General features: G+C 39.5%; 2 protein-coding genes across 9 annotated transcripts in view; one reads left to right on the forward strand and one right to left on the reverse strand.

Moving 5' to 3' along the window:
• Positions 1-47,437: 47,437 nt before the first annotated feature.
• Positions 47,438-56,880, forward strand: Hccs (holocytochrome c synthase). 3 transcript variants are annotated; one of them, XM_006256834.4, is made up of 7 exons: positions 47,438-47,636; positions 48,097-48,247; positions 50,597-50,748; positions 51,051-51,199; positions 51,973-52,092; positions 54,690-54,776; positions 55,358-56,880. In XM_006256834.4, the coding sequence occupies exons 2-7, from the start codon at positions 48,130-48,132 to the stop codon at positions 55,554-55,556; spliced, it is 825 nt and encodes a 274-aa protein (XP_006256896.1). In that variant the 5' UTR covers positions 47,438-47,636; positions 48,097-48,129; the 3' UTR covers positions 55,557-56,880. The 3 variants fall into 3 exon arrangements, with proteins under 3 accessions (XP_006256896.1, XP_038955753.1, NP_001178661.1); NM_001191732.1 differs by having other exon boundaries at positions 47,485-47,700; XM_039099825.1 differs by lacking the exon at positions 48,097-48,247 and having other exon boundaries at positions 47,447-47,700.
• Positions 56,881-67,979: 11,099 nt separating this feature from the next.
• The window catches only part of Arhgap6 (Rho GTPase activating protein 6), a 536,433-nt gene continuing 532,323 nt past the window's right edge, over positions 67,980-72,089 (reverse strand). For 4 of the 6 annotated variants that reach the window (XM_017602284.3, NM_001427045.1, XM_039100295.2 and 1 more), the window contains exons 11-13: positions 71,956-72,089; positions 70,449-70,529; positions 67,980-69,994 (exon numbers count right to left, since the gene is read on the reverse strand). The exon at positions 71,956-72,089 is cut by the window's right edge and continues 141 nt beyond it. In XM_017602284.3, the coding sequence (XP_017457773.1) occupies positions 69,297-69,994; positions 70,449-70,529; positions 71,956-72,089 (913 nt within the window). In that variant the 3' untranslated portion in view covers positions 67,980-69,296. The remainder of the gene's footprint in view (positions 69,995-70,448; positions 70,530-71,955) is intronic. The other 2 variants (XM_063279695.1, XM_039100294.2) reach the window with 2 other exon arrangements.

The following is a 72,089-nucleotide window of genomic DNA, read 5'->3' on the forward strand; positions in this document are numbered from 1 at the left end:
GATCCTCATATATGTTTTTCTAGTTAATTCTGTGGGCAGAACAATAGATGAAGAAGAGGCTACCAGCCTAAGGTAAATGGTATAAGAGGACACATGTCTGGGCCACACTAAAGCTATTCACTTGGATGGTAAAACTAAGGTGTTTGTACTTCCAAGTTTCTTCTTCATAGCTGATTAAAGGTTTCTAATATTGTTCTATTTTTTCATTGTTTGCCTCTTGTTCTCATAAAATCAGTACTAAAGTGCACCCTTAAAAGATAGATGGTAGACAGATCAGATGCATACATATACAGACCAAAAACTTAATGATTGAAGATGGGCTGAAATCAGTGAATAAGATGTTCACAGAGATAGATATTATTAACCAATGTGTTCATTAGTCTGTGTGTATTCTGTACTCATGGACAGCTTATCATCAATGTGACCAAATACCTTAAAGAAGCAAAGGTCTATTTCAACTCATGGTTCCAGTGGGCTCAGTACATTATTAATTTACCTATGTACATGGGCACAATGTCCTGGTGTACAGGATGTGCAGAGAAAAAAGATTGAGAATAAAATATAACTTTGAAGGCATATATTCCCAATGACTAAATTTTTCTCACTAGGACTCAACACCCAAATTTTCTACCACTTTCCAAGCAAATGACACAGGTTGATAACCAAGCATGCAATATACAAGCCTGTGTAGCATATTTATATTCACAACACAACATTCTGTCTTGCATCTTAAAAGGACCATGGCTATCTCTATGCAAAATGTATTTATTGATCGTAAGAGTCCCCAATGTTGACAGTTCCAACATGGCTCAGAAGCTAAGTCCAGACCTTTCTGAGTTTAAAAGCAAACTTCTAGCTGTAAGGCTCTGTTAAAATAAAAAATAAAATAAAATAGTAAGTTAACTACTCTAATGGCACAGGGAAAATATTCCCATTACAAAAGAAAGGAAGAAGAAAAGAAAAGAAAAAGCTTGATCTAATATAACAATTTCAGCTTGCATACATATTGAAATTGATGGCATAAGTTTAAGAAACAGGGTTACCAAATATGAATTATCTTCCTGTGTGAAGACTAAGGAATGTCAGTGCCTCAGTTTATTCCCATGGCACAGCCTCCACACTGGGGCCATGGTTTCTGTGTTGAGTAATACGCCAAAGAATTTTATTTGGTCTATTCCTTCCAGATAAAAATGTATAAACCATTTGAACTTATAAAAAAGTGAAACACGGTTACCAATAATTGAAGAGACAGATGCTGACTATCTGTGTGGCACAACAATGGGGGTTCATGATCAAAGTCAGTACAGAAACCTACTGCAATTGCCAAACATCTCTGATAAACCTTTCAGCAAGTGTTTTAGCAGGCACAAGCAGAGGAGGTTTCTCAAGACCTCACTAAAAGGCCTCTTAACCCACATGTAGCTAAATCTGAGTGAGCATGAGATTTCATTTCTCACTTGAAAAGAATAGTTTGTATTGTCCTCATTGGAAAACTCGAGGCCGTAAAAGGAAGGGGATTGAAGGCATGCTGTATCCCAATTCTCCTCTGTAATATATAAGGGCTCTCAGAAGTAAATATTAGTGATACCTCATTGACAATAGATAAAATAAGAGCAATTCACCCTTTGTCCAGACTACATCGATGTATAGTTCATTATTTTAAACTTGCTTATAAAGTATCACACTTCGGTCCTACTTGGTGCAACTATTTCTCACACATCCAGAATTCATTCTTCCCCCCACTACAAGCAGAATCTCAAAATCCTATTCGTTTTCCTATAACTTGTTAGTTTTTCCTTGTCTTCCAGTTTATCACAATTAACTCATTGCTATCCTTTAATTTAACTGTGAAATATTGGGTTAACGTATCCCTTATAATGCATAATAGACAAAAGTAAGGAGAACAAATCTTATGAATATAAATGTGGATGTGTATGCCCTTACCCAAACAAGGAAGAAAACATAAATGAATACCTCCACCCACATTTCGACAATGGATTGGGTGGCAACGCTTAGTGTTTATAACTGTCTTGTCCAGTATGCATAGAGATTACAAACATACACAGTACCCAAGTAGTGTCATCATCCATTTAGAATATTAAACTCATGTCTACCACCACCATAACTAAGTCACCCCTTCTGTACAGTGTTTCAGTTCAGGATTCTCCAATACCGTGAATACATAACAGAGACCGAAATCACTCGCTACTTGATACTTTCTTCGTCTCAAGAGAGGCAAGCAGATCAGATATAAAAGTGGAAAAGAGGTAAGCGAAACCCATTCATGTTATGTTACCTGTATCTTCTTTCCATTTCCAACCTCCTCTATATATTAACCTTTAAAACTAAATCTGAGACTTTCTGGTGGGCATAAAATTTAACTTTACCTTCACCTGATATCTCTGTCTGTTTCCCTGTGCTCTTCCCTCTCTCCCTCCCTTACTCCCACTCCAATACAGTTTACAGGAAGTATTTTCATTTTAATTATAGTTAAAAGGAATGTATTAGCTTTCTTTGATCTAAGTTGAGTAGCTCAGTCGATTAGAGACTAGGGTTGGTGGATTAAGAGTCTTCATGGACACATTTTGTTTTGGACTGAGGAAAAGCCTATTTTCAGGAACTTCAAAGTCTAACTCCTCCCAGCCAGTTGGTTCGCAATGTGTGGTGCTTGTCAATGGCAAGCGTAATATGTATGATGGTTCAGTGCAATCTTTCCCCTATTCTTAAAAAAAGAAAAAAGAAAAGAAAAAGAAAACATTTCCCCTTTAATGACAGTCTTTAAGTGACATGAAATTCTTTTTTATTAAAAGGAGAAAATATGATCAAGATGTTAATATAATTTATATAAGCTTAATTAAAACAATATTAAAACATTCTAGAAAGTGGTAACTCTCTTGTAGAAACTTTTCTTGCATACAGGTGCATATCTCTCACACACACACACACACACACACACACACACACACACACACAACCTCAATGCAATGACAATCTCTGAGATCTTTGGAATGTCAAATAAAGCATTTAGGGGTCAGTGTTCCTCAGACGCTTTTAATGATAACAAACATCAGTGACATATTATATATAAAATTTTACAGGCTTTTTTGGGAAATGTTGACTGAGTGGGAAAGAAGGAATTAGGAGCTTCTATAGAAGAGCTTTATGGAAACAGACAGATGTCTGGGCCCCCAACCCAGACACATCAACATTCTTTGTGTAGGTTCAGGAGACTGTGAGTCTAAAATGTTCTTTTGGGTATTAAAACATTTAAACTAACCAATTTAGAGTCTGTACCTAGAGAAGCAGCCAAGTTTTCAAGATCAGTTGCTAGGTTCTAAGATTCATAAGGAAAAACTCACTCAAATTCAAGGGGAGTTGAATTTGTATTTCTGAAGAGATGAAACCTGAAAAGAAGTAATGATAGAGAAACATTTAAGTCAGACATAGGATGATTAACTCTACCTTTTGTAACATTCTCTCCTCTCTTCTGCAGGCTGGCTATAGTCCTATTGGATTATCTAAGCTGTCATCTAGAGCTTCAAACACTTCCCTTCAACCAATTAGCCTGTATTTACTTCCCCTGGAGGTGCCATTTTTTACTGTTTTAAAGATAAACATGGCATTTTTTCTTGATATTTTATTTTGACTTCTCAAATTCAGAAATTGTACAAGAATGGCAAAAATAAAATTCCATATGCCCACAACCACTCCTTGCTAATATTTTGTTTCTTCCTGACAACTCTCTCTTTTGCTCTCTCACATATTTTGGAGTAAGCTAAGGCTGATGCCACAGTCCTAAAGAGTACAGCAGGTATCTCTTATGAATGTCACCTCATCACCATTTTCACACCAAAGAATTTGATACTGACAAAGCAACAGTATTTAATATCATGTTAAATACTGTTATTTAAGTGTTAAATATTTAGATGTTAGTGTTAAATACAAGCCTATATCTGTCCAAATTTTGTCATTTATACCTGCTTTTTAAAACATCACCCAGGATTTAATAACGTGTTACTTATCATGTTTTGACACTAAGTGATGGAATCTTAGCAGTCATCTTTTGTATTGTTTACCGCAAAATAATATTAATAATAATAATTTCTCCCTGGTAATACTCTGCCATGAAATCTATTTTATCTAAGATGAATGTAGTCATTCCAGCTTTCTTCGGACTAGTTTTATTTTTTTAATCCATTCACTGTGACACTCCTTATAACTTTTAAATTTAAAGTAAGTCAACTCCAGGCAGCATATAGATAATATCTACTCTATTAATTTCTGATGTTTTCTTGACTATTCATCAATGGATAAGTGGGTAAACATAATATTAAATCCCTGCTTTGAGGAACATAGATTGCTCTTGCAGAGGACTCAAGTGTCTCTTCCACTAACCCTGCCAGTGGCTCACAACTCTTTGAGGAGCAGAGGAATTCCTAAATGTATAAAGTCTTGAATGAATATGTTTATTGTTAGCATGAGCCAGCAGTGTCCAGTACCCTAGCCTCAGATCCATGGAAAAATGTCAAAGCCTCCCATCAATGGTAAAGCTTGGAGTGATGACCAAGCCTTCCTCTGATCTGAGTTAGAATGTTGACTGTGTGTACAAAAATAAAAATAAAAATAAAAAATGTCCACCATAGCTTCTCCCCCTGAATATTAATGACCTGAAAACTGCTATCCTACAGAGATTAGCTAAACTTGCTTCTTGTTCATCCACATATGTTAAACCTGCTCCCTTGCTAAGCTGTATATAATCTCTTTCCCTTGTTTATCTGTCTGCAATAACCCCACCTTTTTGCTCAACAGTATATTATGTACACACAGAGTTTATAGGAGCTGCACTTTCTTCATGATAGAGCCCAGCCTACCCAACCCCAGATTTTCTCTGTGTCTTTGTATTGGTCATTTCTTCATGCCCTCACTGCCCCAAGGCAGATCCATCCCTGGAGCTGTACTGTGTGTAGCATAATTCCCTGTATCTCTGACTACAGGGAACCAGATGGATACTACTTTCTTCTCACCTTTGCAGGCAACTTTATTCACATGAGTATATCGACACACAGGCACACATACAGATGATAAATAAAAATAAAGTGAAATCTGTAAAATAAAGATTTTGCTTTTTGTTGGACTGTTTAGACTGTTTATGTTGAAAATCATTATTAGTGTGATTTGACTGAAGCATATCATCTTGCCATTTGTTTTCTATTTGTTCCTTCTAATCTTTATATTCTTGTACCAGTATTTTGGTTATTTGTAGTGGTTTTATTTTATTGTCTTAATTGGTATATTAACTAAGACATGTTGCTTTAAGATTTGTCATTTACATTTGTGACCAGTCTAATCTAAAAGATATTATAGCATTACTTGTATAGCATCTAAAGATTCCAGTAGTACATTTCTATTTTCCCCTTGAATTCCTAGATGACGAAATAATGTGATACATTTATTTTTTTCTGTAATACACACTTGACATTGTTGCTATTTTTGTTCAAATATTCCATGATTTCTAAAAATACTTAAATAGAAAGAAAACATATATTTATTCATATATCAATCATTTCCAATTGTATTTTCCTTTGTGGATTTGTAATTCCAATTGGCATAAGCTTCCTTATGCCTGAAAGACGCTCTTTCACTTTTTTTTTATATTTTTTTTTATTAACTTGAGTATTTCTTATATACATTTCAAGTGTTATTCCCTTTCCCGGTATCCGGGCAAACATCCCCCTCCCCCCTCCCCTTCCTTATGGGTGTTCCCCTCCCAACCCTCCCCCCATTGCCGCCCTCCCCCCACCAGTCTAGTTCACTGGGGGTTCAGTCTTAGCAGGACCCAGGGCTTCCCCTTCCACTGGTGCTCTTACTAGGATATTCATTGCTACCTATGAGGTCAGAGTCCAGGGTCAGTCCATGTATAGTCTTTGGGTAGTGGCTTAGTCCCTGGAAGCTCTGGTTGCTTGGCATTGTTGTTCATATGGGGTCTCGAGCCCCTTCAAGCTCTTCCAGTTCTTTCTCTGATTCCTTCAACGGGGGTCCTATTCTCAGTTCAGTGGTTTGCTGCTGGCATTCGCCTCTGTATTTGCTGTATTCTGGCTGTGTCTCTCAGGAGCGATCTACATCCGGCTCCTGTCGGTCTGCACTTCTTTGCTTCATCCATCTTGTCTAATTGGGTGGCTATATATGTATGGGCCACATGTGGGGCAGACTCTGAATGGGTGTTCCTTCAGTCTCTGTTTTAATCTTTGCCTCTCTCTTCCCTGCCAAGGGTATTCTTGTTCCCCTTTTAAAGAAGGAGTGAAGCATTCACATTTTGATCATCCGTCTTGAGTTTCATTTGCTCTAGGCATCTAGGGTAATTCAAGCATTTGGGCTAATAGCCACTTATCAATGAGTGCATACCATGTATGTCTTTCTGTGATTGGGTTAGCTCACTCAGGATGATGTTTTCCAGTTCCAACCATTTGCCTACGAATTTCATAAAGTCGTTGTTTTTGATAGCTGAGTAATAATCCATTGTGTAGATGTACCACATTTTCTGTATCCATTCCTCTGTTGAAGGGCATCTGGGTTCTTTCCAGCTTCTGGCTATTATAAATAAGGCGGCAATGAACATAGTGGAGCAGGTGTCTTTTTTATATGTTGGGGCATCTTTTGGGTATATGTCCAAGAGAGGTATAGCTGGATCCTCAGGCAGTTCAATGTCCAATTTTCTGAGGAACCTCCAGACTGATTTCCAGAATGGTTTTACCAGTCTGCAATCCCACCAACAATGGAGGAGTGTTCCTCTTTCTCCACATCCTCGCCAGCATCTGCTGTCACCTGAGTTTTTGATCTTAGCCATTCTCACTGGTGTGAGGTGAAATCTCAGGGTTGTTTTGATTTGCATTTCCCTTATGACTAAAGATGTTGAACATTTCTTTAGGTGTTTCTCAGCCATTCGGCATTCCTCAGCTGTGAATTCTTTGTTTAGCTCTGAACCCCATTTTTTAATAGGGTTATTTGTTTCCCTGCGGTCTAACTTCTTGAGTTCTTTGTATATTTTGGATATAAGGCCTCTATCTGTTGTAGGATTGGTAAAGATCTTTTCCCAATCTGTTGGTTGCCGTTTTGTCCTAACCACCGTGTCCTTTGCCTTACAGAAGCTTTGTAGTTTTATGAGATCCCATTTGTCGATTCTTGATCTTAGAGCGTAAGCCATTGGTATTTTGTTTAGGAAATTTTTTCCAGTGCCCATGTGTTCCAGATGCTTCCCTAGTTTTTCTTCTATTAGTTTGAGTGTGTCTGGTTTGATGTGGAGGTCCTTGATCCACTTGGACTTAAGCTTTGTACAGGGTGATAAGCATGGATCGATCTGCATTCTTCTGCATGTTGACCTCCAGTTGAACCAGCACCATTTGCTGAAAATGCTATCTTTTTTCCATTGGATGGTTTTGGCTCCTTTGTCAAAAATCAAGTGACCATAGGTGTGTGGGTTCATTTCTGGGTCTTCAATTCTATTCCATTGGTCTATCTGTCTGTCTCTGTACCAATACCATGCAGTTTTTATCACTATTGCTCTGTAATACTGCTTGAGTTCAGGGATAGTGATTCCCCCTGAAGTCCTTTTATTGTAGAGGATAGCTTTAGCTATCCTGGGTTTTTTGTTATTCCAGATGAATTTGCAAATTGTTCTGTCTAACTCTTTGAAGAATTGGATTGGTATTTTGATGGGGATTGCATTGAATCTGTAGATTGCTTTTGGTAAAATGGCCATTTTTACTATATTAATCCTGCCAATCCATGAGCATGGGAGATCTTTCCATCTTCTGAGGTCTTCTTCAATTTCTTTCCTCAGTGTCTTGAAGTTCTTATTTTACAGATCTTTTAATTGCTTGGTTAAAGTCACACCGAGGTACTTTATATTATTTGGGTCTATTATGAAGGGTGTCGTTTCCCTAATTTCTTTCTTGGCTTGTTTCTCTTTTGTGTAGAGGAAGGCTACTGATTTATTTGAGTTAATTTTATACCCAGCCACTTTGCTGAAGTTGTTTATCAGCTTTAGTAGTTCTCTGGTGGAACTTTTGGGATCACTTAAATACACTATCATATCATCTGCAAACAGTGATATTTTGACTTCTTCTTTTCCGATCTGTATCCCCTTGACCTCCTTTTGTTGTCTGATTGCTCTGGCTAGAACTTCAAGAACTATATTGAATAAGTAGGGAGAGAGTGGGCAGCCTTGTCTAGTCCCTGATTTTAGTGGGATTGCTTCAAGTTTCTCTCCATTTAGTTTAATGTTAGCAACTGGTTTGCTGTATATGGCTTTTGCTATGTTCAGGTATGGGCCTTGAATTCCTATTCTCTCCAGGACTTTTATCATGAAGGGGTGTTCAATTTTGTCATATGCTTTCTCAGCGTCTAATGAAATGATCATGTGGTTTTGTTCTTTCAGTTTGTTTATATAATGGATCACGTTGATGGTTTTCTGTATATTAAACCATCCCTGCATGCCTGGGATGAAGCCTACTTGGTCATGGTGGATGATTGTTTTGATGTGCTCTTGGATTCGGTTTGCCAGAATTTTGTTGAGTATTTTTGCATCGATATTCATAAGGGAAATTGGTCTGAAGTTCTCTTTCTTTGTTGTGTCTTTGTGTGGTTTAGGTATAAGAGTAATTGTGGCTTCGTAGAAGGTATTCGGTAGTGATCCATCTGTTTCAATTTTGTGGAATAGTTTGGATAATATTGGTATGAGGTCTTCTATGAAGGTTTGGTAGAATTCTGCACTAAACCCGTCTGGACCTGGGCTCTTTTTGGTTGGGAGACCTTTAATGACTGCTTCTATTTCCTTAGGAGTTATGGGGTTGTTTAACTGGTTTATCTGTTCCTGATTTAACTTCGATACCTGGTATCTCTCTAGGAAATTATCCATTTCCTGAAGATTTTCAAGTTTTGTTGAATATAGGCTTTTATAGTAAGATCTGATGATTTTTTGAATTTCCTCTGAATCTGTTGTTATGTCTCCCTTTTCATTTCTGATTTTGTTAATTTGGACACACTCTCTGTGTCCTCTCGTTAGTCTGGCTAAGGGTTTATCTATCTTGTTGACTTTCTCAAAGAACCAACTTTTGGTTCTGTTGATTCTTTCTATGGTCCTTTTTGTTTCTACTTGGTTGATTTCAGCTCTGAGTTTGATTATTTCCTGCCTTCTACTCCTCCTGGGTGTATTTGCTTCTTTTTGTTCTAGAGCTTTTAGGTGTGCTGTCAAGCTGCTGACATATGCTCTTTCCTGTTTCTTTCTGCGCTCTTTCACTTTTATTATGGTGTGAGGACACAAGAGATAAGTTGTTTCAGATTTTGTAACTTTGAAAAATTATTTTTAAAATCTTCATTGGGTATAGAATTCAAAGTAGACAAGTTCTTTGTTTCCCTAGTACTTTACAAATTAAAACTTATTATTTTATTGTTCACAGTGTTCGGAGAGAAAAAGCCATCATCTGTAGTTTTGTTCATATGTATGTCTTATTTTCTCTGGAAGCATGCATAAATTTCTCTATGACAGACAGGTATACAGAGAGTACATTTAGTGTCATATTCTTCATGTTTCTTAAACTTTGACTTTACTATTTAGATATATAGGATTATTGTTTAGATATATAGGATTATTATATATAGGATTATTGTTTCCTCAAAATTAGAAATATTTTGGTCATTTTTATTGAAACGTTTTCCCTGTAATCTCCTCATTTTGGGAACTCCAGTTACACAAACAAGTTAGGCTACTTGTATTAACCCAGTTCGCTGACATTTTGTTCACTGAAAATAGTTTTTCTTCCATATTTCATTTTATATAAATTCTTTCATTATATCTTCCCACTCATTAATCTTTTTTCTATAATATCTACTCCACCACCATTTCTCAGCAGTCTATTTTGAGCACAAATATTATAGCTTTATTGTCACAGTGCTTTGATGAAGCCTTTCTGTATGTTCCATGTTTCTGCCTAACTTTTTGATCTTCTTGTCTTGTGCTTAAGATCTATTAGGCAGGACCAGAGCTGTATTTAATTTAGGAATAACTATGCCCCACGACTGAGGCAAGACCCTCTTGAATAATGTATCCAGTACTCTTTAAGGAATGAAGTTTCCCAGGTTTTCATGATTTAAACAGACCCCATTTCCATCCTTCTGTAGGTGACACATACTACTTTCTGTCCATTTTCAGATGAGTCTTCCTATGGGCCAGGGCAGCTTCCTCTGCTGCATATACTGGATAATACTGTACTGAATATTCTACAGATCTCCAGTGTTCTTTCCCTGGGAAATGCTCTTCTTTCTCAGGAATGTCAGCACCACTTCCTCAATTCAAACAGTTCATTGCACGAAATTGCCCTGTACCTTGATTCTCCTTCCTGAATGGTGGCCTGGAACCGCTCTAAAAGCAGTAAGCTAGAAAAAATCATAGGGCTTCCACAAGTCACTTCCCATCTCTCAATAATCACTGCCTTAAATTGTCTGATATCAGTTTCTCATAAACCACTGCCTGATATATTTTATGCAAGACATTTTTATTATTTCTGACAAGAGCCTAAATCTGGTCCAGGCTATTCTACATTAGTCTGAAGTACGAGTCTACCATTTCTTATCTTGTTTTATTTCAAACAATAAACACAGTAAATCTTTTGAGGACCTTTACTGCACAATCATATTTAATCTATTTAATACTGACCAGTGCTCTTTAAGAAAAACCTATAAATACTTTTTAAAATGTCTATTAGTCAGAAGTTTTACTGTTCAGTTGTTCTTCTATTAATTAGTCAAAATGGTGAAGTTTTGCTATAATACATTACATAAACCCATGTTGAACAAGAAATATCTTGATAAAGCAAGTCAATTACAAATAAATCATACATGTGTACTACAACAATTATACATGTGTACAATTATAAAAAACAAGAATACTGTGAATTCATTTAATACACAAGATTTCCAAAACAAATAGTCTATCTGCCACATAACTTTTGGTATCTATTTCAAAGGAGACTGAATTCACTACAAATAGCATTGAATTTAAGAGGCGGGAACTAAATAAATTCAAATATTTCTGGGTCTTTCTCAGCTTTCCTCCCTCAAGCCTCTTTAAGTCACTACTGCCAAAGTCAATCTTCCTATTTCATTTTTAGCCTAAGACATATCTTGCTTACAGTCTATCTTTGGCATAACTCTCTGCACTCTGAGTCTTCTTTATGGTCTGGTTTGATTGCAAGGAATGAACAAGCCCTCTAGCATAAGCATGTTTATGAAAATAAATAAAACACAATGAAATTCATGATCAGACTATTACTGATACCATCTTACAATAATAATTATATAGTGAAGACTTTTGTCCATCTCAAATACTGATCTGATTTCATTTAAGCAGTGTGGAGTACAAACACAAATAAAATGTTATGGGATAGCGATATAGGAATTGTGAACTAGTAGAAGAGAGTGATTGAAAGTAAGCATCAGAAGTATCTGGGTTCCACTTTTCCTCTGTAATTCTGTGAGAGGTTTACCATGTTATTTGCCATTTGAAAACATCAATTTCCCCATTAGTAAAATTTAGATAATTAAAACTTTTTAAAGAAGACTTATCCAAATTTGGGATAAAGTAGAATTGTGCAATATTTAAAATTCTTACCAAAGCAATATTTGGCTTACCAAAATTCTTACCAAAGCAATATTTGGCTTACCTAAAAAAATCACTTCATTATCTAGAATATATACTCATGATTTGATTTTCTGTTTTATGTCTAATTAGAATTCAGATGTTCTGGATCAATGTAAATTCAGATTTCTCCCCAGTAGAAAAGCAAATTCTGAAAGGCTTTTATTTTGTTGCTCAGAAAGATATTGATGAATTTTGACTACTTCTTCAAAAGGTTTTTGCCAAAATTTTTATTCATCAAAATGCCTATAATAACAAATTCCTCAAAATGCCCCTGGAATCAGTTGAATACCTCATAGCTCTCAATATTAATGAGCTGGATAAATATCTGACATGTGTTTGTGTTCAATGTGTATTTGTAGAATATTTATATTTTTAACTACTTCCCCAATATCTATGAGGCTCCATATCTATAAATTTGACCAACTATGAGTTTTAAAAAATGCATGTATACTGAAAACACATAGATGTTTTGTCAGTAGGCTCTAAACAATACAGTTGATAAGACAATTATAGCATTTTAAGGTATTATTAGGTATATAGATGGTTGAAAATATAAAGATGTATGTTTGCTACATGCAAATGTGACAGCATTTGATATAGAGATGAAAATTCAGATTTTGACATCCATGGGTGTGATGGTTTGCATATGCTTGACCCAGGGAGTGGCACTATTAGAAGGTGTGGCCTTGTTGGAGGAAGTGTGTCACTATGGGGTGGGCTTGGAGACCCTCCTCCTAGCTTCCTGTGGATGCTCAGTCTGTTCCTGGCTTCCTTCAGGTGAAGAGGTAGAACTCAGTTCCTCCTGCACCATGTCTGCCTGGATGCTGCCATGTTCCTGCTTTGATGATAATGGACTGAACCTCTGAACCAGTAAGCCAGCCCCAATTAAATGTTGTCCTTTATAAACTCACATTGGTCATGGCGTCTGTTCACAGCAATAAGACCCTAACTATGAAAATGGGGTTTTTGGAACCAATCTCCTGTGACTATAGAGAAATGTATTTATATTCATAGGAGGTGATCTAGTATCATAAGTATGTCTGAGAACATCAAAATGTTTTCTCAACCACACATATTATTTCTTGAGTTTTAAAAGCTAATCCTACTCTCCTTTGGTTCCCTGGGACTGAACAACAGCTCAGCATATTTAACCTGAATTTAACTCCCTACATTCTTTAGTTTGCCTTTTCAAATAAGTACAATAGGTCCATGTATTGTATACTTCAATGTTTGAGACATTTCAAAACTATTTGATGATAAAGGCTTTCTGTGGTTTTGTGTACTGTGCAGACTGAATCCAAGTTCCACATAGTTCTCTTGTACATGGAAAGTTTGAGTCCCAGTTCTTGTATTTTTTTTTCCTGTTGATATTTTTAAAAGGAACTATCTTCAGACATTGGTGTGCAAAGAAATTGTTTCTGAAATGCTGTTTCAACATTTATTCAATTATTCAGCTGATTCCTTTGCATCAAAGCTTGTTTTACTCCTTTGCTACTTTCTATAAAACAAACTTAAAATAAGAAATCTAAAATCCATTGAGTTATTTTTGAGAATTTATAAACTGAAAAAGCTATTTGAACATAATGAGCACCAAAATGCTAATGAGATTAGGGACACTGATCATACTTCTTCCTTTTAATCCTTTAGTTTCTTTCAGAAGGTATGTTGTTTTAAAAATAATATGGATTTAATTTTGTGAGTGGACTGGAGTGAGGCAGTAGATGTCTTGGAACTGGAGTTAGAGACAGTTGTCAACTGGCATGTCAGTACTGGGACCTAATTCTGGGTTCTCTAGCAAGAGCAATAAACACTCTTCTGCCAAGAGCAGGTTGTGTGTGTGTGTGTGTGTGTGTGTGTGTGTGTGTGTGTGTGTGTGTGTGTGTTTTCATTTCATTTGGTTTTGTTTGGTTTTGTTTTGAAGAAAGTCGTCAGTGCTTTCAGTCATTGTTAAAAATCACATGAAGAAAGATAAGATATATTTTTACATTCAAAGCTTAAATTTAAGAACTAATTTTCAACTCAGCTATCAGGGCATTTTAAAATATATTTGGGGGCTGGAGAGATGGCTCAGAGGTTAAGAGCACCGACTGCTCTTCCAGAGGTCCTGAGTTCAATTCCCAGCAACCACATGGTGGCTCACAACCATCTGTAATGGGATCTGATGCCCTCTTCTGGTGTATCTGAAGACAGCTACAGTGTACTTGTATATGATAAATAAATAAATCTATAAAAAAAAGAAAAAATATATTTGGAACAGTTTGGAAAAGTGACTATAAGTATAGATCATTTCTGGTGAAAATTTAGCATCCTAATTTTCAAAGTACTGTAATTGTATAATATATACAAGATTTTAAAGGCAGCATAAAATATTTATGTAAATTATACCATTGATAATTTATGGTGACTCTAGGTTGTGATAAAAATGCTATCCATATTGAGTTATGTCTTAAAACACATGTACTTCCCCTTTATTTTTTAAAAATGTAATAGACTTGAAGAAAATTAGGGCTTCTGTTCTGTGTTTGCTGAGCAAAGTTACTTTTTGATGCATGGTTATCAAACTATAAAATGTATACTTAGGTCTCATTCCCACTGATCATTTGAGGAGCCAAATTAGAGTTGAAGCACTATGGATTTTAAATTCTCTTTGGTGATCTCTCAAATGTTGACAGCCATTTTACTTTACTACATAAATTCCAACAAATAAATACTGGCCTCCTTAGGATTTAATAATTTGAAGAGAGTCCGTCAACACATAATATTTTAGTGGAATACCACATGTTAGTAGAACTGGAGAAATAGTGTTCTCTTTTGGTTTTTGCTTCTTTATTTGTTGTTTGTTTTGTTTTGAGATAAGATTTTACTAGGTAGTCCTTGGTTGGCCTGAAACTCTGGTTATAGTCCAGGCTAGACTCCAATTTATATGAATTTTTCCTCCTCAGCCTCCAAAGTTCTGGGAATGTGGATGTGTGCCATAACACCGAGATCAGTGGTACCTTTCTTCATGCAAAAATAGCAAGCATCATGGCAATAAAATGACTCCTAATATTGCAGTGTCCTTAGATCGGTGCATTACTAAGCTATTATCAGAGAAGCTTTCTAACAGTAGATGGGAAGTAACACAAAGAGCATAACTGGACAACAATGAACTGAGAATGAGGGACCCAAGTGTGTCTATCAAACTCCTTTCCTCAAGGCTCAGGTATCTATCTGGAAAAGGAGCCAGAAAAATTTTAAGAATCAGAGGTGATGGATGACTCCAAGGAAATAGTGTCTTTTATATACAACAATACTAGTACATATGTAAATTCCCAGCTTATGTTAGCATTCACAGACCTGAACAAGTCCAAAACAGACAAAATCCCAGCATTGAGAGATGGAAGAGGACAGAGATCAATCATAATCCCAGGCAAGACTCATGCCCAGGCGTAGTTGACACAGAGAAAATAAACCCAGGATTTTATGGGATTTATGTTTTATTTTATTGTTGTTGTTGTTGTTTGTCTTACTGGGTTTTTTTTTTAGTACGTTTTGATTTTCATATTTTGATTTTTGTTAGTATTATGTAAAGAGAGAAAGAAAGAACATGAAATAGGGTGGATAGGGAGGTTGGAAGGATCTGGGGGGAGTAAAGGAAGGGAAAAACATGATCAAGAGATATTGATAAAAAATTGAATTAAAAAAAGGCATATAGCTAGTGTTATTTGGCTGGAGTCTGGTGCGTTAGTACTCTTCCTCAGCTTCAGGCAGAATCAAACATTCAACCACTCAACCAGATGAAAACTGACCTTGAGAAACTGGTCCTAGTTCCTTCAGTAATACATCTCCTTATTTGACCCAGTGGATCTCAGTTACTTGGATATTTAGAATACTCTTTGTAGTTTGTTTAAAAAAAGATTGTTCAACCCTAGCAAGTCTTACAGTGAGGAGATTAACTCTCCTGGTTTGCTCAACACTGTCATAGTTTGGGTTTTAGCACAAAATAATCTTATAAATTGGGCAGGTAGCCATCTAATTTAAAGGAAGTGAATTTCTAACAAGCAGTCCAACCTCAGGGGCTAAACCACCATCCAAAGAGTACACATGGACAGACCCATGGCTCCAGCTGCATATGTAGCAGAGGATAGCCTTGTTGGGCACCAATGGGAGGAGAAGCCTTTGCTCCTGCCAAGGCTCGATCCTCCAGTGTAGGGGAATGACAGGGCAGGAAGGTGGAAAGGGGTGGGTGAATGGGTGGGGGAGCACCCTCATAGAAGAAGGGAGAGGTGAGCATGGGATAAGGGGTTTATGTACAGGATACTGGGAAAAGGGATAACATTTGAAATGTAAATTAAAAATACAATAAAAAAACACTCCCTATATTGTTCACTAAATACTTTTTAGTGACATTCTTCCTGTTTTAACAAAATGTCCTTCCCACAAAAAGCCAATAAAGTAACAGTGTTAACCAGTTCAGCACCTGGTTAGGCTGATTAATTTGCTTAAATATATCATGAAATTGTTTCAATCCATTTGTAAACATGAAACAAAGAGACTGCTGTGGTAATCCTGGTAGAAATGTTTACAATGTCTGAAATTTAACAGGTACTAGGGTGACAACATAAGTATGTGGCACATTATGCTAGTCCTGAGTTTAAATAAGGGCTTGCATCTGCTGTTTGCTGTCTGACTTTGGGAGAGTTCCTTAATCTCTCTGTGCCTCAATGTTTTCATATATTTACAATCAAAGGTAGCCATGAGAATGGATAAAATGCATTCTATCTGACAACTTTTAGTTAGGGATAGTCAACAATGGACCCAAAAAACCTGTCACTGTCATTAGACACAAAGAAAGTCTAAAACCCTGTCACCACTGAGAAAAGCCTAAAGAGACATGAGAATCAAGAATAATGTGGCATATGAGGTGAGATTTTGGTTAGTTATGAGCAAAGTACTCAGAAGAACAACAAAGGGTTAAGAAAAATTTACATTGCTCACATTCTTCAAAACTGTCAGCTCCTAGTCTTATCTCCATTGCATCTGCTCTCGTGATAAAACAAAACAATGTTGAAGTGGGCAAGGGCCAAATTCTAGTCATCTCCTGGTGACCAGGAGGCAGAGAAAGCAAACACAGCTAGGGACAAGGCATAACCTCTGAAAGAAAGTCCTAGTGACCTCCTTTACCCTCTAGGCCCCACTTCCTAAATTTCCCCAAGGAGTACCATCACCTACGGACAAAATGTTCTTAGATTAGCCTCTGGTAACATTGCATGTTCAAACCATAATGAGGGTCCTGCAACAGAAAAAGACTAGTAGGTAAAAATATATAGAAACCCACATGTATTATGGAAAATATATCAAAAACTTTACTGCAGGCTGGGAACATGGACTGCACTTGATTTGCACATGTGAAAGCCCAAGTTACATCACCAGTGTTGCAAAATAACAAAGCAATAATTAAAAAATAACAAATTCAGTTATTTCTTGAAACACGTGCACTACAGTAATGTAAGTAATTAACAATAAACAAAACATCGTGTAAGTATAAGTGAATTCTGTGTATCTGTATCTTTTCTGTAAACTATTCTGCCACCAAAAGCTTTTGCAAAAAATAAAATGCTTTGAATAGTACAGCCTAGCCCAGAAGTACAAAGTCAATGACAAGTGTCAGGATTGTTGTAAACTGTAAGTTACGGATGACACAGACATCATATTCATTTATTGATTCAAGATGTTCAGGAGATGCTGGGAGCTTGAAAGCCAGAATTTAGAGTAGAGCCACGTGGGTGGAAGGGAAGTTGAGGGAGGCACGTTGGCTATTCCTTTATCTGCAGTCTGCAAGCCTTTTACATTTGTCACGTTACCATGTCAGTTTCCTTCCTACCATTGTTCACATTCTGCAAGGATTTTATTTAGTTTTCAATTCTTTTTTGAAAGCCCAACTTTTCCTGCCATTGCTTTGACACATCAGCTCCATGGCAGTATAGACTGTATCTGTTGTCCTTTTTTATTTAACATTTCATGTTTTTTTTAATGACTTCATTTTTATTTTAAGGACATTGGTACTTTGTCTACATGTATGCATGTGTGAGGGTGTCCAGTCTCCTGGAACTGGAGTGACAGAGTGCTGTGAGCTGTCATATGGGTGCTGGGAATTGAAAACAGGTCCTCTGGAAGGGCAACCAGTACTCTTAACAACTGAGCTGTCTCTCCAGACCCACTGTTCTCATTTCTTTATCCAACTTAGCTGTTCACAGCAGTGGCATCACATAGAAACTATGTGAATTTATCAACTGCATAAATGAGCAGCAAAGGGCAGAGAGAAAGCACTCTACTTTCACTACAGCTTGAATCTTTTCTTGTTAATGTCACCTGTAATATATGTTCACTCACCCTGGTCTTCTACACTTTTCTCTGCCTCTCAAAAAATTAGAAGAAAGCAGGCAAGCAAATAAGCACACACGTCACTCTATGACCAAGTCACAAGCCTTAACATAACAGACACTGCATCGCTTAGACCCAGGATTACTGTCCTCCATAGTAGACAAAATTTGCAAATACAAGCTATAGCTTAAGTAGAAATATCTTAGTAATTATTTCTACTATATTGCACCATATGCTTTCTAGTCTTTCTATTTAAGACAAAGAAATTTGTTATTAAGGCAGGGAAGTTGTTGGGTATTTTTTTTAAATCATAGTAGCCAGAAACTGGAAACAACTTAGATGTCCCTCAACTGAAGAATGGATAAAGAAAATGTATACATCTACACAGTGGAGTACGGGGACCCCTGTGGTTGAATTGGGGAAAAACCGGAAGAAGCTGAGGAGGAGGGTGGTACCCAAGGCAGCATACACCAGCTGATATGAGGCCCCCAACACATATAAGGCAGAGGACTGCTGGGTCTGGACTCAGTCAGAGAAGATGCACCTATGCTTCAGAGGGAGGTCTGGTGTGGTGGGGGTGGGGTGTGGGGAAATCCGTGTGCAGATGGCATGTGTCGGGGAGGTATGGGATGTGAAAAGGTCAGAGGGTGGACCAGGAAGGAGATAAAATCTGCACTGTAAAAAAAATAAATAAATAAAATTAAAAATAAAGGCATCATGAAATTTGTAGGCAAATGGATAGAACTGGAAAATATCATTTTGAGTGAGGTAACCCAGATCCATAAAGACATGCATGATGTGCAGTTACTTGTAAGTAGATATTAGCCAGAAAGTACAGGATAACCATGGTACATTCCACAGACCCAAAAAAACTAAGTAATAAGGGCTCAAGGGAGGATGTGTGAATCTCACTCAGAAGGGAAAACAAAATAGTCACTGGAGATGGACAGAGGAGGGAATTGGGTAGGATATGGGGTGAGGAGCAAAACCCAGATGTGGGCGTGGGTGTGTAGTGGGGAAAGACTGCAAGTAAGACTAGAAATCCACGTGAGGCATCTCTAGGAGTAGCTAAAACAAATATTTTTTTAAAGAAGAAAACTTTAAGAAAAAATTTTGGGAGCATGGCAATCCATACAACTATTGAAGGATTGCATTAATTTGCAGGAGATGCTAAAACTAAGTGTATTAAAAACAGAAATGTATCATCTCAAGAATTGCAGGAGCTCAAAGTCTGAGAACCAGGCACAGAAAAGTTTCTTTGTGATGAAGGCTGACTCTTAAGCTCACTATGTCTTCTCTATGTGTACGTGGAGAGTGACAGACACAAAGAATGTCTGTAAGCACTGTTTCTGGCATCTTGTACTCTTCTGAGAAAAGCAATCCTATGGCCTCATTTAATGTAAATTAACTACTTAAAGACCAAGTCAAAATCCAGTCACCTTAAGGGTTATTTCTTTGGCATGTAAAGTAGGATGGGGGCACAGGGTGGCCATTTCTAGGAATGCTCTTTGACAAAGGGCAAGAAGGTTAACTTGATGAGACGAGAAGAGCTAACCATTATCCGAGACCAAAAAAAGTATTACCTCTCTGCCAAATGTAGGGCCTATTTTTATTTGTAAATGTGCTTTCGTTAAAGCAAAACCATATTGATTTATTATGTTACTCTGTGCCTGTTCTTCTGTAACAATGAGAGAATTGGGTGGCTTCCTCAGAGACAATGACCCCAAAAGCTCAAAAGATTTAATCGCCCTGCACAGAAAGGGGGGGGGCAGTTTGTGAAGTAAATCAATGTATGATTGCCTCTTTTATCCTCAAGATAATGTGATGAACTCAGTGTCCTGGTAATTTCACTGATATGGAACAATGTAATAGCCACATCTACACAGCTGGCAGGAGGAGAACCCAGAGCAACAACTTAATGATCTGAAAGGGTGCCCCTCCTGGCCCCTCACAGGAGGCCTGTGGCTTTTTTCCTAGGGCTCTGAATTGTATATGATTGCCGCTGTCAAGCCTGAGGCCTGAGTAAGGCATCTGCTCTACATGATAGCTTCTTACAGTTATCCTAGCCTTGAAAGTCAACTACTGTCACTCAAGCCAGCACATCCCACTGTCACCTTCACACATTATCACCTTCACACCTTTATCAGCAGGAACTATAATTACTCTAGGTCCTAAATTTCTTGAAAATTTGTTTCATTTCCTTTTGTGCTTTATGCCAGGGCATGTGTTTTATATGACTAGGATTTACACAGAAATCAGAGCACTTACATTAAGGGAGCCTTGCAAATAATTATGTAGACCTTAAGGGATTTCCAGGGATCAGCCTGAGACTCTTAGCTTCAATGTGACTGTTGGTCCTTTTCATTATTGCATGTTCCTTTCTTAGCACTCAGTACTGCAATCACGGTACTTTTCCTAGAGTAGGGATAAAAGTGGCATGTGGCTGCAATGAAGCTTTCTATTTATAAGCATTGCTAACAAACGAATCTTTCCAAGACCTTTTTTAGATTAGTAGAGGAATTTCTCCAATTATTTACATAAAACCCAGAACCTTCTAATTAGGCCTAAGGAAGTGAAACTGTGATTTTATTATTAACTAATGGATTACTCGTTAGACGGCAAGTTTATCTTCCTGTCCATACAGACCCGGGTGTTTAATCTTGATTGTCATCCTGTTTAGATTGGGAGGCACCTAGGAGATTAGTAAAGTGCATATTTGGGTGTGTGCTTTCACACAACCAGTATTAACTGGTAGGACAAGAGTAGTCCTGATTGTGGACAGCACTATTCCATAGACTGGGGCCCAAATGAAATAAAAGGAGAAAGGGAAAAATAGAGCAAGCAAAAACATTTCCTTTCTGCTTCCTGGTAGCTATGGTGTGACCTGATCTTCTCTGCTGTGCCTTCCCCATTTTTATGAATGGAAATCTCTAAAATCATAAGCCAAAAATAAACACTTCTTCATTTAAGCCCTTTTTAAAGGTGTTTTATCATACCAATAAAATTCCTAACACAGACAAAGTATTTGCCTATGGATTCCAGGTGCTCCAGTCTAGCCAGCATCAGTTTCTGTGAGGAACATCTTCTGTCATCTCAAGTAATACTTAATGCATTATCAATCACAATGCTCACATTTCGCGATTTCTAATGCTCCTAATATTCCATAAATGCAGTAACTGATCTGGCAGGGAAAAAATTTGGCATGATTAATGAAGCATGCAGAATGCTTAAAAGGCTGGGAAAGAGGCCCCCGTGTAGAGTGGCATTGAGCTGATACAGCCAAAACTGGATTCAGGTATGAATGGGAAATTCCTTTTCTCTTTCTAAAGGTACTCTAGCTGAATTCTTTAATTAAACCCAAAATGCCGTCACTTGGATGACACAGTGTAGGTTATCTAAGCATCCCTTAGCAATATGTAAAAAGAGATCCCAGAAGACATAAACTACTAAGCACAGGCTCCATGGGCCCTCATCTTAGCTGCTATCTTTGAATCCCTCGATCATCCTATGCCAAAACACTAAGAAATAGAGATCCTGGGCTGCCCAGGATGCAACATAATACCTTGAATCTATGATTACATACACAATAGTACGTTCTGAACTTCGTTCCATATCTGTCTGTGTTTCTTCCTTTCTTGGGGTATAATCAGGACAAATTCTTGTGCTGACAATTTTTTTTCATGAAAATCTTAAAGAAAACAAGAGCAAGCAGGGTTATTGGTTAGCCTTCTGACACTCACGTTTGATTGAGTATGCTGGCCAAAACATGGGACTAGGGATAGACTGCAATTATGATACCAGTTCTCAGAACCACTGAATGAATTAGGAAGGTGAAACTGAGTTCTTGGGATTGTGTCAAGAGGCCAAAAAATTATTCCTGCAGTAAAGATGAGTATTTTAAAACATTTTGTTTATGCATGTGTGTGAGCCTGAGTATTTGCTCCTCGTGATATACAGCAGATCAGAAGACAACTTTCACGAGTTGGATTGTTTCTATTCAGTGTATCCTGGGGATTGAATGCAAGTTGTTGGACTTGGCAGCAAGTGCCTTTAACCACATAGCCTCCTCACCACCCCCCTAATTCTTTCTTTGTTTTCCCTGGGATGCTTTTCTGGGCCTGTCTAAATTCCCCATATTAGAAACTTTAAGTGTCCCTTGAAGTGTTAACTATCACTCAGACTTCCTTGAGATAAACTCTGCCACTTCCCCAGTTTCCCCAGGAAAATTACTAACTGAGGCCCACCCACAGCAACCAAAGCTCTGATCCAAGTGCCTGAGAACTGTGTTAAAGCCACTTAAGCTGAATTTACATGTGTTTTCAAGCACTCTTCTGTATTCTCTTCTTTGCAGTTTAACATGGGTTCCCTTGTTTCAGACTGAACAGAATTGAAGAAAATTCTTAAAACATGCAGGGAAAGCAAGGTCTTTGTGTGTGTGTGTGTGTGTGTGTGTGTGTGTGTGTGTGTGTGTGTGTGTGTGTGTTAGTTAAAGGTGGTCTGCTAAGGTGCTAATTCTAGCCCTGGTACGTTTCTCCCCTACCTCCGCCCCCAGGACTCTGCTTCTCATCCAGGAATTTCCCTGTGCTTAGTGGTTCACACATCCAAATTCCAACTTTGAATAAACAAGCTGAAGTGCTTACTTGCCTGAAGATTAGCAGAGCAGTTTCTGAACTTACATCGCCCTCCAGTGGCAATTTCATCAGTGACTTTGTTGGAGATTTTCTTACTGCTAAAATTGAGGTTATGGTTCTTTGTCTCCCTAAATTGTCCTTTCTCTTTCTTACTAATGTTCACACTGGACAGGATGAAGTGTTTGTGTGGAGGTGTGTTAGTAAAGTGGCATGACAATTTATGGACTAATAAGTGAATCAGATGTAGTAGCTACTTTCATGGTTTGCAATGTGAAAGAATCTGGACTCTATTGTGAGACTCAAGCCTCAGTAAAGCCTCAGTAAAGGGTAAAACAAATTATCAAATCATTAATTCCTTAAAACTGTCATTAGTAGCATGAAGGGAACGTATAAAGCCATGATGTATAGAGCAGAAACACATAGCCCACCTGTCATAACTATTCAGTGTCTTCTTTGAAAGACAAAACATACATTGTGTAGGAATTCAAAAATATAAAGATGAATTATGTGTAGAGCAAGAGAATATTTTGTGTGCATCCTACCCAGAAAACACTTTTATAGCATAAGAAATTCACAACCCATGTTAAATAAAATGAATTTTTGTAGAGGTGGAATTCCAGAATTCCAGAAATCCATAGAAAACAATTCTAGAATAAAAGGCTTATCTTCAGCTACAAAAATGGAAGGTGTGCACCATCCAACCCAAAAAAGGGTTGATATTTAAGTGTATTTTTCCAATACAGTAAGTCGCTTTGGTTCACCACCTGCTATGCTCTATTCCCACCCCCTACTTAAAGAACAAACTTGTAGTCTTTGAAGTAGTTCTAACCGCACTCTAAACATTTACCTGCACACCAAGTAACCTGGTCAGTGCTAAAATCCTAAGAGGAAGCATGAATCATTTACCTACTTTCCTCTTTGGAAATCATTTTTGTTGTTGTTGCTACTGCTGCTCAGGTGGAATCACACTGTGCTGTCCCAGCTGGTCGTAAAATCCTAGGTTCAAAAAATGGTTGGGACCACAGACATGTACAGCTAAGCCTATATTTGAATATGATCTTGATTAAAACTTCTTGTGTTCAAGAATTATAAACCTCAGTGACCTGAGTCAATATCAGTGCCAAGGTAGGTCTTTTTCTTCTGATGTATGTGTATAGCATAATAGTTTACATACCAAAAAACTTACATCACAAAAAAAGCAAAGAAGAGGCAGCAAATAAAGGAAGATGGAAAGAGAGAGAAAGAATACAAAATGAGACAGAGGAGATAAGTACAAAATGTGATGAAGAAGTAAAAGAACTGAAGAAAGGTTTTTTTAAGAACTTGATATGCTCTAATAAATACTAATAGTGAAATGCTCATGTTCTTCCCTAACAGATGCCCAAAAATGTCTAAAGCTTTTTATCAAGATTTTTCTTAAACAAATAGATGTAACCTGTTATAGTCAATGTCTCTCATAGTAGTTCCTACGATATTTTGTGGGTTTGGCAGAATGGTTTCCCCTAGTTAAAATACTAACCTTCCAATGATTAAAAAAAATCATTTTTCAGAAAGATGTAAAGGGATTGTAGTGGTTTGAATATGCTTGGCCCAGAGAATGGCACTATTTGGAGGTGTGGCATTGGAGTAAGTATGTCACTGTGGGTGGGCATAGGCTTTAAGACCCACTCCTAGCTGCCTGGAAGTGAGTCTCCTACTCTTTGACTTCAGAACAAAAGGTAGAACTTTCAGCTCCTCCTGCACCATTCCTGTCTGGACGCTGCCATGTTTCCACCTTGATGATAATGGGCTGAGTCTCTGAACCTGTAAACAAGACTCAATTAAATGCTGTCCTTATAAGAGTTATCTTGGTCATGGTGACTGTTCACAGCAGTAAAAGCTGAGACGTTCTTTAATCTCTGTTAAAAATTAATATCAATAGAAAGTCAAAGGGTGAAAAATATTAGTATGTAAAGAAAAGAAAACCCGGGTGTATGATTAGAAAATATAAATGGACACCCGCGGATCCCGGCCCGCAGCAGCTCTCTGCCCCCAGACCCTGTGAGAGAGAGACCCAACCGCCTGGTCAGGTGGGCACTCCTGAGGCTGCAGAGCGGAAGAGACCACCAACACTGCTCACCCCTGCCCACATCCCTGGCCCAAGAGGAAACTATATAAGGCCTCTGGGCTCCCGTGGGGGAGGGCTCAGGAGCGGCAGGACCCCTGCCTGAGACACCGCCGGAACCTGAGGGAAACAGACCGGATAAACAGTTCTCTGCACCCAAATCCCGTGGGAGGGAGAGCTGAACCTTCAGAGAGGCAGACAAGCCTGGGAAACCAGAAGAAACTGCTCTCTGCACACACATCTCGGACGCCAGAGGAAAAAGCCAAAGACCATCTGGAACCCTGGTGCACTGAAGCTCCCGGAAGGGGCGGCACAGGTCTTCCTGGTTGCTGCTGCTGCAGAGAGCCCCTGGGCAGCACCCCACGAGCGAACCTGAGCCTCGGGACCACAGGTAAGACCAAATTTTCTGCTGCAAGAAAGCTGCCTGGTGAACTCAAGACACAGGCCCACAGGAACAGCTGAAGACCTGTAGAGAGGAAAAACTACACGCCGGAAAGCAGAACACTCTGTCCCCATAACTGACTGAAAGAGAGGAAAACAGGTCTACAGCACTCCTGACACACAGGCTTATAGGACAGTCTAGCCACTGTCAGAAATAGCAGAACAAAGTAACACTAGAGATAATCTGATGGCGAGAGGCAAGCACAGGAACCCAAGCAACAGAAACCAAGACTACATGGCACCATCGGACCCCAATTCTCCCATCAAAACAAACATGGAATATCCAAACACACCAGAAAAGCAAGATCTAGTTTCAAAATCATTTTTGATCATGATGCTGGAGGACTTCAAGAAAGACGTGAAGAACTCCCTTAGAGAACAAGTAGAAGCCTACAGAGAGGAATCGCAAAAATGCCTGAAAGAATCGCAAAAATCCCTGAGAGAATTCCAGGAAAACATAAATAAACAAGTAGAAGCCCATAGAGAGGAGACACAAAAATCCCTGAAAGAATTCCAGGAAAACACAATCAAACAGTTGAAGGAATTAAAAATGGAAATAGAAGCAATCAAGAAAGAACACATGGAAACAACCCTTGATATAGAAAACCAAAAGAAGAGACAAGGAGCTGTAGATACAAGCTTCACCAACAGAATACAAGAGATGGAAGAGAGAATCTCAGGAGCAGAAGATTCCATAGAAATCATTGACTCAACTGTCAAAGATAATGTAAAGCGGAAAAAGCTACTGGTCCAAAATATACAGGAAATCCAGGACTCAATGAGAAGATCAAACCTAAGGATAATAGGTATAGAAGAGAGTGAAGACTCCCAGCTCAAAGGACCAGTAAATATCTTCAACAAAATCATAGAAGAAAACTTCCCTAACCTAAAAAAAGAGATACCGTAGGCATACAAGAAGCCTCCAGAACTCCAAATAGATTGGACCAGAAAAGAAACACCTCCCGTCACATAATAGTCAAAACACCAAATGCACAAAATAAAGAAAGAATATTAAAAGCAGTAAGGGAAAAAGGTCAAGTAACATATAAAGGCAGACCTATCAGAATCACACCAGACTTCTCGCCAGAAACTATGAAGGCCAGAAGATCCTGGACTGATGTCATACAGACCCTAAGAGAACACAAATGCCAGCCCAGGTTACTGTATCCAGCAAAACTCTCAATTAACATTGATGGAGAAACCAAGATATTCCATGACAAAACCAAATTTACACAATATCTTTCTACAAATCCAGCACTACAAAGGATAATAAATGGTAAAGCCCAACATAAGGAGGCAAGCTATACCCTAGAAGAATCAAGAAACTAATCGTCTTGGTAACAAAACAAAGAGAATGAAAGCACACAAACATAACCTCACATCCAAATATGAATATAACGGGAAGCAATAATCACTATTCCTTAATATCTCTCAATATCAATGGCCTCAACTCCCCAATAAAAAGACATAGATTAACAAACTGGATACGCAACGAGGACCCTGCATTCTGCTGCCTACAGGAAACATACCTCAGAGACAAAGACAGACACTACCTCAGAGTGAAAGGCTGGAAAACAACTTTCCAAGCAAATGGTCAGAAGAAGCAAGCTGGAGTAGCCATTCTAATATCAAATAAAATCAATTTCCAACTAAAAGTCATCAAAAAAGATAAGGAAGGACACTTCATATTCATCAAAGGAAAAATCCACCAAGATGAACTCTAAATCCTAAATATCTATGCCCCAAATACAAGGGCACCTACATACGTAAAAGAAACTTTACTGAAGCTCAAAACACACATTGCACCTCACACAATAATAGTGGGAGATTTCAACACCCCACTCTCATCAATGGACAGATTATGGAAACAGAAATTAAACAGTGATGTCGACAGACTAAGAGAAGTCATGAGCCAAATGGACTTAACGGATATTTATAGAACATTCTATCCTAAAGCAAAAGGATATACCTTCTTCTCAGCTCCTCATGGTACTTTCTCCAAAATTGACCATATAATTGGTCAAAAACGGGCCTCAACAGGTACAGAAAGATAGAAATAATCCCATGCGTGCTATCGGACCACCACGGCCTAAAACTGGTCTTCAATAACAATAAGGGAAGAATGCCCACATATACGTGGAAATTGAACAATGCTAACCTGGTCAAGGAAGAAATAAAGAAAGAAATTAAAAACTTTTTAGAATTTAATGAAAATGAAGGTACAACATACCCAAACTTATGGGACACAATGAAAGCTGTGCTAAGAGGAAAACTCATAGCGCTGAGTGCCTGCAGAAAGAAACAGGAAAGAGCATATGTCAGCAGCTTGACAGCACACCTAAAAGCTCTAGAACAAAAAGAAGCAAATACACCCAGGAGGAGTAGAAGGCAGGAAATAATCAAACTCAGAGCTGAAATCAACCAAGTAGAAACAAAAAGGACCATAGAAAGAATCAACAGAACCAAAAGTTGGTTCTTTGAGAAAATCAACAAGATAGATAAACCCTTAGCCAGACTAACGAGAGGACACAGAGAGTGCGTCCAAATTAACAAAATCAGAAATGAAAAGGGAGACATAACTACAGATTCAGAGGAAATTCAAAAAATCATCAGATCTTACTATAAAAACCTATATTCAACAAAACTTGAAAATCTTCAGGAAATGGACAATTTCCTAGACAGATACCAGGTATCGAAGTTAAATCAGGAACAGATAAACCAGTTAAACAACCCCATAACTCCTAAGGAAATAGAAGCAGACATTAAAGGTCTCCCAACCAAAAAGAGCCCAGGTCCAGACGGGTTTAGTGCAGAATTCTATCAAACCTTCATAGAAGACCTCATACCAATATTATCCAAACTATTCCACAAAATTGAAACAGATGGAGCCCTACCGAATTCCTTCTACGAAGCCACAATTACTCTTATACCTAAACCACACAAAGACCCAACAAAGAAAGAGAACTTCAGACCAATTTCCCTTATGAATATCGACGCAAAAATACTCAATAAAATTCTGGCAAACCGAATCCAAGAGCACATCAAAACAATCATCCACCATGATCAAGTAGGCTTCATCCCAGGCATGCAGGGATGGTTTAATATACGGAAAACCATCAACGTGATCCATTATATAAACAAACTGAAAGAACAGAACCACATGATTATTTCATTAGATGCTGAGAAAGCATTTGACAAAATTCAACACCCCTTCATGATAAAAGTCCTGGAAAGAATAGGTATTCAAGGCCCATACCTAAACATAGTAAAAGCCATATACAGCAAACCAGTTGCTAACATTAAACTAAATGGAGAGAAACTTGAAGCAATCCCACTAAAATCAGGGACTAGACAAGGCTGCCCACTCTCTCCCTACTTATTCAATATAGTTCTTGAAGTTCTAGCCAGAGCAGTCAGACAACAAAAGGAGATCAAGGCGATACAGATCAGAAAAGAAGAGGTCAAAATATCACTTTTTGCAGATGACATGATAGTATATTTAAGTGATCCCAAAAGTTCCACCAGTGAACTACTAAAGCTGATAAACAACTTCAGCAAAGTGGCTGGGTATAAAATTAACTCAAATAAATCAGTTGCCTTCCTCTATACAAAAGAGAAACAAGCCGAGAGAGAAATTAGGGAAACGACACCCTTCATAATAGACCCAAATAATATAAAGTACCTCGGTGTGACTTTAACCAAGCAAGTAAAAGATCTGTACAATAAGAACTTCAAGACACTGAGGAAAGAAATTGAAGAAGACCTCAGAAGATGGAAAGATCTCCCATGCTCATGGATTGGCAGGATTAATATAGTAAAAATGGCCATTTTACCAAAAGCAATCTACAGATTCAATGCAATCCCCATCAGAATACCAATCCATTTCTTCAAAGAGTTAGACAGAACAATTTGCAAATTCATCTGGAATAACAAAAAACCCAGGATAGCTAAAGCTATCCTCAACAATAAAAGGACTTCAGGGGGAATCACTATCCCTGAACTCAAGCAGTATTACAGAGCAATAGTGATAAAAACTGCATGGTATTGGTACAGAGACAGACAGATAGACCAATGGAATAGAATTGAAGACCCAGAAATGAACCCACACACCTATGGTCACTTGATTTTTGACAAAGGAGCCAAAACCATCCAATGGAAAAAAGATAGCATTTTCAGCAAATGGTGCTGGTTCAACTGGAAGGCAACATGTAGAAGAATGCAGATCGATCCATGCTTATCACCCTGTACAAAGCTTAAGTCCAAGTGGATCAAGGACCTCCACATCAAACCAGACACACTCAAACTAATAGAAGAAAAACTAGGGAAGCATCTGGAACACATGGGCACTGGAAAAAATTTCCTGAACAAAACACCAATGGCTTATGCTCTAAGATCAAGAATCGACAAATGGGATCTCATAAAACTGCAAAACTTCTGTAAGGCAAAGGACACTGTGGTTAGGACAAAACGGCAACCAACAGATTGGGAAAAGATCTTTATCAATCCTACAACAGATAGAGGCCTTATATCCAAAATATACAAAGAACTCAAGAAGTTAGACCGCAGGGAAACAAATAACCCTATTAAAAAATGGGGTTCAGAGCTAAACAAAGAATTCACAGCTGAGGAATGCCGAATGGCTGAGAAACACCTAAAGAAATGTTCAACATCTTTAGTCATAAGGGAAATGCAAATCAAAACAACCCTGAGATTTCACCTCACACCAGTGAGAATGGCTAAGATCAAAAACTCAGGTGACAGCAGATGCTGGCGAGGATGTGGAGAAAGAGGAACACTCCTCCATTGTTGGTGGGATTGCAGACTGGTAAAACCATTCTGGAAATCAGTCTGGAGGTTCCTCAGAAAATTGGACATTGAACTGCCTGGGGATCCAGCTATACCTCTCTTGGGCATATACCCAAAAGATGCCTCAACATATAAAAGAGACACGTGCTCCACTATGTTTATCGCAGCCTTATTTATAATAGCCAGAAAATGGAAAGAACCCAGATGCCCTTCAACAGAGGAATGGATACAGAAAATGTGGTACATCTACACAATGGAATATTACTCAGCTATCAAAAACAACGAGTTTATGAAATTCGTAGGCAAATGGTTGGAACTGGAAAATATCATCCTGAGTGAGCTAACCCAATCACAGAAAGACATACATGGTATGCACTCATTGATAAGTGGCTATTAGGCCAAATGCTTGAATTACCCTAGATCTCTAGAACAAACGAAACTCAAGACGGATGATCAAAATGTGAATGCTTTACTCCTTCTTTAAATGAGGAAAAAGAATACCCTTGGCAGGGAAGGGAGAGGCAAAGATTAAAACAGAGACTGAAGGAACACCCATTCAGAGCCTGCCCCACATGTGGCCCATACATATACAGCCACCCAATTAGACAAGATGGATGAAGCAAAGAAGTGCAGACTGACAGGAGCTGGATGTAGATCGCTCCTGAGAGACACAGCCAGAATACAGCAAATACAGAGGCGAATGCCAGCAGCAAACCACTGAACTGAGAATAGGTCCCCTATTGAAGGAATCAGAGAAAGAACTGGAAGAGCTTGAAGGGGCTCGAGACCCCAAAAGTACAACAATGCCAAGCAACCAGAGCTTCCAGGGACTAAGCCACTACCTAAAGACTATACATGGACTGACCCTGGACTCTGACCCCATAGGTAGCATTGAATATCCTAGTAAGAGCACCAGTGGAAGAGGAAGCCCTGGGTCCTGCTAAGACTGAACACCCAGTGAACTAGACTATGGGGGGAGGGCGGCAATGGGGGGAGGGTTGGGAGGGGAACACCCATAAGGAAGGGGAGGGGGGAGGGGGATGTTTGCCCAGAAACCGGGAAAATGAATAACACTTGAAATGTATATAAGAAATACTCAAGTTAATAAAAAAAAGAAAATATAAATGATTTCAACCATTATGAAAAATAGAGGATTATCAAAATGATGTGATCCTATTTTAATTTCAAAATTAAAAAAGCAGAATTGTCATATGATCAAACTATTTCATAACTAGATATATAGTCAAAATAAATTCAATTAATATTTCAAAGCAATATCTACTTCCTCACATTCACTGAAGTGTTGTTCACAACAATTAATATAAGAATATAACTCATATATTCATTGATGGATGCATATGCATAGTCTTGGTTCGTGGACACAGCAGAATACTGTGAAACTTTCAAAAATAAGAATTCCTGCAATTTGGGACAACTGAGATGAAACTGAAGGACATTATGTCAATTGAATAGGCATTCACTCTTAGCACACACCTTTAATCCCTCTGGCTGGAACATGGACACACCTTTAGTACACACTTTTAATTTCAAACAATGAGGGAAAAGTTAGTTTACAGCAGAAAGTACTGTTGTTTGAAAGTGATGTCTAATCGAGAGGCAGACAAAGTGAGGAATTCGAGAAAGATTTGACAGAATAGGATATGCCCAACTCTCATGAGAAGAGAGAGGAAAGAGAATGTACTTATGGGGCAATGTCCACAGAGAAAAAAAATGAAAGAGGCAGTTTTACCAGGAGAGCTTTACAGAGGCAGGTTAAAGACAGACCAAGCTAGACACAGGTGAAGACAGAGCAGGTAAGAGAAGACGCCAACATATTAGAACACATTGTCAAAGTGAGTATGAGGCCAAGCAGAGCAATTCAGAAGCTAAGAGAAGTCAGATTGACTCAGTTGGCATGGAGTGGAATTTGAGCCACAGCCGAGCTGGCCAGTCAGCCATAGATCAGATAGAATAGGAAGGGTGAACTTATTCAGCAGTAAGTCACAGAGTCTGAAAACATTCTAGACCCAGATTAGCTTGGATGGACGCTAGAAGCTTAAAAGACAAGCCTAGGTTAGCAGTTTGAGGCAATAGCCTTGGAAACAATTACCTCAGGTGAATAAAAGACACTTTTACAATCCTGGAAGTTCATTAGGAAGAGGCCAACTATGAACGTATAATAACTAAAATAATCTATACACTGACATAGCAGGTATTTATTAAATAAAAATGAAAAGGAACAGCATATGAACTAATATGAAAGATTTATAAGATATTTTAAGTGAAGAACAGAAATACTAAAATGCTGCCATTTGTGTTTTTTTTTTTAATTAATCCAGGAAGACTGTTCTATAGCATCTAGAAATACTTACTATCCAGGAATAATCCCTGACTTAGCTTGCAGATCTCAATTCACTGTGGTGGTTACATAATCGTGTGGATGTTCTTAGAGCCAGGCTGTTTTAAAAAACAAAACTTCCAGCTGTTTGATTTTCCCAAATGGAGACTCAGGAGCCAGATGCTGTGGTGAAGACCCAATAGCTTAGAAAGGCAGAGAAAGCACCCATCCTGACCTTTCTACTCTACTGATGACGTGGAAGAACAAAACTTTCTCCCTCTCCATGCTGTCTTAAATACCCTTTAACTAAATGGCCCTCCTTTCTCTTCACTTGTGTTCACTCCCTATGAGCTGGTTGCTTGTTCAGCCTCTTGACTTATGGTTGACTTTATTTAGCTCTTGAATTAAAAGTGTGTGCTAGGGCTGAGCCACACCAGAAGTACTTATCTACAGTAAACTGAAAGCTGTAGGATCAAAGGCTGAACAACAATTAAAAACAGATACAGTTCACAATGTCAGGTTTCACAATGTGATCAAATATCCTGCAATAAAGCCACTAAATTGTTCATTCATAATGGTTAAAATTATAAAATAAAAATGCACAAGACATGTACATAGCACACAGATATGTATGTATTCAGTCAAAAGACCCAAACACATAAAATTAAAAATAAACAAATCTATTTAAACACAAATTCAAATTTATCCACAACTGAGTAAAAGAAATTCTTTTTATACACTACCATATCTTTATAAATCAACTACAGTAGATGAAAATATGTGATGCTGGGTCTGTCTTGGTACCTGGAGTATTGATGGGCAGCAAGGAACATCATCTATGCATAGTCTGGCTTCAGAGTCTAGAACCACATCTAGCACATGACAAGAGCACACTCGAGGTTCGTCTGCCAGTCTGCCCACTGTATTTACATTTGCCAGCCCCCATAATGGCTTAAGCCAAATCCCTAAAATTTATTTTATATTTTTTTTTATTTTTTTTATTAACTTGAGTATTTCTTATATACATTTCAAGTGTTATTCCCTTTCCCGGTTTCCAGACAAACATCACCCTCCCCCCTCCCCTTCCTTATGGGTGTTCCCCTCCCAAACCTCCCCCCATTGCCACCCTCCCCGCATAGTCTAGTTCACTGGGGGTTCAGTCTTAGCAGGACCCAGGGCTTCCCCTTCCACTGGTGCTTTTACTAGGATATTCATTGCTACCTATGGGGACAGAGTCCAGGGTCAGTCCATGTATAGTCTTTAGGTAGTGGCTTAGTCCCTGGAAGCTCTGGTTGCTTGACATTGTTGTACTTTTGGGGTCTCGAGCACCTTCAAGCTCTTCCAGTTCTTTCTCTGATTCCTTCAACGGGGGTCCTATTCTCAGTTCAGTGGTTTGCTGCTGGCATTTGCCTCTGTATTTGCTGTATTCTGGCTGTGTCTCTCAGGAGCGATCTACATCCGGCTCCTGTCGGCCTGCACTTCTTTGCTTCATCCATCTTGTCTAATTGGGTGGCTGTATATGTATGGGCCACCTGTGGGGCAGGCTCTGAATGGGTGTTCCTTCAGTCTCTGTTTTAATCTTTGCCTCTCCCTTCCCTGCCAAGGGTATTCTTTTTCCTCATTTAAAGAAGGAGTGAAGCATTCACATTTTGATCATCCGTCTTGAGTTTCCTTTGTTCTAGGGATCTAGGGTAATTCAAGCATTTGGGCTAATAGCCACTTATCAATGAGTGCATACCATGTATGTCTTTCTGTGATTGGGTTAGCTCACTCAGGATGATATTTTCCAGTTCCAACCATTTGCCTACGAATTTTATAAACTCGTTGTTTTTGATAGCTGAGTAATATTCCATTGTGTAGATGTACCACATTTTCTGTATCCATTCCTCTGTTGAAGGGCATCTGGGTTCTTTCCAGTTTCTGGCTATTATAAATAAGGCTGCGATGAACATAGTGGAGCACGTGTCTCTTTTATATGTTGAGGCATCTTTTGGGTATATGCCCAAGAGAGGTATAGCTGGATCCTCAGGCAGTTCAATGTCCAATTTTCTGAGGAACCTCCAGACTGATTTCCAGAATGGTTTTACCAGTCTGCAATCCCACCAACAATGGAGGAGTGTTCCTCTTTCTCCACATCCTCGCCAGCATCTGCTGTCACCTGAGTTTTTGATCTTAGCCATTCTCACTGGTGTGAGGTGAAATCTCAGGGTTGTTTTGATTTGCATTTCCCTTATGACTAAAGATGTTGAACATTTCTTTAGGTGTTTCTCAGCCATTCGGCATTCCTCAGCTGTGAATTCTTTGTTTAGCTCTGAACCCCATTTTTTAATAGGGTTATTTGTTTCCCTGCGGTCTAACTTCTTGAGTTCTTTGTATATTTTGGATATAAGGCCTCTATCTGTTGTAGGATTGGTAAAGATCTTTTCCCAATCTGTTGGTTGCCGTTTTGTCCTAACCACAGTGTCCTTTGCCTTACAGAAGCTTTGCAGTTTTATGAGATCCCATTTGTCGATTCTTGATCTTAGAGCATAAGCCATTGGTGTTTTGTTCAGGAAATTTTTTCCAGTGCCCATGTGTTCCAGATGCTTCCCTAGTTTTTCTTCTATTAGTTTGAGTGTGTCTGGTTTGATGTGGAGGTCCTTGATCCACTTGGACTTAAGCTTTGTACAGGGTGATAAGCATGGATCGATCTGCATTCTTCTACATGTTGACCTCCAGTTGAACCAGCACCATTTGCTGAAAATGCTATCTTTTTTCCATTGGATGGTTTTGGCTCCTTTGTCAAAAATCAAGTGACCATAGGTGTGTGGGTTCATTTCTGGGTCTTCAATTCTATTCCATTGGTCTATCTGTCTGTCTCTGTACCAATACCATGCAGTTTTTATCACTATTGCTCTGTAATACTGCTTGAGTTCAGGGATAGTGATTCCCCCTGAAGTCCTCTTATTGTTGAGGATAGCTTTAGCTATCCTGGGTTTTTTGTTATTCCAGATGAGTTTGCAAATTGTTCTGTCTAACTCTTTGAAGAATTGGATTGGTATTTTGATGGGGATTGCATTGAATCTGTAGATTGCTTTTGGTAAAATGGCCATTTTTACTATATTAATCCTGCCAATCCATGAGCATGGGAGATCTTTCCATCTTCTGAGGTCTTCTTCAATTTCTTTCCTCAGTGTCTTGAAGTTCTTATTGTACAGATCTTTTACTTGCTTGGTTAAAGTCACACCGAGGTACTTTATATTATTTGGGTCTATTATGAAGGGTGTCGTTTCCCTAATTTCTTTCTCGGCTTGTTTCTCTTTTGTATAGAGGAAGGCAACTGATTTATTTGAGTTAATTTTATACCCAGCCACTTTGCTGAAGTTGTTTATCAGCTTTAGTAGTTCTCTGGTGGAACTTTTGGGATAACTTAAATATACTATCATGTCGTCTGCAAATAGTGATATTTTGACCTCTTCTTTTCCGATCTGTATCCCCTTGATCTCCTTTTGTTGTCTGATTGCTCTAGCTAGAACTTCAAGAACTATATTGAATAAGTAGGGAGAGAGTGGGCAGCCTTGTCTAGTCCCTGATTTTAGTGGGATTGCTTCAAGTTTCTCTCCATTTAGTTTAATGTTAGCAACTGGTTTGCTGTATATGGCTTTTACTATGTTTAGGTATGGGCCTTGAATACCTATTCTTTCCAGGACTTTTATCATGAAGGGGTGTTGAATTTTGTCAAATGCTTTCTCAGCATCTAATGAAATAATCATGTGGTTCTGTTCTTTCAGTTTGTTTATATGATGGATCACGTTGATGGTTTTCCTTATATTAAACCATCCCTGCATGCCTGGGATGAAGCCTACTTGATCATGGTGGATGATTGTTTTGATGTGCTCTTGAATTCGGTTTGCCAGAATTTTATTGAGTATTTTTGCGTCGATATTCATAAGGGAAATTGGTCTGAAGTTCTCTTTCTTTGTTGTGTCTTTGTGTGGTTTAGGTATAAGAGTAATTGTGGCTTCATAGAAGGAATTCGGTAGGGCTCCATCTGTTTCAATTTTGTGGAATAGTTTGGATAATATTGGTATAAGGTCTTCTATGAAGGTTTGATAGAATTCTGCACTAAACCCGTCTGGACCTGGGCTCTTTTTGGTTGGGAGACCTTTAATGGCTGCTTCTATTTCCTTAGGAGTTATGGGGTTGTTTAACTGGTTTATCTGTTCCTGATTTAACTTCGATACCTGGTATCTGTCTAGGAAATTGTCCATTTCCTGAAGATTTTCAAGTTTTGTTGAATATAGGTTTTTATAGTAAGATCTGATGATTTTTTGAATTTCCTCTGAATCTGTAGTTATGTCTCCCTTTTCATTTCTGATTTTGTTAATTTGGACGCACTCTCTGTGTCCTCTCGTTAGTCTGGCTAAGGGTTTATCTATCTTGTTGATTTTCTCAAAGAACCAACTTTTGGTTCTGTTGATTCTTTCTATGGTCCTTTTTGTTTCTACTTGGTTGATTTCAGCTCTGAGTTTGATTATTTCCTGCCTTCTACTCCTCCTGGGTGTATTTGCTTCTTTTTGTTCTAGAGCTTTTAGGTGTGCTGTCAAGCTGCTGACATATGCTCTTTCCTGTTTCTTTCTGCAGGCACTCAGCGCTATGAGTTTTCCTCTTAGCACAGCTTTCATTGTGTCCCATAAGTTTGGGTATGTTGTACCTTCATTTTCATTAAATTCTAAAAAGTTTTTAATTTCTTTCTTTATTTCTTCCTTGACCAGGTTATCATTGAGTAGAGCATTGTTCAATTTCCACGTATATGTGGGCATTCTTCCCTTATTGTTATTGAAGACCAGTTTTAGGCCGTGGTGGTCCGATAGCACGCATGGGATTATTTCTATCTTTCTGTACCTGTTGAGGCCCGTTTTTTGACCAATTATATGGTCAATTTTGGAGAAAGTACCATGAGGAGCTGAGAAGAAGGTATATCCTTTTGCTTTAGGATAGAATGTTCTATAAATATCCGTTAAGTCCATTTGGCTCATGACTTCTCTTAGTCTGTCTACATCACTGTTTAATTTCTGTTTCCATGATCTGTCCATTGATGAGAGTGGGGTGTTGAAATCTCCCACTATTATTGTGTGAGGTGCAATGTGTGTTTTGAGCTTTAGTAAGGTTTCTTTTACATATGTAGGTGCCCTTGTATTTGGGGCATAGATATTTAGGATTGAGACTTCATCTTGGTGGATTTTTCCTTTGATGAATATGAAGTGTCCTTCCTTATCTTTTTTGATGACTTTTAGTTGAAAATTGATTTTATTTGATATTAGAATGGCTACTCCAGCTTGCTTCTTCTGACCATTTGCTTGGAAAATTGTTTTCCAGCCTTTCACTCTGAGGTAATGTCTGTCTTTGTCTCTGACGTGTGTTTCCTGTAGGCAGCAGAATGCAGGGTCCTCGTTGCGTATCCAGTTTGTTAATCTATGTCTTTTTATTGGGGAGTTGAGGCCATTGATATTGAGAGATATTAAGGAATAGTGATTATTGCTTCCCGTTATATTCATATTTGGAAGTGAGGTTATGTTTGTGTGCTTTCATTCTCTTTGTTTTGTTGCCAAGATGATTAGTTTCTTGCTTCTAGGGTATAGCTTGCCTCCTTATGTTGGGCTTTACCCTTTATTATCCTTTGTAGTGCTGGACTTGTAGAAAGATATTGTGTAAATTTGGTTTTGTCATGGAATATCTTGGTTTCTCCATCTATGTTAATTGAGAGTTTTGCAGGATACAGTAACCTGGGCTGGCATTTGTGTTCTCTTAGGGTCTGTATGACATCTGTCCAGGATCTTCTGGCCTTCATAGTTTCTGGCGAAAAGTCTGGTGTGATTCTGATAGGTCTGCCTTTATATGTTACTTGACCTTTTTCCCTTACTGCTTTTAATATTCTTTCTTTATTTTGTGCGTTTGGTGTTTTGACAATTATGTGACGGGAGGTGTTTCTTTTCTGGTCCAATCTATTTGGAGTTCTGTAGGCTTCTTGTATGCCTATGGGTATCTCTTTTTTTAGGTTAGGGAAGTTTTCTTCTATGATTTTGTTGAAGATATTTACTGGTCCTTTGAGCTGGGAGTCTTCACTCTCTTCTATACGTATTATCCTTAGGTTTGATCTTCTCATTGAGTCCTGGATTTCCTGTATGTTTTGGACCAGTAGCTTTTTCCGCTTTACATTATCTTTGACAGTTGAGTCAATGATTTCTATGGAATCTTCTGCTCCCGAGATTCTCTCTTCCATCTCTTGAATTCTGTTGGTGAAGCTTGTATCTACAGCTCCTTGTCTTTTCTTTTGATTTTCTATGTCCAGGGTTGTTTCCATGTGTTCTTTCTTGATTGCTTCTATTTCCATTTTTAATTCCTTCAACTGTTTGATTATGTTTTCCTGGAATTCTTTCAGGGATTTTTGCGATTCCTCTCTGTAGGCTTCTACTTGTTCTCTAAGGGAGTTCTTTATGTCTTTCTTGAAGTCCTCCAGCATCATGATCAAATATGATTTTGAAACTAGATCTTGCTTTTCTGGTGTGTTTGGATATTCCGTGTTTGCTTTGGTGGGAGAATTGGGCTCCGATGATGCCATGTAGTCTTGGTTTCTGTTGCTTGGGTTCCTGCGCTTGCCTCTCGCCATCAGATTATCTCTAGTGTTACTTTGTTCTGCTATTTCTGACAGTGGCCAGACTGTCCTATAACCTGTGTGTCAGGAGTGCTGTAGACCTGTTTTCCTGTTTCCTTTCAGCCAGTTATGGGGACAGAGTGTTCTGCTTTCGGGCGTGTAGTTTTTCCTCTCTACAGGTCTTCAGCTGTTCCTGTGGGCCTGTGTCTTGAGTTCACCAGGCAGGTTTCTTGCAGGGGAAAACTTGGTCCTACCTGTGGTTCCAAGGCTCAAGTTTGCTCGTGGGGTACTGCCTAAGTCCTCTCCGCTGTGGCAGCAACCGGGAAAATCTGTGCCGCTCCTTCCAGGAGCCTCCGTGCACCAGGGTTTCAGATGACGTTTGGTGTTTTCCTCTGGCGCCTGGATGTGCACAGAGTGCAGTCTCTTCTGGTTTCCCAGGCGTGTACGCCTCTCTGAAGTTTCAGCTCTCCCTCCCACGGGATTTGGGTGCAGAGAACTGTTTATCCGGTCTGTTTCCTTCAGGTCCCGGCAGTGTCTCAGGCGCAGGGGTCCTGCCGCTCCCGGGCCCTCCCCTATGGGAACCCAGAGGCCTTATACAGTTGCCTCTTGGGCCAGGGATGTGGGCAGGGGTGGGCAGTGTTGGTGGTCTCCTCCGCTCTGCAGCCTCAGGAGTGCCCACCTGATCAGGCGGTGAGGTCTCTCTCCCACGGGGTTTGGGAGCAGAGAGCTGCTGCGGTCCGGGATCCGCCGGTGTGGGACTTCCGGTAAACACAGGAAGTGCCCGGCCTTAGAGGAATTTTGCCTCTGTGTGTCCTGAGTTCACCAGGCAGGTTTCTTGCAGGGGAAAAGTTGGTCCTACCTGCAGTTCCAAGGCTCAAGTTTGCTCGTGGGGTACTGCCTAAGTCCTCTCCGCTGTGGCAGCAACCGGGAAGATCTGCGCCGCTCTTTCCAGGAGCCTCCGTGCACCAGGGTTCCAGATGGCGTTTGGTGTTTTCCTCTGGCGCCTGGATGTGCACAGAGTGCAGTCTCTTCTGGTTTCCCAGGCGTGTACGCCTCTCTGAAGTTTCAGCTCTCCCTCCCACGGGATTTGGGTGCAGAGAACTGTTTATCCGGTCTGTTTCCTTCAGGTTCCGGCAGTGTCTCAGGCGCAGGGGTCCTGCCGCTCCCGGGCCCTCCCCTACGGGAACCCAGAGGCCTTATACAGTTGCCTCTTGGGCCAGGGATGTGGGCAGGGGTGGGCAGTGTTGGTGGTCTCCTCCGCTCTGCAGCCTCAGGAGTGCCCACCTGATCAGGCGGTGAGGTCTCTCTCCCACGGGGTTTGGGAGCAGAGAGCTGCTGTGGTCCGGGATCCGCCGGTGTGGGACTTCCGGTAAACACAGGAAGTCCTAAAATTTATTTTAAAACAATTGCATTCATATATGCAAATACACATATACATATTCACACACAAATGGTTCCAAAGAACCCTGAAACAGTTGATAAGGCAGAGATCTGGAGATAAGAGAGTGTTCCTAAGGTAACTCGATGGACCATGCTTCTCAATAGCATTGTTACCTCAGTTCCAGGAGTACCTAGATAAGAACTATTGGCAAATTGGCAGAAAGCTTCCAGAAAAAAGGGGAAGCCTTGGGTTCGGTCCCCAGCTCCGAAAAAAATAACCAAAAAAAAAAATTTAAAAAAAGGGGGGGGGAAGCCTAAGATGTCCTAGCATTTCTTGTAGTCATCTCATATATTATAATTTGTAATACATTATTGTGGGTATAAACTGTTATATTACTATCACTACAGTATATGTGTGAAAGAGATGAAGGAAAGAGGGATAGAGAAAGAGAGGACATTTACTATATTTTTTCTTATAGTTTCCAAATACTTATATCAATAACTCTTCACTCAGATTTTGTATATCAATGTGTTTTACTGCATAGAGAATGTGCACAATAGAATAATATCACAAACATCTGTACCTACTAAGACTCAAGCCTTAAAATATGAATTTCAATATCCCCCAAAGCTTATTTCTTAGGAAACCACATTTCATGTGGTGGCAGAGAATAGCTTGTCATCTTGTCTTCTGTGGCTTCAATCCTAAGAACTTACTTTAGAGTGAGGCCAAACCACTGGAGTGCCTTCTCCTCTTTCCTCTATAGCCGATTTTACCTTACCTTCTCAACTTTCTTTCCACTTTCATACTTCCTTTTCCCAGTTTATTAATTCACAATGCTTACAACAAGAAATAAAAGCACCAGAGAAGAAGGAATATGTTTAGCTTATCTGGTGATTTTCTTCCTAGTAGGGAAACCAAACTAAAGACACAAGTTCTTTGGTAATATCAAATGAAAGCAAAGAAGACCAAAAGCCTTGAAGGATGGTGCCATCCACTCTGTGGCTTTAGCATCCAACCATATCCACTGACTTAATGTTTCCTTATCTGTAACCAGCCGTTTTTTAATTCCAAAGGATGTACTGAACTGCTCTTGATATTTCTCTGCAACTATTACAACTTTCATGCCCTTCTCGAACCTAAACTTATCTTCATGTACATCATACTGTTCTCCAAGTTAGCAAGTTACTTTGCTCCTTCCACATTATTTCACCTTAGCTTTCTTATCTTTTCAGTAAGATTATAATTTTAGTCAGCTGTAGTATACCATGTTTCTTCACTTCAAAAGAATATGTAAGCATACTGGGAGGGAGCCAACCCTGACACTGTCCCATTATTCCTTTATTCATCATTGAGTAGCATCAAACATGATCCACCACTAACTATGTCCTCAGAAAAGATCAAATCTCCACTCCTCTAGGTAAAACACTATTATTATTTTCCACTTGTGGCAAGGGGAGTTTTAGTTGTTCTATAGGGTTCTCTCCCAGGCAACGTTTACTAGATCCATTTTTACCAGTATCTATCATGCTTTTTGCTTATCATATAAAAAGCGTCCACCCCTAAAAGGCCCACGGGTAGCAACAAATGAGACTTCAACTTAATCATAATAACACCAATATTAATAATCCTATTACTAATTTACACAGTGTATATTGCTCACTTCAACTTCATAATAACTGTTGCTTTTGAGTAGAAAGATATAGAAACAACTTAAATTATCCCAATGTAGCTAGTTACCTAGTTCTCTCTCCAGATCCTTCTCCCCCCCAAAGTGGGCGTTCCATGCTTTAGCTATCAGTTACATTTACAACTAAGTCCTTACTATGTTGGAATATCCTTTTATCCACAGATGAGGGCAGGAATGACTTATTATCAAAGAAGCCTCTTCCTTTTTTGTATCTTTTTTTCTTTTCTTGTATTGGATATTTTCTCTACTTACATTTCAAATGTTTTTCCCTTTCTTGGTTTCACTGCCAGAAACCCTCTATCCCACCCCCCACCCCCTGCTTCTATGAGGGCACTCTTCCACCCATCTACCCACTCCCTCCCACCTCCCTGCCTTGGCGTTCCCCTACACCGGAGCATTTAGCCTTCACAGGACTAAGGGCCTCCCCTCTCATTGACACCTAACAAGGCCATCCTCTGCTACATATGCAAAGAAGCCTCTCTTTACAGCAAATGCAGATCATCACAGATGAATACAACTGAACATGATGCAGAGATCAATGGATTCTGGTGAGCCCAGCCTAACTGACAAATCTACATCACAGCTCCTGTGTGGATTATAGAGTATCATTGAAGAGGGGGCATAACATTTTAAGAGCCAGAATACCAGGAAGTCTGCTGTGAACCATCTCTTCTAGAAATGTCTTCATAAACAAGACCTAAGCAATGGCAATATCAATAGTCACATTACCATGGAAGGGGGACATTTCCATGGGATCCCAGCCTCGACAAAGAATTATAGGCAACGAGTGACCATAGAAGGGGAGAATTACCCTCTCCCCTTAAGTTCCCTTACTGGTTATCTCATACAAAGTGATTAGCTCTGAAGCCATATACATAAAAAACAAAAATAGACTCAGGAGGTCATATTTATGAATTTATGCATACATATACCTACATATATACAATATATGTATACATGTCCATATAATACAATATAAGTATGTATAACCTACATCTATGAAACAATAATAAAGAAAAAAGCTATCAGTTTGAGAGTTGGAGTATGGAAGGGGTTGGAGAAAATGTAACTGGAAGGGGCTGGGAGAAGGAAAGGAAGGTGGGAAAGTGATGCAACTTTATTTTAATTAAAAATATGGCTTAAAACATCGAAAAGATGGAATTATAAGAAAAGATAGGCTGTGTAAGAAGCAGAGGAACTACAAAAACTACACAAAAAGAGTTGTAAAAGAGAAAATAGTGAGGAGCACTGAATATTGTAAAAGAACAGAACTATCAGAGAGAATGGGAAATAGCTGATGAAATGTAATTTGGACAGAGAATTAAGACTTATGAAAATGGTGGAAAAGTGACTTAACAGCTAGAACACACAACAGCTTTTACAGAAGATCCAAGTTTTGTCTGTAGCACCTACAACAGGTTGTGAGTATAAATTTTATTTGCCTGAAGTAAATGTCTCCAAGGCTTACTGCTTCTATACTAACCTAGGTCTAGTCCTGGAAGCTTCTAGACTCCATACAGTGTAATCTAGGCCTAGACTGTTTTCAGCCTCTGACACTTACTGCTGAAAAAGCTCACCCTTTCTGGTTCTTTCTGATCTCTGGCTCTCTGGTTCAACTCAGCTGTTCTGGTTCAAACTCCTCTTGAAGCTGACTGATTCTGTCTGGCTTCATTTTCTCAGCCTCTGATGTTTTCCTCTGCTTGGCCCCAAATGAAATCTGGCAACATTTTCTAATCTTCTGCCTCTTTCTCATTCTCTGGCTTGTTCTGTGTTTAACCTGTGTCTAGCTTGTTCGTTCTTCCTTCCTTTCTTTCTTCCTTTCCTTCTTCCTTTCTTCCTTTCTTTCTTTCTTTCTTTCTTTCTTTCTTTCTTTCTTTCTTTCCTTTGGCCATGCTTTTATTTACTACACATACTATAAGCATATACAATACATTCTACAAAAAACCTTCACAGTTTTAAAAATATCCCTTAAACTATCAACAAAGTGTATAGTGTTATAATACGATGGCACATGTTCATATTTATTTCAAATTGGTTTGCTTATCGCCCATTTCAAACCATTAATAGTGAAATGCTACTTTTGGAAAATTAAAATTATCTATTTGTATTATTAATAAACAATTCCAACAAATTAATAAGAATTAACCATGTCAAATATTAGTATTCAAAACTGGGCTCTAACAACAATAATACTCAACTTTAGAGATGTTGACACAGTTCCGAGTTCATAATAAGTGCTCAGTGATACTGAACAGACAGATTTGTAGCACATGACATATTCCACCTGACTGCTTGCTTCAGTTTTTGGTAGCATAGATTCTGTAAATCCAAATGCACATTAAATCCTGTTTTCCTAAGCCAGGTGTGCTGGCCAACGCCTTTAGTCCCAGTCCTTTGGAGACAAAGGCAAGTGGATCTCTGAGTTCAAGACCAGCCTGGCCTACAGAGCTACTTCCGGGACAGTCAGCATTACAAAGTGAGACCTTGTTTCAAAAACCAAAAATAAATTTAAACATATCTGTTCCTGAAATTATGGCATCTGAAACATTTGTCACAGCTGATTTGAATGTTGCATTTTCTTTTGCCTTTGCCTTTGATGCTGGCTTGTATTGTCTCTTCAGTATGTGTGCTGGTCATGGGTATGCAGCTCTATGTGAACCATAAGGACCCCTCGGTGATTTGCTGTTCAGAGCCGTTACATGAATGGTTTGGTTGGATTTTGCTGGGTGTAGCAGTTATTGAATTTTAAGAGGTCAAAGGATGCTTACAAACATCTTCCAAAACTAGCAAGTGCTGTAATCCTAGTCAGATGCATAAGTGCATTGTCACAGAACAAGGTAAACTAAAATTGGCTGCTATGTTTTATACAATCACTTCTGCTTGCTCTCATTTCAATCTGTCTTTGTAAAACTCTCCTGGTAAAACTGCTTCCTTCTGCTCTGTGCTGCTCTATTCTCCTCAACTCTACTGTCCAGCTCTGCACGAACTGTACTGTTCTCTCTTCTTCCTGTACTGTCAGTCTGTCCCTTAAGGAGTTTCCTTTTTCCTGTCCTCGTGAGAGCTGGGCATAGTCTATTCTGTCAAATCTTTCTCTGATTTGTCACATTTTCTGCCACTCAATTAGATATCACTTACAAACATAGCTGCTTCCTTCTACAAACTAATTTTGCCTTCTTTGTTTGGGATTAAAGGTATGTACTAAGGGCATGTCTACATTCCAGCCAGAGGAATTAAAGGTGTTTGCTAAAGGCTGAACTAGAAACAGGTTCAAATATCCTTTAACAACAGATAGTTCCCATCTGCTTGTAATTCCAGCTCCAGGGGATCAACACCCTCATTAGTTTCTTCAGGCAGCTGCCCTCATGCACACTGCTACACAACAAGAAAGACAATACATAACTAAAATAAATATTTTTTAAAAGAAAGAAAACAAGTTTTAAGAGGCATGGAGCAATATGGGAATGACACAACTGTGGGCAGTTTCGGAAAATTCAATAGCTTGAGAAGCTGAGAGGAATGCAGAGTGGACAGGAGAATAAGAAAGGTCTATTAAGGAAGAACAGTGAAGGTAGGCAATTATGTGAAATAATACAATATTAAAGGAGTACAGAACTAATAAAATGGAAAACAAAGAAAGTGCAGTTTTGTAATAGAATGAAGACTGTCAGTGCATGAAAATTTATGAGACAGAGGACAGAATTGTGAAAGTAAGGAGGGAAAGGAATTCTTAAATAGAGAAAATGGTGGGTGAGCCAGGGATTTATGGGAAATCATGAATTGTGGTGACACACAAGAAACTGTGAGAAAGGACATTCATTCATTGACGAAAACAGGGCACTTTGGGAGAGACAATTTGTGAGAGGCACAAAGTATCGAGGCAATGTAGAAATTGTGTAGGAAATCCACAGGATTGTGGAATACATGGAACATTGTCTTCTAAGATTAATTTTAATATTCGTAATACAAGATAAAAAGGAACTAGACAAGAATAAAATTATATTGAAATATAGTCATCAGCAAAGTGTTCCCAAAGATTTGTTATTGTGGAGGGCTGGTTCACCAGGGAAATATACTATAGGCTAACATAATACATTTTTAGTTGCTAAAATTGCTTTAGTTGCTTTAATTGCTAAAATTGATACAATTTCAAGGCTTTGCCTAGAAGACATACCATTTCCATTCCTGTGTAAGGCAGTTAAATACATCCACTCTCTAAACACTTTACTAGCCTTTCATCCACTGGTAGTATACACCTGTCCCTGTCACTCCATGGTCAGATACTGCATTACTAAATATAATGTCAACTGAAAATATCCAAATTATCCAATCCAAAATATGCTGACCCCTTCTCATCCATTCTTTTCACAGATACCAAAAAAATAGAAGCTCTTGTGTACAGAGCCTCTCTGTCCCCTTGCCTTGTGATCAGTAATCCTGAAGCTTCCACATGCAGCGCTCTCCTACTATGGCTTCATGTATTTCCTCTCTTGGGTTGTGTGAGAATAATAAGCTATCACATTTATGATAACTGTCTTGGTTTGTTTTCTATTGCTGTAATAAACATCATAAACAGAAGCAACTTAGGTTAGAAAGGGACTTGTGGCAAAGTCAGGACAGGAACTCAAAGCAGAAACCTGAAGCCTCCAAGGAACTCAATCAAAAGCCAAGGAGGCCATGAAGGTATACCATCTACTGGCTTCCTTGGTCCCATGGCTCACTTAGCTTGCTTTCTTAAATAAGCTAGTACCACGCGCCCATGGGTGGTACCAGCTACAGTGGGCTGCGTCCTTCCACAGGCCAGTCTGATGAAGGCATACTCTGTGTGAACAAAAATCTAATCAGTACAATATCCATTTCCTATCTGCTGGTTTACCATACACAAATACTATAAAAGCTTACTTTATATAATGTGAAATATAATACTTTTATTATATGAAAGCTGAAAATTCAACGATTGCATGCACTACACTCACAACTGTTACTAGAGTCCTTGAAAGGACTACGCACAGAAGTTTAAGTGCGTGTATTGAATTATAGCACTTTATTCCATAAATAAGCACAAATATCACTTGTTCGTCAAAAAAATACAAATCGACCTTTCAAAAACCGAAGGAGATGACTGTGAAAAACACAGCAACTTGACAACTCCTCCAAAGCGACTCCCTCTGCTACCTAAGTCCAAACCGCGGAGTTTCTCAAAGAGAGCCGCAGAGTTGAAAACACCGCCCAGCCCTTAGAGGCGGAGACGGAGAGAAGGCGGGGGCGGCTATTGGCCTCGGAGCGGAAGGGGTGGGACCGATCCTCCCTGACTGACAAGAGGTTCCTTTCCTCAGCTTGCGGTTTGTGTCAGGGCTCCCGGAAGTCCCGCCTTCGGAAAAGGAAGTAACGGCTCACGAGAAAGCCGGCCGTGACCCGGTCGTTAGCGGTGACCCCGTGTGTGGAAAAGCGGCAGGTGCGGTTGGTGGCTGTGGAGTGTGTTCGGCTTGGCGGTTCAACGCGGTCGCGGCCGCGCGGGACGGTTGGAGAGGAGACTCGGGGACAGACGGTGTCCAGGTTAGGCTGGAGTCTGTGACCTGTGGACACCTCGGACCGGTAGAGGTGGGGCGCGCTTAGACAGGTGGGTAAGATTTGTGGCTCCCTGCCCTTTGCCTCTTGTCTCCCATTTTGGTGACACTTCTTTTTTTAACCTTATTTTCCCTTGTGTCCCAGTTTTCCGGGGGCAGGGGTTCGAGTCTAGTTTAGCATGTTTCCCCTCAGGGCCCGTGTCACCACCCCTTAGGCCCCACCATCAAGACATGTTTCCAGTCTCTCTGAGACGTGTCCCCAAATGGTGGCATAGGTTTCACGGCATCTTCCCAAAGGAGGCACTATTTTAAAACTGCCCCCAAACAAGTTTCCTACCTCATACTTTCCCTTGGGATGGGGTAGAAGAACGAGGGCCAGCCAGGTTCAGAGTAACGGGGATATCGGCTGTTTAGCCTCCATGTTTTAATCTCATTCCTTGCTTTGGCAGTTGGGAATTTTAGACTGGGTGTGAACCCCTGCCATGGGCTCCTCAGCATCTTCTCCTGCTACTGCAGTAAACACCTCAAATGCTTCAGATCATCAGCCAGCTTCAGCTTCACCCCCTTCAGGATGTCCAATGCATGAAGGGCAAAGGAAAGGTAATTCGCCAGTCTAGAAAATTAAAAGAAAGGTAATCGTTTTAGATCAGTGGTTCTCAACCTTCCTAATGCTGGGACCCTTTAACACAGTTCTTCATGTTTTAGTGACCCTCAACCACAAAATTATTTTCATTTCTGTGTCCTTACTTTAATTTTGATACTGTTATGAATCGTAATAACAGTTGCCAGAGGGGTCATCTCACAAGTTGAGAGCCAGGGTTCTAAAGGTGGTTTGGTAGTGAGGCTTGTAAGGCTTGCGGAGTAAGGCACTTTGGGACTGGTCCTAATTTTGCTGCTCACTTGATATCATAAACAATTTCTTCATGTCTCACAGTCTGTCATCTGTATGTAATATAATTTTCACAAGATTATGATGTTGATTACTGAGATCATATATGAAAACTTAGCAGTTCTATAAATCAGCCTTGTCTCTGCAAAGTTTACCTGTGCCTACACCAGTGGCCCTCAGCCATGCATGAGAAGAGCCATCATTCAATACATATTTTGAGTTTCCACAACTGAGAGGAAACAGTACTGCTTATATATAGTGGGGTGGTATTTAAAGATAGTGCTAAATAGACATCATACAACCTCAGGCATGAAGTCTTTGGTCCATAAATAGTAAGAATGAATGCCAGAGCTGAATAAACCTGTCTAGATGTTTCAGTAAACTACTTTGATATCTGTTATGGTCTCCATCTAGGTCAAAATAAGCCTTCATCAAGTGAGTTTGTAGACCACTATGTCAGCACTAGGTTGGAAGCAAAAACATTCTTGAATTAGTGCATGTCTGCTTTAGATAGTTGAGACTGTGGCAATATTGTATCCTTACTGCATGTGCATGTTTACTGCATGCTCTTGCTTCCAGTGCTACCATTCTTCTTTCTCTCTGTTAGCCAACCGTCTACAAGAGGTCAGTACTTATCCTGTGACAAGCATTGCTGGGTTTTGTTTCTTCACTGAGAGAGCAGTAGCAATGCCCGTAGTAGACAAAAATCCTTTGTCTAATAGAGTTTACATTATCACCTGTATAAACCAGTGTGGGAGATCTTCTGGCTGTTTTATAGTCGAGGAAACAAACTAAGGCTCAGACTAATTTATGTACTTCAAGTAATGTAGCTAGTAAGTGGCAAAGTTTGTGAAAATTCTGTGACCTTGGACAAGGACAGATCCCATGGTCCCCTAGTATGTCTCCTAGAAGTTGAGACAAATCAGACAAAGCCTGTGTGTGTCTTTGCTTTGAGCTTCTTTTCTCAAGTAGTTCTCTTCATGATTTATATTTTATCTGTTTCAGAGAGTTGTCCTTCTGCTTTATTTGTATTAGTAAGAATGTGAATACTTAAAGGAGACTAAAGGTCTTCTTGGTTATATGATGTGGAAACTATAGCACTGATTTCCTTCTGATAGCCATCTGGGATCCATGCTCTGGGACGATTGGTGTTCTTTGTGATGCAGAGGGGGTATATCAGTTGTATTCTCACTCTTAACACTTTAATATACAGTCTTGGGGAATAAAGCTTGGTTGAAGAGGCCAAAGGAGTAAATAGAAATTTGTCTTTTCTATGTAATAGCATTCATGATATTCTTTATTTCCTCTTGGTCTCTGGAACAAGGTAGGATTTCATGATAGAAATGGTTTTTTATTCTGGGACACAAATCTTTAAGTACCTTCATATTCATCTGATACTTAGAGAAGCTTCTCAGTCCCCACACCTGTCTGGATCAGCATCCTAGGAGCTTGGGCATTAATTTGGGATTGACTCAAGGATGAGACTGTCGTGGGACATTTTCTTTAAAAATTGCCTTTTTGGTATACTTTATCTGCTGACAAGGACTAGCAACCCAGATGAATAGTACATTTTTTGAGGCTTACTTACTTGAGTCTTGGGAAAAAAAGATGAGCAGAGTGGGATTTACAGTTTTCTTTGAGTATATGTAAAATCTGCTGCTTTTCTGCTCCTGTTTCCAGTACTTGAAGGAATATATCAACAATAGATGCTCAGATAGTGGCTGCTACCTCACTGGGGCTGGACTTGTATGCAACTAATGGCTGGAAGTCAGAGAGACCTAGTGAAGTATGGCCACTTCTCACTGCACGTCCTTTTTCTCTTTCTTTTTTTGTTCTTTTAAAGGGAAAGTACATTTCTAGCATCTTATATTTAGGATTTTAGAAAGTTAACTAGCTTAGTTCTTGCCATCTTTAAGTAGAAGAAATTTAGTTTTCCAATTGTGTTTGGTCAGAACTTTGGCTCTTTAAGGTCCCACCTAAGAGGACCACTTCCGCTGTATCTTAGTATGGTATGATATGATATTTAGCAGTAAGAGTGTTTTAATACTTGATTATTTCAGGCTGTCCAGTGACTGCAGCAGCATCTGACCTGACCAGTGAGAGCAAAGCACACTCTGTACCTGCCCACCAAGACCGGGCCTATGAGTATGTGGAGTGCCCTGTGACCGGTGCTGCAGCCAAGAATAAGGAGAACCTCGATCCTTCAAACCTGGTAATCTACCCTCACCTCTTCCCGGGACATTTTAGGCACCTATGCATTCTCTACCATGGTCAACTGTGTCTCCTCAGGCTATAAACTAGAATAAATCTTTCCTAAATTTCCTCTTGCTGGTTATTTCATTAGAGCAACAACAAAAAAGTAGTATGACCCAAAACATCAGAGGTGTGAAACTCTCATGTCATTGGTTTAATGGGAACTTGTGCTTTTTGTATGGAGAATTGCTTTCCAGGGTGTACTGATTATTTTGTAGTTTATAACATAGTGCTAACATTCAGACACAATCCATTCTACAGATGCCACCACCTAATCAGACACCGTCCCCTGATCAGCCATTTGCTTTGTCTACCTCAAGAGAGGAGTCATCAATTCCAAGAGCAGACTCTGAGAAAAAGTGGGTTTACCCATCTGAACAGATGTTCTGGAATGCCATGTTACGGAAAGGGTGAGTGAATATATTATTTAGAAGATAATTTACTTGCCACGCTTATCTCAGAATTAAATGCTAAAAAGTTTTTGTTTAACCTCCAAAACATAGTATTTTTTTAGTGACTTAAACAGTTTATAATAGAATTTTCATTTATCAGGTTATAAGTTCAAGACCAGTATTTAAGGTCAGTGTTTTCTAGAAAAATAAAATTAATGAGGTATTATGCGGTTGAGGAGTGATCAGGAAAATATTTGTTGTAAGAAAGTGGTTCCCATTATCATTTAAGCCAGCAGCAAGCCCCAGAATCTACAACCAGCAAGTGGGAAAGCCAGTGATTCGAGAACCAGGGGCCTTGGTTGAGAAGCTTGAAATACACAAAGACCTGATGTTTAAGTTCAGGTTGAACATTAGGTAAAGCCTAAAGTTATAGCTCCAGCAAACCTGTAGGAATTCTGTTTGCCTATGGAAAGGACGGCAGCCCTTTTGTTAATACTTAGACCTGTAACCGATTGGATGAGATTTACCTGTACCTCACAGCATTTGTTTTTTAGAAATACGAAAATGAAACAGTTAAAATTATCATTGCTACTAAATGAATAATGCTACCTTAAAGATAGATGGTTTTGTAAGGATGGATTTGGGGATTTTGTGAAATGAGATTAACATGAACCTTCAATTTTTGATTTCAGTGTATACAAGCTTTTATTAAAAAGTGTATATTTTATGTATGCACAGAGTAACTTTTTGACTTTAATCAATAATTGTCAAATTTTATTACATGTTCTTAGGTGGAAGTGGAAAGATGATGATATTAGTCAGAAAGATATGTATAATATCATTAGAATTCACAATCAGAATAATGAGCAAGCTTGGAAGGAGATTTTGAAGTGGGAAGCTCTTCATGCTCAGTAAGTATGTTTAAAATCTTTAAAACAATGTTCCAGCATTGTCTTTACTTCACATTAGGCTTCCTATCGTGTTAACATTTAAATAGTATTTTGTTACTCATTTGTGTAGCAGTGATCATCCTTGTAGGAGAGACCACACTTTCTTATCCACTGAGTTCATAGTGCTGATTGCAGAGAATGGTGAATAAAGATGGCTTATGCCATGGTCTGAAATGGCTGTTGCCTAGCTATGTACTAGAGGTTTCTGGAGGCTTGGTCATATACCTATCTGGCAAGGGGTGCCTGCTCAGTTTCTGAATGTGGCTGTTTAAGCTGTCTTATGTATCACAGTGGGTGGGTTCCAGAAGCTGAGTTCTGAAAAGCACCAGGCAGAGTCTAAATCTCCTTTACTGACCTAGCTAGCTGACTCAGACATTCCAAGCCTGGTCAGATTTGGGGGGGTGGCATATGGAGACCTCATCTCAGTGGAAGAGAAACGGTAGGTCAGTCATTGAAGGAAGAAGTACAACTGAATTGTTTTGGGATCCACAGGAGGTAGGAAAGTACTTTTCAGTATTATTCAGCAGTATTTGGAATCCCCTTAAGGATTGATGTTAAAGATCTGTCTTCATATGGGCCTCTTTTCTCAGAGAGTATAGGTCAATTGAATGAGCACTATTTCTTCACATCACCTGGCAGCTTTGTTGCAACTCTACATGCTGGGCTCACTTATAGGATGTCTGACTGAGTCCACAATGGGTTTTCTGTTTGTGGAATGACATGATACTGCTGGTTTTAGATCTCCTCTAGAAGTGGATGGATGGGAGTATCTTTATAAAGAACTAGGTCCTATCACGATCTGGCTTACATTTTAAATTCCTAACAATGCATGAGTAATAAGTTTCTTGGAGAAAAACCATCTGCTGCTTTATTTTTCAGGTTGTCTTTTGTTTTTGGTATTCGCATTGAGCATTTCAGTATTAGCACTACTTGAGTGTCACTAACTGGATTGTAGGTATACAATGGGTGTACTTCTCCTGGAGGAGAGACCTGGCTGACTAACTGGGAGCTGCAAGTAGTCATCACAACCTCGGTTAAAAATGATCTTTATTTAAAGGGTCTTTACTTGTAGCATGATTTTAAAGGCAAAGAAATAAGAGCAACAGGCATTTCTGTTTGTCAGTTTCAACACAACTGGTCATTTGCAGATTTCTGGCAAAATTAGCTAGGTCCTAAAAGACCTCACTAATGTCTCCAGAGGAAAACTTACAAAGGTTAAGTTTATTGCATTGTCTGTGATGGTCTTGAGAAGAGATACTAGAAAGGTCATAGTTAGACTCTCCTGTACTCTGGAGATAGTCTTTTCTCCCTTACACTGTAGGAATATAGCTTGTCTTACAAATGAAAGCAACTGGTAAGATAAGTGGCTCCTGTCTTAATGGACTAGTCTTCCAGCGTCATAAGGGCAACTGGTTTGTGTCTTTCAGGGGTAGCCTCTGTGTGCCCCAGTGCCAGTAGAAGATATTCCCCTAAGGGACTTCAGCCAAGGTCTCTAGTTAGGGTCTAACAGTGTTCAGGTTACTTAGAAAAGCAAGTTCAGCACTACTTACAACTCATTCCTGGGGGTCAGCCCCCATTCTTTTTTTTCCAGTAAGCCTGTTAATTGTATCTAATGAAGCAGTAAAGTCCTCCTACAATATTCTTGGATTGTTCCAGGTCATCCAAGGGTAACAAAAGCCAGGGATGCTGAAAGTTCCTCATATTATAGTTTCATTGCATTTGCATACAGTATGTGTACATCTTCCTGCATATTTTGGACAGTCATTTATAATGACAAAAAACAGTATAAATGTTTTATAAATATTTGATATACTGTTTTATTTAAAGAGCAATGAAAAATAAAAATCAGACCTGCTCAGTGCAAGTGCAGAGTTTTATGTTTGTTACCACTTTGTTTTTGAGACAGTGTTGAACAGGCTGACCTCTGTATAACCTAAAGATAACCTTGAACTTGTGATCCTCCTTACCTTTACCTTCCATGTGCTAAAACTACATATGTACATCACAATACTTGATTTATGTGGTACTAAGCATTGAACCCAGAGCTTTATGTGTGGTAGACAAGCACCATGACAACTAAGCTATATTCCCCAGGTTTCAGATACATTGTTTTTCCAAGTAATTTTAGTGTACAGTTGGTTGAATCTGTGAAAATGGAGCTCATAGACTCAGATGGCTGACTGTATAGCAGTTTTTACTGTTTCTCTGCAGAAACACTTAAGTGCTTTATATAAAAAAGAAAGAAAATACACACTATATAACGCTTTGAGAGTATGCCTGTACCCTTGTCCCAGATGAGAAGGTCTTGTCTCCTGTATCTAGCAGGAAAGCTAAAAGATGCCTAAAGACAGATATACATAATCCAAAAGGAAAGAAAAAGGTTTTTAACAAATAGGGACAGTTTATTTGAACTTTGTTAGGAGTTATTATTCTTTGTAAATGTGATAGAATAACAAATAAATACAGAAAAAAGGCATTACTCAAAAACAAAAAAATCATTATCCTGTCCAATGAAAGAAAATGTTTTTAATAAACTATTCTTATTTGGGCATTTTCAGTGAGTGTCCTTGTGGCCCATCATTGGTCCGATTTGGAGGCAAAGCAAGAGAGTATTCACCAAGGGCAAGAATTCGTTCCTGGATGGGGTAAGTGTCAGTATAGAACTGCTATTGACATGCTATAAGCCATGGTCAGCATTCTTATCATCAAAACCAGAGTCTACGAAAAGCAATTCCATCTTCCAAACCTCTAGTATTCAGCCTGTTTTTTTTCCATCTCCATGAGTTTACTCATAGATGGGCAGAATTATAAAGGTTGGGTTGCTAGCCTCATGCTTCACTCTCAAAGGATTGAATTGTCCTTTTTGGTATCTTTAGAACTGTCCTCTTACTCCTCTTGGGGTTGTTATCTTGCCTTATCACTCCTTTGTCTTATAGTGTAATAGGGCTATTTAGTATATTTGATTTCTCTAGTTTCCTACCTAGCCTGGCCTGGGAATCTTTACCATGAACCTATTCCTTTATAGACAGATGATCTGACATAGACTCATCATAGTTCTTAATCGTCATATTCTCTAAGTACCATGGACTGATTGAATAAGTCTCATCTCCTCTGCTAGATATCTGCAAATAAGAGCGAGCATATGAGTATGTGCTGTTTCTCACTCTATCTCTGCATACACCAAGACAGTAGAGACCTGCATTTTAACACTTTGTTTTCATTGCAGGTATGAATTACCTTTTGACCGCCATGACTGGATCATCAATCGTTGTGGCACAGAAGTTAGGTATGTGATTGATTACTATGATGGCGGTGAGGTCAACAAGGACTACCAGTTCACTATCCTGGATGTGCGTCCGGCCTTTGACTCATTCTCAGCAGTATGGGACAGAATGAAAGTTGCTTGGTGGCGCTGGACTTCGTAACCACTATTTTGTTTGTTATGATAAAAGTGAAAATTTTTCCTGAGAAAGCTGTTAAACTATTTTCCCCAAACTAAATGCACTCATAATGTCACTGAGGGTACTTTTCAAGTGAGTGATCATACTTGATCTTGTATTTGGCAAAGATGCAATGCTCCATTAAATTTTGAGTCACATTTTCCATTGCAGTTAATAGGTCAGTTTCATTTTTTCCTGTTTGGTATGAATGGGAAGCAGTCTCTTAGTTTTCTCATTTAATGGCATTATTTGATGTTATTTTCTGTAGACACCTTAACAACCTCTGAAAAAGAGTTTTTAAAAAAACATAAAAGGTTGGTTTTTTTCCTTACTATTTCTTCAGAAGTATTTCAGATATAAAACCTGAAAGTGTGTGATGCTTTTACCTGCCAAATAATTTAACTATATTCAGTATAAATAAGAAACACTTATTCTTGATTTAAAGTAACTAATATTTCTAAAATCCCTATGGTCTAAGTAGCAATTCTAAATAAAATACACAAGTATATATCAAATGTACGCTTCAAAATGTTTAATGTAATTTCTGATTTGACCTTAATAGAAATTTCAACTTGATAACATAAAAATTTCAAAATACTTGGTTTTTATTTCTGTTCAAATATGTAACTGTTAATGAAAATCTGATCACACCATCCCTGGAAGTTGACACATTATCTTAATGTTACCTCATCCCATTCCATCTTCCCACTAGGAGCTTGCCATTGATAGTGTACTGTAAACCTTAAGAGCCTGGCTCCAGTCACAGTGACAGCAGTGTTCCTTTAACAAATAAGATTATATTTGGCTAAGTGTTAGAATTCACAAGAAGTGCATTTTTCTCAGATGTGAAATGTTTGCATCAATTCACCATCGTTTTGATGTTTGTTTTAAGCAAGTGGTAAGTTTGAAAACTGATTGCTGTTGAAAACTGATTGTTTTGCTGGGCAGTAGTAGTAGCACAAGCCTTTAACCCCAGCACTCCATAGATGTCTGAGTTTGAGGCCAGCCTGCTCTACAAAATGAGTTCCACAACAGCCAGGAAAATCCTCTCTAAAAACCAAAAGAAAAAGAAAAGAAAAGAAAACTGATTGTTTTATTTTAATTGTAGCAATATGTTAGAAATAACTTTTTTCTTAAGTGTTGATAATATGAAAATTTTTTGATTAATCGTAAATACTAACTTAGTGGACAGAATTGGTGTTTTTGAATTATTTGACATACATTTCTTTGTTTTATGATGCTTTAAAAATCCAACATGTGAAAATATTTGTATTTTTTAAATAAAGCTGACAGTTAAAAGGTTCTGAAACTTCTTAGAGTGCTTTTGTAGTTACTTAATTTTTGAGAAACTATCTTCACTAAATGCAGCAGTGGTCCCATCTGTTAATCACATCATTTTAACCTGCATAGGAGTGTAATCACTGTTGGCCCTTCTCAGGTAACAACTGGATTAGGACTGAAAACTAAAAATTAACCTGTAAGGAAGGATTCACTTTTACAGTGACAGGATATTGTGAAAATCAACTGTCACGTAAACTGGATTACAAGATCAACAGTTTTATATACCCTTCCCCCACTTCTAGAAATATACCCGCTGAGGACTCAGATTGCTTTGTGGCTAGATTATATTTAAGTCTGTCCAGGGAGTAAAACTTTACTGCTTTGATGGTTTTTATATAACTTGAAATTCATTTTGGATTGTCTCCAACCTTTTAAACTAAGTCTTTTATGTGTGGAAATGTCATCATTGAGAATCAGAGTATTGGCAGGAAAGGTATGTGCAAACTGGGTTACATATTAGCATTTAGTATTCCTGTGAATTCATTAGTTGTCATTTGTGTGATGTTGATGTTCACTGTGCATCACACCCAGGACAGAAGATGGCAAACGATCATCCCTTACCTACAGAACCACAATCTTTCAGAGCTCAGTCCATAAACAAAGTCATAGTACTGTAGAATTCGTATTTAAAAAAACTCTCTAAGGTAATGATGGGGGTAGGGATACATAGAAGTATATTTCAATAGATTTAGCTCCTGTGATGATTAGTGTAGTCAGATTGACAGAATTCAAAATGACATGGGAAATAATGGAACTTGGGATATGCCTGTGGGGACTATCTTGATAACATTAATTGAGCTGGGAATTTTGAGTCACCATGGGCTGTACCATTGGTATCCTGTACTACATAAAATGAAGAAAGTGAGCTGAACACTAGAAACCATGTATATTTGCTTCTCTGTTTCTGGATTATGGGCATAAGGGTGACTAGCTGCTTCAAGCTCTTGCAACTTTGACTTCCCTACCATGATGAATTACCTTAAATTGTGAACCAAAACCCTTTCTCAAGTTGCTTTCTCAGGCTATTTTATCACAGCAACAGGAAACCGACAGTTGCCAATTTCTTTGGTCCCTGAAATGTTTACCCTCTAGCAGAGTTAATGAAAGTGAAGTGCTCTGTATTTATTTCCTGTCTTGTCCTTGTCATTACTGCCAAACCATGTTCAATCATTCGTGTGCTTGAGGCTCTTTGTGATTAGAGGTCATACCCTGAAGAGGGGTAGCTTGTTCATGTGTTCTCTTTTACTTGCTCAGTGACATTTTTGTTCTGGGCCTCCATTTTCATGGTTATAAAATAAGAAAACTGAACTGACGGAGTTGTTTTGCAAGGTCTGTGAGGTGACCTTTATGTGCTTTTGGTGCAGAATCCTGGGTAGAGAAAGCTTAACAGCCATCTGCGTGATTGACAGTGACCATCACAGGGAAATTCTGAAGCAAGGCTAGAAGTCAAAGTGCTGAGACACTCCACAGGAAGAATCTGGAAAGATCTGGAGGTTCTTCTAATTCGTGTCAATTTTAATATTACCGGGTACATATAATAGATGCTGAGCAACCTCCTGTTATCTAAAAAAGGCTAAAGGGAATATTTTTTCGAGACTACATGGACATAAATTGATATTTAGTTAACTTAATATGTAAGTCCTACTGGGCAAACATAATTATGTGCCTGGATTTCCCAATTTAAAATGTTAGTAATGTATGACACAAAACCCAGCTTCATAAGTGGAAATTAGGTAAAGCCTAAGAGAGCCATCAAGAATGCTGTCATGAAGCTGGCAACAAGTGGGGAGATAATCAGAGAAATTCTAGTTCTTTCACAGCTTTCCAGGGTTTTCTTAAAAATTCCTGCTACAAAAGTGGACTAGAATTAAAGATGGTATATCCTGTGTGTGGGTCATATAAGGAATAAATGACTGCAGGCAAACATCACCCAGAAGAGCCAGTGGCCTCTGCTCCATGCAGAAGGACTAGTGAGTGATGATTTTTATGGCCTTTCAGTTAAAATTCTAACATGCAATCATTTTACAATTTCATTTTGACTGTTTTTTTAAAAAGCAGGGTATGGAATTGTGTAAGGAAAGTAGTGCATGTGCATTCTGGGAGGTTTTGCTGCCTCTCTCATCTCTTCTGTGTTTTCTTTACTGAAGGCCCTTCTTAAAAGTTCTATAGATCAGACTTCCTTGGAAGTCTTGGTAAAATGCAGATGACTGGGTTCGCACTGAGGGTCCTTCATCTTGTAGGCCCGGGACAGCTAGGACTTTATGTTTTAACAAGTTCCCAGATGATACTAATACTATTGGTCAGTCACCATGTGGACTTTATTTTTCCCTGGCATCCTTTGGGCATCTACCCAGGACTAACTTTGCAACAGTGTTCCCAGTTGTTGCAAATTCCCATGGTCATAGTCGTGCTCATGGTCAGATTGGAGATGGAAAGCCAAGGTTAAATGGAAATACATTTTTCCCATTTTTCTTATTCCTCATTTCTTCCCCAAAGCCCCTCTTCTCTCAGTTCTGAATGGTGCTTCATTTTTCCAAGTTCTGTTTTAATAACAAAAACTTCCTTGGAGAGTTGATCTCCAATAACTTCTATAGGCAGTGACAAGGGAGCAGGATTGCAGTGGTTGAAGGCAATGTCCCAGACTGACTGAGAAAGTCCCTGTTGTGCTCCGTGCTGTTTCTATGTGGATTGGTTGGTAGCCACTCCCTTGAGCAGCTGAGGTGTTTGCTCTGAGTTATCCCTGACCTTTGCTCACCACCTTAGTTCGCCAGGTGGCCAGAACTAAGTGCCACAGATAGAATAGCTTAAACAACAGGAATTTATTCTCATGGTTCTGGAAGCCAAAAGTCCATGTTCCCATTAGCAAAAGATTTGATCCATATCCTGCTTTTAGCTTCTGGGTATTCCTTGGCTTGTAGAAGGCTGTCTTCATTGTTGTCTTCATTCTCCTTCTCCCCTACCCTTTTAACTCTTTTCCTCCCTTGCTTCTCTCCTTTCTCTTATGCTTGCTTGCTTGTTCATACTCCCTCCCTCCTAAGCACTCCTCTCTCATTCCCTTGTTCCCTCATACTCCCCCCACTCCTCGCTAGTACTTGATTGCTCACTTGTGCTCTCTCCCTTTTCCCCATTCACCCACTTGTGTCTCCCCATCCCATGTATACTTTTTTATTAGCAGTTCTATTAGAGCCAAGCCTCTTTCAAATGCCTCCATCCTAACTTGATCATCAGCAAAGGCCATGTTTCCAAAGAAGTTTCCCATTTGTGGTTTCCATTTCCTAGGCGCTAGGGAGTTAGTAAAAGACCGTTTTGGAGTGGGACAACACAATTCAGTCTGTAGTACATTGACAAAATTTATCCAGGAGCAGCTAGCCTTGGCTTCTAAGCACTGTCACTTCTGAATTAACCAAGTGTGTCATTTTGAATACTTGGTTCAGTCATGACATTGTGAATTAGTACTGGTCCCTGGCAAGCTTTATCCTTCTGCCTAGCTAGGTATGCCCCTGGTTACCACAGCTTCTATATCTCTACAGACAGGTTAACCAGCATAGTGTATCAGGGATGGAATTCTTTTGGTAGGAGGTAAGACCTACAAGGTACCTAGAAGTTCAAAGCTCAGTGGTTTGCCTACCCTTGGGCATTCTTAAAGTGATTTGAGATCCATAAGGCACTAGAAATAGGCTTGCCATGTTTCCTTTCTGTAAGAAAAAAAACTAACTCCATTCCTAATTTCAATACCGTATAATGAAACACATTAACTGTGTGTGTGTATGTGTGTGTGTGTGTGTGTGTGTGTGTGTGTGTGTGTGTAACACAGCATGTTTTCCCCAACTACTGTGAACATCATCTGAGGGTTCTAATTTCTATGTCACTGATTAACCTACACCCAGAATGAGTTCACTCCCCAATTGTATAGAAACTAACCCCATAGGATCTGGTTGCAGAAAGGAAGGGCTATGGGCTGAGGCTATTGGTCAGTCAGTATGGAATGTCCTTGCTCAACCTGGATGACACCTTAGGTTCAGTGCCCAGCACTGCATAAACTTAGCATAGTGCCATAAGCCTGTAATCCAAGTACATGGGAAGTGAGAGCAGACTGGCTACATATTAAGGCTCAGATCAGTCTGGGATACACTAGACCCTGCGATAGAGACAAAGATGGAGTCCACTGCCATGAAGACTAATTGACAAACTGACAGACTGCTCAAATTTGTACAATTCGGTTAGTAGCAAGGGAACTGAAGTGGCAAGGTAAGAAGCTGTTGTAGTACTTAAGGTTGATTGTTACTTATCTTAAAATTGTTAGCACTCTTAATTCTGTTATAGATCCCCGAGGCCTCTGTTGTAGTTTCTGAGTTTTTACTCATCAGAGACTGACCCCACAAGACTCTTCTGAATATTTTAGACCAAGTCCTGGCATTTTGTTCCTGTGCTCTAAAAAAACAGCTGGAATGGTTTTTGTATGCATCGGGGGAAAGGGCGATCTGTTTTTGGCTCAGTTTCCACACTGTGCTTTAGTCTCTGAACTTGGTATCTTAATCTGTTCAGGCTGCTATAACCAAGCACAATGGGTGGGGGACTTTATACCGCAGACGTGAATTTCTACCACTTGTGGAGGCTGTCAGTCAGAGATCAAGGTAGATATATGATTCAGTGGCCTTTTGTTTCATGGGTGATGGTTCTTATGATTCTCAAATGTAGAACAAGCAAAGGAATATGGGGGTCTTCTCTATCATCATATTCTTGCTAGGCAAGTGCTCTACCTCTGAGCTAAATCTCCAACCCTGTCTATCATCATATTCTAACCACCTCTCAAAAGTTCTAGAACTAACCCTGACAAGAGAACTTTGTAGTGTGATAGAGGTATGAATGTGGGAAAAACCAGCCATATTCTGATTGGAGCGAAGGGCATCTCCATGAGCTAGAACCCACATCTGATAACTATTAAAGGGGCTAAGGATCTGTGACTAGATAGGTCATACATTCTAGGGGCAAACCCAATATTATAATTCTGCTAAATAGACATAGTATTAAAATGATTCCTAATGATTTATTGCTATACTCAATAGGTCAGAGCCTCTCAACCCCCTTCTGAGAAGCTTTTCCTTGCAGTAGGTGACAGGTAACACAGAGACCTTCAAGTGGTCAATGTGCTCAGAATAAGAGAACATAGATTGATCAGCTCTCAGTGAGACATACATATTCCCTTCTCCCCAGGGATTAGGAATTGGTGCAAAAGGGGGAACATAAAGATTCTAAGTTCCAAGGGAGGAAAATGAAATTAAGGAAATATTTTTTCCCAGATACAACAGGTAAGTTATATATATGAACCCAGAATAATTAGGACAACATACACAAAACCTGTGCAAGTTCCAGCCAGCAAAAAGTGTGGAAGGTGGGCTTGGATCCCACCACTAGTTGGGGGGACTATTCGGGAGGCTATTTTCTTTCAATGGCTCTTAGGAGATAGATAGATAGATAGATAGATAGATAGATAGATAGATAGATAGATAGATAGATAGATAGATAGATAGATAGTAGATAGATAGATGGATGATAGAGAGAGAGAGAGAGAGAGAGAGAGAGAGAGAGAGAGAGAGAGAAAGAGAAGAAAGTCAGAGCCCTGTTAGGCTGACTACACACAAGATCAGACCCCAATCCAAGACTAGCTGGAGCTGGCAACTTAAATTGAATTTGATGGGAAAACAAAAACAAAAAGGAAGTAATGGAGAATGGAAAGGCCAGTTATGGGACAAATCTGGGAAGGTAAATATCAAAATACATTGTATGAAATTGTCAAAGAATCAATAAAAATACTTTTTAAAATTCCATATCGTTAGAGGTTATAAATTTTGAACAGATATAAACCATAGGCCACAGCAGCAAAACAAAACAAAAAACATTAAAAAGCAGAGACTCCAAAGTAAGATGGCTAAAATCCATATGGCAAAGCTTAGAAACAGGAAGAAGGAAGACTGTGGAAGGCTATAAGTGGGATTGGTTTTGTATATCAGGAATAGTATGTGCACTTCTGATAGAAGAGAATTAAGGTTTTAGCTTGGCTTTCAGATGGCCAAGTGTCCTGAGGAAGATTCAGGAACCTGGACTCCCAACTCTCCTCAGTACTGACTTGTGACCAGTCTCAGATCAAGGCCCTTTAGCCTCCCTGGCCCTTGGGCCATGGATATAACAAGTGGCCATTGTCATTCTCTTTGTCCAACAGAGTATGTGACCACTTGCAGAGTCCAGGGAAAAATGACAGTGGAAGTGGTGCTTGTTGAAGAGAATTACTATTTTTTTTAATTTTTTTTCCCAAGACACGGTTTCTTGGAGTAGTCCTGCCTGTCCTGGAACTCGCTCTGTAGACCAGTCTGGCCTTGAACTCAAAGAGATCTTCCTGCCTCTGCCTCCTGAGTGCTGATATTAAAGGCGTGTGCCACCACCACCGGAGAATTACCATTTCAAGATGGCAATACTACAGTCCAAATGAGCTAAGTAAGTGAGAAACTGAAGAGTCACGGAGTGCACCCTGACTGCAACCCTTACTTTTGACAAGTTTCCCCAGCTATTTGGTCCACTTCCAGAAACACTCTTTACTGTTACATCTGTAAACTCCCTAGGGGCCAGGGAGGCTGAAGGGCCTTGACCTGAGACTGGTCACAAGTCAGTACTGAGGACAGTGGGAGTCCAGGTTCCCGAATCTTCCTCAGGACACTTTTCCATCTGAAAGCCAAGCTAAAAACTTAACTCTCTTCTATCAGAAGTGTTTGACTTTGGAATGCAGGCAACATTTTATCAGTCATGTCTCTCTGACTTTTCACTTCAGAAAAGAGGTGGCTCTATGGATGAAGTGACAATGGTTTGCGTACCCTGGGATATGGTTTGGGTTTGTGTTTTGTGTGATATACCAGCATATACTGCCCTGACTACAGAATTGTTCACGAAATGACTATTGTCTCGATTTAGATATCCCAGGAGGTATATCGAGATTTCCCTTACATCATTCAAATCCAGGAGCCTGGGACTGGAATTCATGATCACTAGGCCCTAGTAAATAGAGACTGGCTGCATCAATACAACCATCAACCAATCATTTTATCTACTGAAGTGATAACAGGGCTGTCATATTTCTTTGAATTAAAAGGAAATTGGACAATAATGCTAGCTTATCATCAAATCATTCCATCTGTTACAGGAACTCCACTCTTTGGGAGATGTCAACAAGCTATAAGCTCTCGGTGACAAATCAAACTCCAATTCCATCGAAGACCAGAATCCTTGGTGAACCATAGTGTAGGCATGGATGAGGGGCTACTTCTAGCATACAGGTGACCCCCCAAAACAGCTGCACCACCAGAAAGACTCATTTCATTGATTGATAACTTCCCCATAGCTGTGTAGACAGAGTTGCCCACTCAGCTATCTCACTAACCTTTAAGGTATTTTAGGAGCAGAGAGGTGTCATGCTGCTCTCTTTCACTATGCCATACAACCCAGAGATGGGCTGAGAAGCATCTTTGTCCATCAGTGGTACTTAGAAGACAGTGTCTCTATGCTTGGCAATCCCTTCTGCAACCTTTTTTCTTTAGAAACTGTATACTTGTTTATGCATTTAGAAGGAGGTGATGGCCTTGCATAGTTTCATGTTGAGCACGGCAAGTGACTTGATTAAAAGTAAGCCGCCTATGTTCAGAATACATTTATCAAATGAATCCCAAATTGGTGTCCTATCTCTCTGCCCAGTATAAAAGGTATAAGACTCACAAAGCCCCCAACCTGACATAAAAAGCCACCAGCTAAAGCTCCAGACAGTAACACTAATATGTAATGATGCTTATCAAGGTGCCTGAATCCTCCGCAGAGATCCAGAAGGAACTTCTATTGGAGTGTTTGCGTAAAGAGAAATTTTAAGCTAATTATTTTCCAAAAATAACATTGTGTCCTGTATGTAGAAGAGGGAGTTTCCTCTACATAACCAGAGTATGGATGCCTACCCAGCAAAGAGGCAAGAGACTGAATGATGAACGAGACTGAACTGTGGAGGGTGCTGTTACCATGAAGTAGATTTTTGTTTATAGACTGGAGGAGAAGGTAAGTCCTTACTGGCGGTGACTGCCTTTGCAACCAATATAGGGTATTGGTGGTAGTGGAGAGGTGAGAGGACAGGTAGAGCTGCCAGGCTACTACGGTTGTCTAAAGGAAGGGCTAAGAATCACAGTAAGACAATGAAGATGGATGGATGTACACTAGATGGCAAAGAAGACTAGGGTATAATGCACAGTAAGCATTTTCACTATCAATATGACTAGGTGAAAGATTTATCCAATCCGAAGAGAAACAGGAGTATTTAACTGGATTTAGAATCACCTAGGAGGCACTTAGTAACACCTCTGGGAATGTCTCTGAGGAGGCCTGTCCATGTAACCTTCAGACTATTCTCTCTACCATGCCTTCCCTCCATAGTGGAGTGAGTGTTTCCACAGAAATCAAACTCAAATAGGTCTTTTCTCTCTTATATTTTGTCCGTGAAGTGTTTTGTCACAGTGATGAGAAACATGCCCAGTACACTAGGGGAGGCCTCAGGTACCCAGAAAGAAGCTCCCTGGCCAAAGATGTGAGGTGCTATAAAGGGAAATGGGGGTCCAGCAGAGCATCAGGGACATAGAGCTTGCCCTTCAGGACTGTTGAGGCACTATGGGAAATTCAGTGAGAGTTTCAAAGCAGGACATTGGAAACCAAGTGTGATATTAAGGCTAGCAATTATGGTGGCCATATTTAGCATATGTGTGTGTGTGTCTGTCTGTCTGTCTGTGTCTATGTATGTATGTGTATACACACAGATAAAGACTTTCTCTTTAATAATAAGCTTATCTCACAGTACTTCAGAGGATGAACCATTGTTATAAGTATATCCCACATTTTACATGGGGCATAGTGAGACTAACATGTAATCTGTTTTAAGCTTTCAAAGTGAGTAAACACTGCACTTATTTGAGATTTGTACTTGAGAAGTACCAAGGTCAAATGTCCTCTATCCTCAGCCCAACTGGCTCCATCCGGATCAGAAATAGCAAGGGCTTGTGTTTGGTTATTGCTAAACCTGACAAAGCTGCAGCAAACTAGGATAACTTGCTCACTGTAGACTAAAGGGATAGGAGCTGGCTTGAACTGACTGAAAATTGGTTGGTTGACCCTTCTACCCGTATTGATTGAGGACTGTGTTAAGTGGGTATCCTGAATGTCCGTTCCAAATGCCCAGGCTGCCATCCTTGATTAGAACTTCCTTTAGCTTGCGGGTGGTTCTTTTTTTGTTTTGTTTTGTTTTGCTTTTTTGTCCTAACCTTTGCTGCTGTTTTAAAATTGTATGGCTCTGTTTTCATCTCTGTGTGACTCCTCTGCAGACAACTCCTTTCTTCTAAGTTCAGTAAAATCTACCTCCTGCCGTTTGCTTATCAGACCAAGAGACAGCCTGGGCCTCCACTTTGTCCCAGTATCTGTTTATCTTCAATCTCAGTACTGTTTCTCTGGCAAGCAGATGTGTATTAAAATGTACATAATGAAAAGAAGCAAGCCGAATTTATTTATAAATTTCCCCCATTTGCACATATCCCCCATTGGCATGTGATGGTTGTTTTTATCTATCAAAACCCACACCAAACGTATGTTAATAGCTACTTAGAGGGATCAAGGCAAATGTGTATTTGGCTATTCTGTCATCACCATTCTGACCCTTTAGCCAGAGATCCAAAACCAAAGTGATTGCGTATTCAGAGATCGGAGGCATCTTGTCCCTATGATCACTTTCCTCTTGAGGAACGAGCATCCTAGTACAACTCTTTTGTCCAACTTGCCATTGGTTTTACTTGGCAGGCATCATACCACATATTATACAGTATTAAAAATGACCTCAAGTCTACATAGGTTTGGGGTCTTGTGTGTTTTCAAACAGTTGAAAAAGACTTCCCATTTGTTTTTATGATGTGTGTAATGGTGTATATGTTGGGGGGATCTCCAGGTCGCAGCTCATGCAGCAGCATCAGAGGGCAACCTTGGGTATCAGTCCTTGCTGTCCACCTTGTCGGAGATATCTCTCTTGTTCACCCTTGTCTAGGCCAGGTTGGTTGTTCCATGTACTTTGAGGCATTCTCATGTTTGCACCCCCCATCTTCCTATAGGAACACTGGGTATAGACAAACATCACATTTGCAATGTGATAAAGGCAGAGAAGAAACAACTTTTCCCCAAAGTAAAAGATGTGGACATAGAGCTTAAATGGGCAAAGAGATAGAGGATGTGAATATCAAGCTGTTTTCTGTCAAATTTAGATCTAGTAACATGGGTATACCTTCCACATATATGTGTATACATGTATGTATGTATGTATGTATATAATTTGATTCATTTGGTTTAAAAGATTTAAATAAAACCATAAGTATGGTGAGAAGGAGGTCCAGAATATCAGGAGTTTCAGAACAGGCAAAAGAACTTGACAGACCGTGGTCAAATTCAAGGCACTGGGATAAAGATGAGTGGTATAGAAAAGTTACTTGAGTGCTACAACCAGATAGCATTCACTATGAGTCTTGTATATATCTGTGCTCTGCGAGGGTAAATAAAGCAAAACTGAGGGCTTCAGACAAGTCGTCTATGTTCTGAGCCAATATCGGAAGTGTTGAGCCTAGTGACAGCCCAAATGTCACCCAACTAGTTCCAAGTACGAACCAATACAGTTCGTATCTACAGCCAGTCAGGCAGGTTAAGGCCTTGGAACAGACACAACTTTTCAACAAGACTGTGTTTTCAACAAGACCTGCCTAAGGCATGAACCCTGAGTGTCTGTCACGTTTAATAGGCCTTTCTAAGTGACAAGAAAACCAGCCTTCCTTGCAACAGATCCCACATATTTCAGTATCACTGACTTGATGTCCCCAAGCCCCAAGATACAAGCTATTTTAAAATCTAGCTCTAACTGTATGCGTGTATTTATGAAATTGCCAAAGGGTGAGTGGTGAATGATCTATGTGGGATAGGATGTGAGTTCCTTTGTTAGATTTAAAGGCCGACAACAAATTTTTGCTTAACATTTTATTCACCATGGCACAAGATAGAATATTAAGAAACACCACTGAAAATTTTCATTGCCAACATGAAAATGAAGAGTATCACGTTATATATATATATAACCCTCTTTGTATATAATACACTGACCCTTCTGATTTGAAGAAAAAAAAAATTGGAAAATACTGAAGCAAACTGCCACTTGCTGGTCAAAAGTGGTTTTGCAGTTGTAACACTTGAAATTACTGAAGTACTGTATACTGTAGTAACACACACATTACAATACCATTACAATACACATAATATTACTGAAGACACATTTCCTCAGCCTTTGGTACAATGTAAGCGCAAAGATGTAGCTTTTTTGCTCCCCCCGATAGGATTTACTTTACAAGGACTTGCTTGTAATTGGGCTAAAATTGATAACAGAGCAGATGGGGGGAAATGATATATAATTTGAATGTGTATTTGTATTTTAAAACGTTTTATGATTGAATTTCAGTTGGTAGTTTTGAAAAATACATAAAAGTAATGCTTTATAAATATATATTATAAGAGGCCTATATAAAATTGAATTTGACCTAGAATGAGATGGAAATTTTCTTAAGTACTCTTAGGCACCACCTTTCTCTGATTTGATTCTTCACTGAGTCCTTTCTAAACAGTGTCTAAAAATATACTTCATAATGTATCAAATTTAATATTTCCTTAAAACATACTCACTATGAAAAAGCATTCAGTGTCTATAACTTTTGTGTCTCAATACTATATAAAAATATGGCTTCTCATTTCTCTTTTGGTTGGTTAGTATTTCTTTAGGCATTGAAGGGAGGGGTGTCCCCAGTTAAGAAGTGATGGCAAAAAGCAGATACCCGCTTGTGCATAATCCAGAGCATATAGAATCTGGTTGCTTAATATATCTCAAAGTGTAATATAAGTGCAGTGATTTTTTCTAATTGTTCTGTCTTCTCTGTGAATATCATATTGATATACATAATTTGTTACAGAATACACAATAGCCAAAATTGAAGACACATAAATACACTTAAGCTATAACAAAGCAAGAGTTTGATTTTACATAAAGCCAATGTGGGTTTTTAGATTGGGAATTGTCATGTTTGTTTGCTTTTTCTAAGGCTGGCTATGCAATAGAGTCTTACCATAAATGGCAAGGGTAGAAGTGAATCTGGAAGTGGACTTTCTCTTGTGTTACTTTTTCAAAATGTGGAAAAACAAAAAGAAAAACGAGTAAGTGTCCAATTGTCCATAGTTTCCGGGTCTGGGCCGGAAGATGTTTTTTGGAAGGGTGGGCTCCAGCTGCTGGCGGGCTTATACTAGGGTTTCCGGGAGGGCATCGGGGTTGTCAGTCGACAAGAGCTCCCAGATCTGCCACCGCTCTCGCTGCCAGTCGAGCCAGCTGGCTTCCCCTAAGTTCTGCTTGTCCTGCTCACTGGCTGAGAGGGAGTAGGCGCTGCTCAGTTTTTTTGGCCTGGTCTGATGTTCCCCTGAGGCCTGCTGGCCTCCTTCTTCCACAACTGTTTCTGAACCTTCTTCCTGCCTCTGGAGCCTCCACAGGGGAGGCTCTAGTGGCTGCTGGGCCGAGGTCGTGGCAGGCTTCCCTGACCCTGGGTAAGGTGGAGGGGGGCGCCTGTCATCTCTACCACTCTCCTGAGGTCTCTGGTACACGGCTTGGGCCTGGCTTTGCAGCCAGGCCACATCCTCCTTGCCCTCGGCCAGGTCTTCCGTGCTGTTTAAGGACAAAAATGGCTCAGACCTGGCTGCAGGCCGCCTGGACCCCCTGCCGCCGTCCTGGATGTGGGGAGTGCTGCAGACACGTGACACCGGAAGGTGGACATTGCACTGCTCCACGGTGGCCGCTGTCTGAGTCCTCCGAATTACCTGAGTGCCACTGTCCATTCCTGTGGTGCTCCCTTGACACCGAGGCCAATTCAGGGATAGGTTCCCTTGAGAGAGGGAACACAGCCTCGGTCGGAGGGAGCTGCTTTCAAAAATGTCACCATAGGAACCTGGAGCCGGAAAGGCAAGAACTGGGGTTAGTTTGGACAACTGCCTGAGGGATTAGCTGCTTGTTCTTTTCTTTTACATTACTTCCTTCTACAGCTGAAAATGCACAGCATAGCTTCAGCTATTAACTACCTAGCAAGAGTGATGGCAGGTTCTTTCTGATAGCAGAAGCGTTTACATGGACACTCCAGAAACACACCTAGATTCTCACGGGCTTAGCTTAGCTGCCAAACTACATAACTGCCACGACAGCCTAGGCTTTAGGAAAAGAGCAGCAGTGAACTATTGGCCAAGCTTCGCATATTGAGGCAGAAAGCCCAAAGAGCTAGTGTCCCTTTCTTCTTCTCTTTTCAGTATTTTCTGAATGATGGTTGGCAAACAGTTCCCTTAAGAATACCAAAGTAGAGATAGGGAAAATACATTTTTAAAGGAGACGGTTTAAAAATGGCACTTCACCTGTCATTCCTGGGTCTTTGGATCCGCTTTTTAATGTTGAATGCCAAGTTCCCCAGATATTGAAAGGCTCCTCTGACATATCTAGGAAAGATAGCATGAAGGGGTCCACAACAGAGAAAGTTAAGAATAAGACCAATAAATATTATTACATTTCTTTGGCATAAAATATCGTACTCAAGGTTTACCAGATGCAAAACAATACTACTTAGATCTGGTTTTCAAGAAATTTGTTGTGTTGGGGATGGACCCATGAATGTTCTTTCTGTATCATGTTTCTGAGAAGCAGAGTTAATACATAGTAAATGTGTGTCATGACCCCCAGAACTCAGAACTTCTAAGGATGGACTTTGCATATACCCCTGGTTCAGGAGGTCAAGTGACTCTCCTAGAGGACCCAGGCAGCTCTGATTTCATCAAAAGGGTAAGAGGGAGGCAAGAGAAAAATACTGCTATGTTGGTAGCTTCAGAGATGAAAGAAACAGCCATGAAGCTTGGCCTGCAGAAGCTAGGAAGGGGCCGAACATGGATTGTTCCCCACATCCTCCAGACCAGAAAGCAGTTCTATGCACCCATGTGATTTCTGACTTCCCAAACGATAAGAGGGCTAACCTGTATGTAACTTCATTGTGAGTGATAACAGTAGTAGGACACTCACACAAGGCCACATGGACTCCAGCTACAGAAATACAGATGTACAGAGACAGTAATGCTAGATTCTGAACATCCCTCAGGGACACTGCCCTACTGCCACCAGCAGATTTGTTCCTGTGTGTGTTCCTTTCTCCTCCCTTCTCCCCACAGGTAGAGAACCACTGCTTTAGAGGGTATCAGAAGATCATAAGACAGACTAAGACATTCAAAGTAAGAAGAGACTAGAAGTGCCTGCAAGATTATGCGGCACTGATTAGCCAGGTAAATGTTGCAGTACTGACTGCTTGTAGATTCACTAATGAACCAATACATGGGGCATTCATCTGGGCCTCTGCGGAGCTCAGTTATTCCTTTGACATCCTGTTAGCTGGAAGTGGCAGAACATCATTGTGACACCCACGCTAGTGCTTTTGTCCCAGGATGCTGACATTGTCTAGTTTTAGTACACTGCATTGTTACTGCATATGGTAGATTCAGCACTTTTTCTTTATAAAAGTGACAGAAATAATTGAGTGACATCTGAGACTAGCAAATAAGCAATGTGAATCCACTAGCAGGTACACAGAGGCTCCTCTGGATACTGAAAAGAAAAGATCGTTTGGGAACATGAGTGGCTTTTTGAGGCATGTGCTCACTTCACAAATATTTGAGAATCAAAGGTTGAAGGCACCTTCTAAGTCCAATGCCTTGGGGTCACCATTCCTTTTTCCCATCTTTTGTATTTAGCAGATACTCAGTAAATATTCTTTGAATTAGAGAAACAACAAACATGAAGAAAGTCCAACATGGCCCACCCGTGTTACAACCACAGGCAGGTGATTAAGTCATTGGGCTGTCACAGCCAGGCTTCAGTTACCTTTTCCAAGCCTTGGTCCAGGAGAACTTTCTCTTGACTTCGACTTTGGCGATGGCAAGTGGTCCAACAGTGTATAATGCTCTGGCACTTTATAAAGCTTCTCCGAGCCCCCCCGGGCCCTGTCTTCTTGCATA

This window comes from Rattus norvegicus, chromosome X, assembly GCF_036323735.1.
Source record: "Rattus norvegicus strain BN/NHsdMcwi chromosome X, GRCr8, whole genome shotgun sequence".
NCBI classification, from domain to species: Eukaryota; Metazoa; Chordata; class Mammalia; order Rodentia; family Muridae; genus Rattus; species Rattus norvegicus.

What these genes read in the sequence shown, in the direction of transcription:
- Hccs (XM_006256834.4), top strand. Translation starts at nt 48,130, where the DNA reads ATGGGCTCCTCAGCATCTTCTCCTGCTACTGCAGTAAACACCTCAAAT. An exon ending in GCATGAAGGGCAAAGGAAAG is followed by an intron (nt 48,248 to 50,596) that starts GTAATTCGCCAG and finishes TGATTATTTCAG; the next exon opens with GCTGTCCAGTGACTGCAGCA. An exon ending in AATGCCATGTTACGGAAAGG is followed by an intron (nt 51,200 to 51,972) that starts GTGAGTGAATAT and finishes ACATGTTCTTAG; the next exon opens with GTGGAAGTGGAAAGATGATG.